Genomic DNA, 55,569 nt, shown 5'->3' with positions numbered 1-55,569 from the left:
AGCTGTGATACATTCAAGGTCATCATCGCTGAATTGCAAGTTAAGTTCCATTCTGTGCCTCCCTGGAAAATAGAACTGTAATGTCAATACTTCCATTGCCCATCTTAAAAAACAAAGGCTATCTTAACACTGAAAGCAACACTGAATGCAAATACCAGACCATGTATGCAACACAAAGAAGTCAACATGATGCTCTGCTAATATTGCTGGTGTGATTGCTAGCTAAACCTGAGATGCAAACAATCTCTAATCTGTCTAGGTCTTGTAAACCATACAACATGCATACAAAGCTAAAATACTTGGAAATGGGCTTATAAATATATTGTCTGTTTCAGTAAGAAGCATACAGAGTTGCATTGTGTTCCGGTTTATTCAGCATTTTTCTCATCACTGGGACCTCACCTCCTTACCTGCTATGTTTGAACACTGGTCCACAACCTTAGTTCTATAATGGGTTGCATGAAGGGTGAGTCTGAGTACATGGACTAGCAATTGCCAGTGCTTTAGGTCAATACACCAAAGGGATTAAATCTACTGAAGTGTGATTTGTTTGACAAATTTATCAGAATTTGTGGTACAGATGTAGCCATGGGGCACAAGGGTCATGCCCACTTCAGCCATGAGATCTGCAATAGATACCAGGCAATATTGTTGGAATTCGGTCCAAGTTCACAGGAATGTGGAGAAACCATCTCTTGCACATTAACAAATATTCTAGATGAGGGGCTCATGGTGGATGCTCTTCCAATTAATTTGGTATTTTGCTCTAGTCAGGGCTTGTCTCCTACTATATTATACACTTTATAAGATATATATCCTACTATATCTCCTACTATATAATACAATAATTGCAAAAGGCTTTAGCCTTGGCATAGATTCTAACCTACATACAGCAGATTTCTGGTAGAAGTATTTCTTTTATTAACACTGAAGATTTCAGTACTGTGGCTGACAAGAAAACATGTCATGATGGAGAGTTAGTCATCCTGAATTTAATGGGGTTGAACATCTGCTTGCAGGAAACAAAAACTGACACTGTCTTGGAAAAACAAGGCCACAATTTTTGCAGGCCCAATCTTTTCAGCATAAAAAGGACCAACATGATGACAATTAGTAGACTGCATTTTTTTTAGGTTGAAGTACCTCTTATCGGAATCATGATTTGCTCTTTGTTACAGAAGAACATGCCCCTTTTCATTAGCCCTACCCCTGAAAAGCAGCAAAAGCCATCTGGTGACACCCATAGCACTATTGTGAGTATAAAGCAGCCTGTGAGTGACTTGCAGTGCATGTGTAAGCCTACACCTAATATTTCAGCAAGGACACATTCCAATGTCACCTGTCTATATTTTGGAAATACCAATACAAGTATGAACAGAAAGTTCATTGTCTGTATGGTAGACATTTGTACATGTGCATCAATGCTGGGCAAGCAATTTCAACAGGGAAACACTGCACAAACACTAAATAAAAAGTGAATTCCAAGTGTTTATACTTGCTTTCAAGATGAACTTCTTAATTTGTGAAACAAGCTCAGGCATTAGACCTTTTTAATCGAAAGGGGCATAGTGGAATTGATTAACTTTTCCTTCTAAACAGACTAGCGACCTACCTGAAGTTCAAAGACATTAGGGAGTCCTGACCGGGAACCCAGAGTTTAGCCGCTAATATCGGTATGTTTACAAAAGTCAAACGCTTGGCGATCTTTTAACGCGTGCCTCATACGAACTGGCATCCACTCAGTTAATGATACTTTAACGTTTGAGAAAACAATGCGTAGGAAAACCATGCCCGTTCGTACTACCTTCACTGCCGAATCCCCGTCCATGCGATACTGCAGCGTGAGGCCCTACACCGTGGGGTGCCGTGCTGAATGTGTGCGGGGTCTACGTGGATAACCTCGGCAAACTACCGACTCTCATCCTGTTCGATTGAAGCCGTTCAAGGTTCACAAACAAGACAGCAAGCAAAGCTAGTATTGTATGACGTCAGGTATGTGTAAAATAACCTTCAATTGGTACAGGTTCAGCATCTTTGGCTTATGTTTTGTCATATTGAACAGCCTCCACTTGTTGCCTTTAAATTGACGCTGTAACGACAAAAAACTTGTTCAGTAAGCCTGTGCAACCCCGTGCACGCTGTGAGCGACTCCGGGACGTTGGGCCGCTTGTGGAGTGGTTGGCGTTCGATAGGTGAATGAACATCTCAGAAAGTGGGCATGCAACCCAATGTTTAAGTCGATCCTTTTCATGCGTCGTCACTGGTTTGATATTCCGCATTCTTGGAAAGTGGGTAATCATCGTATAGCATCCATGGACCCCGCTCCTACGTCTATGGACGAGCTTGTCACGATGGATGGGCAGAGGACCAAAACTCATGCAGAGGGTTGTCTGTCGGGAGCACTTCGCACATGAGCCGCTGTGTGTTCCAAAATATGACGATTGCTACGCACGACGGTTTTGTGCTCCGGTTGATGCAAACAACGAACATTCAAGACTTGGGTCATGAGAGATTCAAGATTCATGACAACGATACAGTTTCACGCGTTAGCCAATAGCCACCAATTCTTGCCTTTTCGTGATGCATCCACTGCCCCAACTGCGGCCCCTTTTATTGCTATCCGCGTGCATTGGTGTCGCTGCTGTCTACGAAGCTTCGTTGCCATACCCAACCAGACTTTGACTGCCGCGCAAGATCAAGGCGCTCTGCCGACTCCGTGTAATGTGATTTTTTGACTGCTGCAATCTGTCGTTGCTTCCATTTGGTCCCCATGATAGTCAAATGCCCTAGAGATTGCTAAAAAATGTACGGATCTTTGTCGCACGGCATCGGGCAAGCATTTAGTCACCACGTCAGGGAGCATCCTGTTTGGTTTCACTTTGGGACATGGGAGGAAGCAAGTGAAATAAAAGGAGAATATTCCTTCCTTCCCAGCACTGAGAATATGTCGCCAACTTCGGCAGGAAGACATTTATGGAGCATTGAGACATCACGCCTTTTTCCAGACGGTTTCTCCGAGATATCAAACTCCCACGCCTTCCGGTCGTTCTGCTGACCGCCACTGCACCGCCCGTCCCCGCGTGGCGATCCAGGGTCGACGTCACCATGACGTCACTGGACACACCCACCGTCTGAGGTGGCATCGACCCGCGCGGCACGGCGCCCACGCGCAGCCCTGACGCAGCCGGCAGACGGTGGGCACCGCGCGGCGCGGCCGGCTGCGGACTGACGCGGCGCTCCCGACGCGAGCTCGGCTATTTCGGCCTCGGGCGATCGCGTCACGCGACCGACTGCGCGGCACGGTGAGACTCGCGGCGGCCAGTGTTCGCCGGCCGACCGGGAGTGCACCACTTCCGACCGTCCGCTGCGCCGTCGGCGGTGACGCGACGCGCGTGCCCGACGAGACGCGAGTCAGTGGCACTTCACCATGCTGCAGCGCTCGCACGCCGTCCTCCGCGTGCTGCGACAGCACCGTGCGCTGTCGCCGGCCGGCGCCGGGCCACGCCGGCTGCCCGCCAGCGCGCCCGGCACGCCGAGCCGAGCGGCCGGCGGTGCGGCCCACCCTCCGCCGCCACCGCCGCCGCTGCCTCCACTCCGCCACGCCAGGAGGTGCCACAGTCTCTCAGACGTCAATGTAAGTCGCCGTAGAGGACGCTCCTCTGCCTCTTCCCTCATGTGTCGCCAGCATTCATTCGGTTTGTTCTCATGTGGTTTTTTCGCATCCGTTATTTCTCCTAGATGGCGTGTGCGGTCACATAAAATCGGGCATAGAAGTGTTAGCCGCGTTACATAGATAATAGTGTACTGGAATGGTAACATTACTGATGAAGGCCTCTCTTCCGTTCCATACTTGACGTGCAGCTTGTCTTTTTCAGCCATGTTTCGCACTCATCGATCTAACGCTTGACAGAAAGTGCTTCTGATTTGATACCGTTCGTTGGTGGCGTTCACCATCATTTGCAGTGTTTAATCTCCAAATGGTGAGATTCGACCGTAAGTCGCTGAGCGTTCTTCTGATCTACATATCATCACAGGCATATTCAACTACACTTAATTGCTGGGTGTCACTGGTACCTGCAAAAGCCCACGCGTTTGCTCAAAGATCCCGTTCTCATCGTCCCGCGCTCATTATTATTGGGTGCGATAGTGACATGCATAGTTAAATGCTGAGTGCGTAAGTCAGGTGAATCCGGGAGATTCTCTGAAAGGACGGGATTAATCGGAAGATTTTACTTGTCGATATTGACTACATATAAGGGCGTCTCTTTGAAAGCTTCCTAAGAAAAGCTTCTGACCGTTAACTTTTAGGGAAATTTCTGCCAGAAATTCCTGAAAGATGCGCGCAGAAATCTGACCAATCTTATCAGTGGCAATCCAACTTGCTGGGGAGCTTCCAGAATGTTTTGAAGTGCAAAGCGATGAACATTTACGATGCAGCTTTTTAGCGCGTGCGTAAAAATGCAATGGTAGAAACCCTGTGAGCTGCTAATTCGGGGATTGTGTTATAAACTAGCTGTGAACGGCCAGTTTGTTGACCAAACGAATGAAGGGAGGCTGACAGATGTGCTGGGAATTGAATTTTTCGGCATGAAAGATGCATATTGTTACATTTTCCGGGATCGGATGAGGCAAGCATTTGTTAAACAATGTTGTAACTGCTTGTTGGCATCGACTCTTGAAAAACGCGTTTCTATCAGGGGGGCAGCCAAGCAGGTGGGGAAGCCTGCCTTTTTCCTTTTTTAGCATAGATGGCTTCTGATGAAAAGTAAAAAGTTGCCGCAATGCATTCTAACTCGATTTTGTCTCCTTCCATCCCTTCCCCAAGAAAACATTTGCTACGCCCGTGGATATTACATTGCAATGTCGATTACATAAATTACGAAATAAATTCCAATAGCCTTGATTGTCACCTGTCCCATTCGAAAACCCCCGCTTGGCTTAGAACGTGCTGACGCTACGTCGCAAGTTGTGCGGTGGGCGATTCGGTTTAATGTCCGTTGTGACGGGAGGGGGGGGGGGGGGGAGTGGCGAAGAACTTACCTAGCCTTATGGGAGGATCATTTGGCAAAATTTCGACAAATGGAGGCAAACCGCCCTTACATGGTGCGTTTAGTGTTGCGTGTTTGGGTACCGTCGTCTTATTCTAGTTATACGAGAACAAACAAATGTGTGTCAGACTCCAGATCACCCCAGGGCGTGGCAGATATTCGAGGGATTTCGTCTGCACCCGCGCCTCGCTATCGGTGCTGGTGTCGGTGCGGCCGCCGCCCTCCCGGGCCGGAGGCGTCACCCATCCCGTCTGGCGGGGCGGCCGGCGCCGCGCTGCGCGGTCAGGCCGGTGCCGGGCGTGGCGGCCGGCCGGTCCGGCCGTGTCTGCGCCACAGCTGCGCGGCTCCCCGGCCGTCCGGGCTCACTTGGCGCCGGCCACCGGTGGCGCGCACCGGCTGACAGGGAGATAACTGCCGCAGTGACAGGCGGAGATCGGTCACCAGACCTGAACTGGGGGCACTGGGGACTGCCGAACAGGGCGTCGCATCGCTTGTGGATCGTTTTTTTATAACTGACATACTTTTATCACAGAAAAAGGCGTGAGCACGGAAGAAGTGCATGGTTTGTCGTTGCTCGTTTGCCGCAAGTAATTGCTCTTGTTTCCTTATCGGTGTTCTTCGGTCTTAATCGACCCGTACTCGCAATTAAGTCATGCGTCAAACGTATGGTTTTAACATCATGCGATCGGTGAGTCCCTATATAGATATCTCCTGTCACCGCCCGGCCGAGCCGCAGAACGTTCTGCGTGGGATTGCGCAATATCAGAAGCAAGGAGGTCGCCGGCAAGCGAATCGTATCGTCGTGATAGCGATAAAGAAGCATTGCATGCACTGGACTAGGTAAACTTGTAATTCGATTACAAAAGTTCCCAGCATTGCGTCATTAACTGCCACGGCGGTCTCCGCGGGAGGGTGAATTACCGCAGATGGGAACACTGTCTAGCCATTGAAACCACCGGTCGTGCTGATGGGTTTGTGTCTGGGTGGTAATGTACTTTTTAGGCTGCACCCATCGCGCCTCACGCTCCATCGGATAGGGCAAACGTGATAGGCAATGATCACACTTGACCACTGATGCGGCAACATAGAATCCGGGGCTATTGAACATAGGCTGAAACTCTGGTAAACAAGCGTGCATGCGACCGGGAAATTCGTTCCGCGGTGATGCACCACACAGTTCTATGAAGCTCTCTGTGCAGTTAAATCCTGGAAATATGCCACATGATGTAAATGTAAGTAATAGGACGCGAAACGTGATGCTGTGGAATGCACTTGGCAAACATGTAAGAAGTGCCCTGTGTCAGACTCATTTCTCATTTGTACTCGCAGTAATTCCTGGTACATTGTGATGATGACTGATGAAATAGCATCGTAACCGTATCACCCGAAGTCTTTTGGCGCCTGGTCATTAATGTCATGGCACTGGGTCGAGTCAGCAGTAAAACCACATGTTCGTAGCCGTCAGGTGTTTAGGCTATATGACGTCGCCTGCCTCTCACTCTAGCAGGAACGGCGGGGCAGACGGGGTAGGAGGCGGGGCGGGGCGGGGCGAGGTTGGGCGGGGTGGGGCGGGGTTGGGCGGCGCAGCGCGGCGCGGAGAGGCGAGGCGAGGCGAGGCGGAAACAAAATGTTCGTATTTGACCTTACGTATGTTTAACCACAAGGCACCTGCACATGCAGCCAAAGTTGATCATAATTCATATAGTGGCCGAATCGGGCGTGGAAGAACGCTGTTTGATAACCAAGCCATAGTAAAGGGCTCAGAATGCCTCCACCTTTGCCGGCCCTCATTGTCGTACCACCTTCCACAGCACAAGACTGACCTCTTTGCTGATTCCAGACCTAATGTATTACACAAAAACTCAAAGTTCTCTGTTCGCGATCTACGGTTGTTGCTTAGGTCGCCTCGCGGTGTCGTGCGGTCGACTTCTCCGGTCGGGTGAAGCGATGTGGTTAGAACTACGTTTTTGTTAAGTACGTGACTTTACATGCCCGTGGGTTAAGTTGATATCAGTCAAAAGATACCGCCATCTGCCTCCAGGGAAAAGTGTAACGTCGTCTGTGGTCCTTCCGGGGTTTCCATGGCGTTGACGTCAGTGGATACACTTGCGACCTGCGTGGGAGGACCAGCGTCCTCCTCTTACAATGCGGTGTGGGGGCGGGACTCAGCAACATCCTCCCGTTCCTCGTGACCGACCAACCGCCTGTATTGATTTGACGTTGGTTTCGTTTCAGGATAAGCCCCAGGGCTCGTGGAAGAACCAAGTATTCGCCCCCGCCGACGAGATTGACGATGAAATCATCAACAAAAGGTAGCTAAATAAACGTTAGGTGCAAAGTACCAAACGTTTGTATTCGTGTTGGTGATTGGTGTTAGCTGCTGGGTTAACACCGCACGAAAACGGACTTAAACAGATGTAAGCAGTTTTGTATGTGAGCTCGCTTTTCCGGTGTGGTTTCGTAACTGATGTTAGTAATGCATAAACTGCTGGCTGCCTTGCTATGTGTCCTTCTCGATGCCAGTACCCAAAGCTGTCCGCACCAGAGGTGTCACTTTCTAAAATAGGTCGCGGAGGGAAGCTGAGCCAGTACAGTTTAAGTCTCTCCCTAGTCATTGTTTCTCCCCGGATTTCAGTCACCTTGATGAGCACTCCTGATGTCAAAATTAATTTTGGTCACTTCCGAAATCGTTTTAATGCTGAGGACTGACTTCCTTTCTGAAGCTTCTATGATAGTGATGATGATGGTATATGATGATGATATTGAAAGTGACACATTTAGGTATCTAGCGTGCCAGCAGTCCAGACACTCGCATTTAAAGGCCCCCAGTATACCCTGTTTCGCTCATATGCGTTGGGAGGGGGCTCAGAAGGGCATTGAGTGGACTCAAATAAACATTTCGGCCTCAGCCGCCACCCCATCCAACCCGTAAGCATGCAGTGACACCCACAGTCCACACCGTCGTGTTTTTTCATGCGTAACACACGATGTGGCACGCGTCGCTCGGGCTGCGCGTTTGCTTACAACCGGCCGCATATGACGGCAGGTGCATACGGGGGCGCGCAACTGCCCATTATTTGGTATTCATATTACATAACTAATTGCATGTCGTGCTGGGTTCCTTTCGATGCACTGACAGATATCGCGGTATGCCTTTACTGCCCCATATCGCTGTCCTGATCGCCGTGGTAATGGCTGCTGCTGGCCATCAACGAGTAGGCGGGCGAGTGATGCACGGACGGGGCGGTCACCTCGTTGGTTGTGGTGACGCTTGTGTCGACCTGTTCCAGTCCCGCAGAACAGCGCGAGGCCTACGATATGCTGGAGGACAACATATTCTACATGTTCTCTAAGGACGGCAAGACGATTCAGATCGGCAAATTTCTGGCCGTGAGTGTCGTGCTAGAGTAGCAGCATTGTTTTCCATTCTTGCGTGTCTAAATTGACCCTGAAACTATTGAACTGCGCCCAACTGCCCGCTCGCTGACTCATTATCCTAGGGAATGCTCATTAATGAACACACTCCGTGTTTCAAAGCTATAGTCTCTCCGCGCTGGGCACCGGCTGTGTGTTGCTGGAGCGCCGCTGCAGAGAGAGCGCCATCCACATCACAATGCGACCGGCGCGTCGCGCTGCGCCGGCGCCCCCGGCCCGCCGCCCCCCCCCCCCCCCCCCCCCCCCCGGCGGAGGTGTGACTGGCGGCGTGCTGCAGGCCCTGCGGGAGACCGGGCTGCGCAAGAACGACCGCCGCCTGCAGGAGATGAACGACAGCCTGCACAAGGTGTTCCTGGAGCGGGAGAACCTGCCCGACGTGCACAGCCCGGAGAGCCAGGTGCTCGATCTGCCCACGTTCAGACGGTGAGCGGCGCTCTGCGCAGTCCTCTGCGTCTCACCCGGCCGCCTGGTGCGTCCGTGTTGACGGCTGACCCGCCCTGGCCCGTCGTGGTCACGCTCTTGCCGGCTCCGCAGCCCTCGCGGCCGCCGCCCAGCCTGATCGGCGTCCGTTCTGTCGTAGGCTGGTGACGGGCAACATTCACGTGATCTCGCGCGCCATGCGGCAGCGCTTCGTCATCCCCGACTTCACCAACTTCTGCCGCGACGTGGAGGCCATTTACTGGCACTGCAAGACGTCGCCCGGCGGCAAGGTGAGCTGTCGGCCGCGGCCGCCGCCCCGTCGGCCCGACAGTCCCGCTCACCAGCCGCCGCTCCGACAGGCGTCTGGACGTCACGTGTCTCGTGCCACCACACCGCGCCCCACCATGCCATCTGCCTGCGCTCCGATGGTTCCGTGCTTTTGCCTGACCAGTACGCTGTTCTCACCATATGTGGCGCGTCCTTCTCCCATGTCGCTACCACCGCTATTTGAGGGATGTCTTTGGTCAGGGTGTTATATTAGCACTCAACAGCTGTGCACTCTGTAATCTTCCTTATCCGCGGGCAAATGCTCCGCCGTAACGGAAGTCCGTGGTGGCTCTGCACGGCCGCGCACAGGGAGAACGATGGCGCGGTGGCGTGTCGTTTGGCCCCTGTGCTGCGGGGGTATTTTGGACGTGGCGGGGTCGGCCGCGCCCATTGTCCCCTCTTGGACCGACACACATGTGGGTGGGTGTGGGGTTGTTCGGAGAAGGGGCCACGCGGCGCGCGTTCAGTGCGGCGTGGCTGACGTCCCTCTGTGTGCCCCGGCTGCCGGCTGTAGGACGGCGAGGTGAGTGAGTGAGAGCTTCGACGTCCGGTCCGGACGCGTGGCAGATGGATCAGTGGGACTGAGTGTCGGCCCTCTGAGGCGACGCTCGGCACGTGGACCGCGAACGGGGAGCGGTGTCTGGTACCTGCTAGATAACCAGTGGCGGCCAACCGGTGGTTCGTCGGCGCCTTGGTTGCACGCGCGCCAACCGATGCACGTTCTCGCGCGACATCCTGTTTACAGTCTTTAACGTTTTGTTACGTCGTCGACGATATCACCCCATGAAAAACACATCGTCAGCAGAGCTCATTAGCAGTACGATGTGTTTCTGTCATGGCGTTTGTGTTTTGTTTCTATTGTTATAGAGTGCAAGTCTTTTAGTTTGGAATAGGTGTGGCACGAACAGTGAATTGCATGGTCGCAATGCTGGTATTGCTCAGCATTGATGTTTAATTCGGATTAATTACTTACACTTCATTCCATGTCCGGTTATGTCGTATCGTCGTGATGTTGGTGGCTATTGGCCGAATTACCCTTGTACCTATCACAGCCATCAGATAGTTTCCAGTGTTTTCACATGTTTGTTTGTTTGCATGCTTGTCTGAGACCTTGCGACTCACCTTGCCAAGGTATGTGTATGAGCCTGAGCTGACAGAGCAACGACCCATTACGTGTGGCACGAGTGTCGAAGCGCGCTGGCTCCCCAGTCAGTCTGATTCTGGTGGGTCTGTTTTAACGATTGTTGGTGGTGCTGTGCGGGATGACGTTCGGACCGCGTCGCTCTAGAGTCAACCCAATCCAAGTTCGTCTCACACTTGTCCTCAGAGTGTTGAGTCGATCTGCGTCTGCTTAGGCGTCTACGCTGCCTTTGTGAATCACATTGAAACACAGATATGTCCGGGCCAGCTAAGCCCCAGTCCGAGCGAACGTTTCTGATACCGAAAATCTACCGGCTTATTGGGGATTTTCCGTTGGCTCCAGAGGTTCCGCGCCACTACGGAGACGCTTTTAAATGCAGCGCGCATCTGAATCCTCCCTGGCGGGGACTACGGCTACGTCCCTTGAATTACGAAACTCTGGCTGAGAGACGGAGGGATTAACGGTGGTGGGTGCCCTTTGTAGGCCGGGTTGAGCAAGACACTATTTTCGCAAAGTCTCTGACGCGAGCGCAGGCCGAGAATAGTTTCGATGCTACTTCGTTTTGAGGACCCGAGAGACCGGCTGAACGACAGCTCGAGTAGCCGTGTACCCGAGGGGCTGACGCTCCAACGGACGCTGTGCGCTGGGCACCAGAGTACAGTACACTGGTGTGCGATGAGCTGCCGTGACTTAATGAGATGTGGAGCTGCCCCTGTGTGATGTGGTCTGGCGTGATATGGTGCAGTGCTGTCGTGGCCTGACGTGACGTGATGTATTCTGTCTTGACACGACGCGACGTGTCGTCACGTGGCGTGACGTGACGTGACGTGACGTGACGTGACGTGACGTGACGTGACGTGACGTGACGTGGCGTGGTGTGGCGTGGCTTGGCGTGATGCTGCCTCTTAGTCGCAACGTTGGGTTGTGCAAGAAAAGGTAGATTTTTATTATATAAGCATTGGAAGGCTAGATTTCGCGTCATTTTTGATCAGTTCATGTTTTGTTAATCATTGCAGGGCAGACGTCGTCATGAAGACCGTGTTTTCCAAATCAGACACAGAGTTTATCTTAAAAGCAAGCATAAAATCGGTCTGGTAGCCGTGAGTTTACGAGCAGGTATTTAAGCTTTTTCGAAAATAATCCTTCCTTACCCTTCAAAAGTTCTCATCTTTCCGGCAGCTCAGCTGGAGTGTCCGCTTTTGGATTTACCCATACGTGGTGCTGGAGCCGCTTTGGGCACTCTTCATTGACCCCTGACTAGGATGGGCTATAGTGAGTGTCAGCGGCCTAGCTTAAGGTCAGGTGATGTCAGAGGGCAGGATGAACTGTGTCGAGCATTATGGTTCGTCGACCTTCGCCGCAACATTCTGACGCCGACCCGGGATTTCCCAACTGGGTGGCTGGACCAGGGCTCACACAAAAAGCACTGCTTATCGGGGACGCTGATCACAGAAATTCACCTTATTAAAGTATTCGGGTTTGAGGCTTTAAGAGCAATGTGTAATCTACCGCTGACAGGCCGGGGCACACACTTGTTCTCACACAACAGTGAACTGATGCGCGGTATCGCCGTCAGTTATGCCTGTTAGTTTGGCTCCACGCCTGTCGGATAGTCTGGTGATGGGTGAAGCAACGACTGGTAGTCCTGGTCTGATGAGTCGTTCTACCTGCAGCTGCTCGCCGCGCATACCGGCTGTCCGGACCCTGATTTCCGGGCCGTAGGTTGCCCTTCCACCATACGTGATGCACAGGGCAGGCTCTGACGTTGATACAAAGGGCTGGGTAGGCGACCCACCATATTTGCTTAGTCGTCGACGCACTGTGTGGATTATTGAATTACATGAGAACGTTAACTGATGAGACATTAGTATTAGCCTTATTCCTCGGAGAAAAACCAGCAGAATTGAGACATAGTTGGGTTGATATTTCGGCAATATGCCTGTATCGAAACGGTGTTTCGACAAAGGCATGTTATTTCGAGGCTTCAAAGGCTTTAAAGGCTTTATCGAAACAGTGTCTCGATAAAGGCGTGTTGCCGAAATATCAACCCAACTATGTCTCCATTCTCCTGGTTTTTCTCCGAGGAATAAGGTCAATACTACTGCCTTATCTATGTGAATAATGTCCCTCGCCAATGCACTGAATAACTTACGTAACTGTGAATGTGAATTATATCCTTCTTAGCATACGTGATTAGAGAATTATATCCCCCAGCAAACTCTTTTCCCGATCTCATGCGTCGACGCCCCTTGACTCCGCTATGTGTACTGGCGTGTCCCGCCGTGTTATGCTATGCCGTGCCGTGCCGTGCCGTGCCGTGCCGTGCCGTGCCGTGCCGTGCCGTGCCGTGCCATGCCGTGCCATGCCGTGCCGTGCCGTGCCGTGTCGTGTCGTGTCGTGTCGTGCCGTGCCGTGTCGTGCTGTTCCATGCCGTACCGTGCCGTGCCGTGCCGGCCCCTGACCGCGTGCCGCCCGCCACCAGGTGGCCTCCTACATCCCGCAGCTGGCCCGCGTCGAGCCCAACTACTGGGGCGTGTCCGTGTGCACGGTGGACGGCCAGCGCTACTGCATCGGGGACGTGGCCGTGCCCTTCACCGTCCAGTCCATCAGGTGGGGCGCCGCCCTCTCTGGCCGCCGCTGTCGCACGTAGTGCCTGCCACTGGCCGCTGCCTGCGGCAAATTGATGGCGTCCCCGCTGCCGACCCGAGCCCGTGTGGCGCTGTGTGGCCCAGTCGGTTGGGTGGGTTACTGTCAGTTTCAGGTGTCAGTTTTGTCAGTTCTGGGTGGGTTATTGTCAGTTTCAGGAACAGTCGCCTACAGCTATACGGGCTGCTGTCACCTGCGCGGGGGCTCGCTGTCCAGTTCATTCTATGCCTGGGGCTCTGCCAAAGCCGCGAACAAGCTGTTGTCATTTGTGCAGTGTGCGGTTACTCACACAGACCATCGTGCTCCAGTGCAGTTGGTGATTTATTGCCGTTGTACTCACTGCCCTCTGCACCTTGTTTGTGGTTGACTGACATGGCCATGGATCTTCACGCATTAGTAAGTGCGCAATAAATATTTCAGCATTGCCCATTTTGGGGCTTTGTCAGTGCTGGCCGCTAAGCCGTCCAGCTACGTGGCTTCTGTTCCTCGTCGGGCTTGACAGCTGCCGAACATAACCCCAGCAACACGGTGTTCCGGCGGCGCCGCTGCGCGAGCCGTGGCGCTCGTTGATGCTGGTCAGCGCGCCGCCCGCCACCCCAGCGCCACTGACCCCGCTGCCGCGTCGTCTGTGCCGTCAGCAAGCCGCTGACGTACGGTCTGGTGCTGGACGAGCTGGGCCAGGAGCTGGTGCACCAGTACGTCGGCCAGGAGCCCAGCGGTCGCATGTTCAACGAGCTGGTGCTCGACCACAACAAGAAGCCGCACAACCCCATGATCAACGCCGGCGCCATCATCGTCTGCTCGCTGTTACAGACGCTGGCCCACAAGGACATGAACCTGGCCGAACGGTTCGACCACGTCAAACAGTACTTCTCGGTGAGTGGGGTGGTCGCCGCGCTGGGACGAGGTGGGGCGGCCGATTTCGGCGCTTGGCGGTGGTGTCGTTCTGTTTTAGTTGTTTGTTTTTGCTGTGCGGAGGCGGCTGCGTATGTGCTATGTGTGTATGCTCACGCGCAGCTTTGTTTGAAAATAATCCGTTTCAGTGTTCAGCTCGAGGATGAACGGTGCTCATGAAAACTGTTCGAATTAACGCGAGGCGGTTTCGTGCTCTGGGAACCTTATTCTCACCGTTGTGGTATTTGCGTCGAAAATAACCGTCTTCGGTGTACCGAGAGGCACTGGTTCAAGTCACCAAGTAGTCATTGGGACATGCTACAAAAGTACGCCACATGTTCGGCAGTGCTCATCGTCGTGGATACCAAGGTGCATGACTACATCCACTCGCGTGGATGTTGCTGAAAAGTCAATCGATTTCGTGATGTACTCCAATGATTGGTGGAAAATATTTCCTCATCCAGTTTACCGCCCGGTATATTTAAAGTCGTGAACCCTCAGAGCGAGTACCGATAAAGACTCGCGTGCCGATGTCAAGTATCACTTCGTGCCCTCCAACATTCCGGTAGCCAAACTGTCAAACGGACCATACTCGACCGCACCTATTAAATGCGCCGTCCATTAGGGCGGACGCCCGAGGATAGGTGTCTCGTAACCGGACAGTCGGCACGGCACGATGCGCCATAAGTCCCAGACGGGCGGCCGTTCGATGCAGGCCGTGGTTGGTTTAGTGGCCACGTGTCCCCCAGATGTCGATCAGTCGGGCGCCTGGCTGGCTGGGTGTCCCGGGTTATTCATGGCATGATTACTCGGTTTATCTAGGCGGTACTCATTGCTCCACGGATCGCATCGATTATTGGCTATCGTGCAATAGGTGCAGTGTTCCCGGCATCCCCATGGCAACATAGCGAACCAAATTGATACTGGTAACGCAGTTACATTTGATGCCACTCCGACGGTGACGAGTACGGTTGCTTGTGGAGATCTTTCACTTCCGGTGGATGTCCGAAGGATCATATGAACCTCACTCTCATGTGATCCCTACATCAAACGTCCATTTTCCACAGAGCATGGCTCCCTGCTGCACCCACCCCACATCCCACAGTACGGGCCATAATCCCTCCCGCGCCCCAGGGTGTGTTTCACCACGTGAGCGGTGGGACGTCCATGTCTTCTGTGTACAGTGTCCACCCCTGAGCGGCGCCGCGTCGCCGGGGTAGTCCGACGCCGGGGTCGTGCTGTCGTGGCAGACCAGCCGCGCTGACCGCTGGTGAGCACCGGCCGGCGGCGGCCGCCGGTGCCGATCGATCGAGGCGCCGCTCACCGGGCGGGGGCCGCCGCGTCGCGCGGGGGGGGCCGGGGCACGGGAGCTGCAGCTGGAGCTGGGAGGCGGGGCACGGGAGCTGGAGCTGGAGCTGGGAGGCGGGGCACGGGAGCTGGAGCTGGGGGGGGGGGGGTGGGTGGGCGCGGGGAACTGGGAGGGCGGGGCACGAGGAGCTGGAGCTGGGGGAGGAGCACGGGAGCTGGAGCTGGGGCTGGGGCTGGGGCTGGGGCTGGGGCTGGGGCTAAAGGCCGGGCACGAGAGCTGGGGAAAGGAGCACGGGAGCTAGAGCTGGAGCTAGAGGCTGGAGCACGAGAAGCTGCAGCTGGAGCTGGAGCTGCAGCTGGAGGGAGGGCCACGGGAGCTGCAGCTGGAGCTGGAGGGCGGGGCACGGGGAGCTGCAGCTGGACGAGGAGGAGGCTGATGTCAACCGGGGCACGGGGAGCTGCGGTGGACTGGTGTTCGTGGCCTGGAGGTAGTGGTGAAAGCCATGGAGTAAACTGATGTTCGTGGAGCTGAACGCTGATAAAAGGACGTGCGCACGGTGCGAGAGATAAGTGAACGGAAATCGGGTTGGATGTCTTAGACAAACGCGATAATGTCATCACCACATTCGGAGCGAGCGATTGGATGTATGTGTTAGCAAGCATACGAGTGGTGTCCAAACTGGTCGTGGAGGTCTGGACGCAAAGCCCGGGTAGGGCAGAAATTATCGGATGTACGGGATATTAACATAAACTAGGCATGTGTATTGTTCTATTGCCATTCATTTCTAGGCTTTCTGGAAAATTCTTACTTCTGGCGCACCCGAATGATGCTTTGAACGTTAGCACTCAATGCAACGCGGAATTCGGTATCTTATATACGGCGAGCATCACAATAAGAAATTAAAAAAGAACGGAACGCTTTTCCTTTAAAAAACGTCACTAACACCAGACTAAACATTTGGCCATCGGGCAACAGCCGACGTGGTTCTGCTGAGCCAGGGAATTATTGAATTAGGGTAAATTATCAGTCAATTTTGTTTTGTATTCGATGCAGGTCAGCATCGCAATGCACGTGTCAAGCGGCTGTGTGAGTTACGGCGGCCCAAACACGGCCCCAGTGCCGCCCACGCCCAGCCATTACCGGCAGCCAGCGCCGCTCCACTGCGATCCTGCACCTCCTGCACTCGTATCTGTCACTCCCTGCTGGCCGATGCTGGGGAGCACAGCCGTGCGGGCCGGGCGCCGTGGCGTGCCGTCCTGTATGCGGTCGAAGCCTTTTGCCTCCCCGTTCTCGGCCGTTGGCGGTCGTGACTGGCGTAAGAGCGAGGCGTGCCGCCCGTTACGCCGCCCCCTGCCCTTGCCCAGCGGCCGGCCGTGCGCTCCGGGGCGACGTGGCTGGGTCAGCGCGGCGCGCCCGTTGGTGGCGGAGTCAGACGAGGGGCGTGGGGCTGTGCTTTCCCGTCACAGGGATCGCGGTGCTTTGTCACGGGATATGGGTAGTGACATGCTAAAGTATTTGGATTATCGGGACACCTGGATCTCGGAAGTTCGTCACTGACCTCGGGATTGAAGAAATGCAAGCATGTATTGTGGTAATCAGAAAGTCGGGAGCACACCTGGTGAAGTTTTGACTGGGAATGGTTTGGTCAAACGTTTATGATCAAAGTACGGTTGTTGGCTGTATTGTGCGCTGGGGGTCAATTACCCCCCCCCCCCCCCGAGTTTTTCCGGAATGGTTTCCGAACGACGCGGCGTAGCCACGCCAAATTTTGCATGGCTGTAGAAAATTGAATAGCAGATCGTGTGCTGTCAAAAATATAGGTGTTCTCGTGAGGTGACTGACCTACGGCAGGTCAAAGTCAGGCCATGGATTCAACGAAGTCAATTTCCAGGAAATCGTTCAATCTGATGCAAGTGTTACGAATGTGTTCAATGCAAGTGTTACGAAGCCATAGATCACTGAGGTGCTTTCTTAGACAACACAACTAGGAGGAACAAATTCTATTGACCTGGAGTCAGGCATGAGGGTCAGACCAAGGCCAAAACCAACCTGCTTCATTATTCTGGGGTCTGTTGTATGGGGCAGTTTCTGGTGCTCATTTCGAATTTATTGATAACGGGAGCCGCATGTACATCTTCCATGGACGTCCTAGAGGTCAAAATAGGTCACTGACCTAAAATGACCCGGGTCGACATTTTGGTTTAGGGAGATGCGGCCTAACGGAATGTTTGTCGCTCATTCAGATGCAAAACTCAAAGCAGTCTTGTATGATTTTGGTCACCGTAACCTTCGAAAGTTTAAACAAGGTCGCTTTTGACTGTGTCTGGCCCTATTTGACCCAAAAGTCATCACCTAGGAACCACAAACTTTGATCCAAGTGAGTTCTCATACAAACCAACACGCCCTGTGAGTTTGGTGTCTCTAGCTGTCTTAGTTTGGGAGATCTCAGGGGGGAGGGGGGCGGGGATCAAACTGACCGCCCACCCGAGTGAAGGGTGTTAGACTGGTCGCCCGGGCGCGTGTTAATTGTAGTCGTATCCACCTGCTATAGATGCAGCGATGCATGGATCAGACTTGGTCGCAACTTCACACCGTCTTGAAAACGCACACGGAATAATTATGCGAACAAACGCCCTCGCGTTGCCGGCGTTGCTGTTTTTTCACAACGGTTTCTGATCTGGCCGCCGTCAGGTGTAAACTGATCCTGAGAAGGACCTGGAGATATGTGACACGTTGCCATGCGTTTGTCACAGCCTGGAAGTTCCCGACAGCTGCGGGTCGCATCAAACCTTCGGCCAGCTGACCGACGCTGTGTACTGTCGATGGTGCACTGCGCTTCACGATCTCGGCACACATCCTTCAGTCTGTACTATCGAGATGGACGCCCAGTGGCGCGCTAGAAGTTCTCTCTATTTGTCTCTAGGACTTCTGTGAAACATTCGTAGCGCGGGCTAATGCCCGCACTTGGCTGTCTGAAGAGGTTTGGAGCTAGTCCCATTAGGGCCACTCCCTTCATCCTTCGCACTTCCCAGCGCGGCTCTCTGTCGACGTTGATTAGCTTGTCCCATGTCAGCTAATGTTCGCTGTCCGACCACACATGTCCTGCAGTGTTGGAGTTTTTTATTTGTAACCGGGAGTCTGCTTTCCTGTGGTGCCGTTGTCTGACTGAGAATGGCCGACCTGTGTTGCCTTCGTGTGGACTTCCACAACATCGGTATTGGGGATGTCGCTTGTGATTGCGGCTCTCTTTTAAGGAGATTTCTATTTTGAGTTTGCTGTCGTATTGTATCGTTTTTGGAGACTTCTAATGCAGCGTTCACGGATGTTCTAAATCTATTTTGTGTCATTGTTCTGCTATGTGGAAGTTATGTAGTCGGAGATTGACTGTGATTATGACAACTTCTTGCTAACTAATCTCGTAAAATCATTTACGGAGGCAATAATCTGAATAATTATTCCACCTGTGCTAAATGATGTCCCAAGCACTCCTCGAAGTCATTTTCAGATTGATCAGCCAGCACTCATTGGCGTATTGCTAAGCGACCCACACACCGTGTTGCCTGACTTAACGTAGGTGGGGCAATATTTCTTTATTTTATTCCGCGGTCTCTGCCAAGTGAAACAAGCTATCATCACCTTTGATCACCAGTCTCCGGTGTGCTTGCTTTAAGATCATACCCACGTCGCCTCCGACACGTGTCCGTTTCTGATTGGCAGCGTCTGGCCGGCGACGAATACGTCGGCTTCAACAATGCCGTGTTCCTGTCGGAGCGCGAGGCAGCCGACCGCAACTACGCCCTCGGCTTCTACATGCGCGAGAACAAGTGCTTTCCAGCCAAGTCCAATCTTCGCGAAGTTATGGACTTCTACTTCCAAGTAGGTGCCTGAGCCCACTGGCCTCCAGTGAAGCGAAATTAATTAAACCGTCGGCCATATCCGAATCAGTGACTTCATTCGGTGAGGCAAGCTATGCCAATGGTGCAACAAAACGCTTCCTCGCCGCGGCGCGCCAGCCGGAGTCGTCACCGCGCCCCCGGTAGCACGAAAGAGTGGACACATCACCCGAACTGACGGCGGCCGGCGGCGCCCCCCGGGGCCGACCTTCACACCCGCCGCGGCCGTCTATTTCCGTCTGCGCGCTGCGGATGGCGGCCTGCACGCCGCGGACGGCACGACCGTGCACGCCCCCCCCCCCCCCCATGGCCGCGTCGCTCGCGTCGTCAGCGGCGCCGGCCGGCTGCCAGCGCGGCGGCGCTGGCGCCGGCACCGGACGGAACGAGCGCCAGGCATGCCGGAGGAGCGCGCGCCACGCGCCGGCGCGCCGGCCGGCCGCGCGGCCTTGCCGCGCGACAGGGAATGGCGCGCCCCATTGAACAGCGCACGGGGGAGGGGAAATGGCGCGTCTCGTGCTGTGAGCACCGGCTTGAGGGCTCCGTGGGTCGTGCCGGTATTGATTTGGTCTGTGAATGCGACTGGACTAGCATGTATGGCAACAGTTACTGCATACGCGGTTTCGGCAGTAACTCATTGTGTTAACGATACCGAACGGGTTGATGGCTTCACCTTGGAGCGTACGTGCAAGGAAATGGATGCAAGAATATGTGACTATTTCGTATACGTTACTGATATCGCGTCCGCGCAGACTGCTTCAGCCCTCCATGCATGCCCTCCACGCATGTCCTGCAGTTTGCATCGATCCTGTGATACGTCCCCATTCTGCCGCTTTTAGTGCCCCACAACAACGTCGAGCGTGCACCTTACCGTGCCGCTACGGTATTTGATGTTCACTGGTTCACCGTGCTGCTCCAGTGCTGCTCGATGGAGACGACGTGCGACGCCATGTCGGTGGTGGCGGCGACGCTGGCCAACGGCGGCATCTGCCCGACCTCTGAGGAGAAGGTCATGTCCACCGACTCGGTGCGCGACGTGCTCAGTCTCATGCACAGCTGCGGCATGTACGACTACAGCGGGCAGTTCGCCTTCAACGTGAGTGCCGTCACCGGCCGGCGGAGGAGCCGTCACTGCTCGGGTCCGGGCCGGCTCCTGGCCAGGGCACGCGCGTGGGCGCGTGCTGATGGGTGAAAGGACAGCGGTGTCTGAGTCCCCGCCCCCCCCCCCCTCCTCAATTTTAATTCGATTAATATTGATCCCATGGCTTTGGCTGCTATGGTGATATACCTTTGGCTGGAAATAAATGATCAAACTGGTTCTCACCTCTCCCTCCCTTCCCAACTTGGGAGGCCTTCCATTGCCTCTGAATCGATGTTTGATCAATACTCCTGCAATACAAAAATGACTACCGTTCCCCTGGATGTGCGCCTCAGCCGTCATTACCGCCCCGGTGGAAGGTACCGTCCGGTTCGGACGGGTCCACGAGCGAAGGTACCGCGGTGGTCCGGACGGGCTCCGGCGGGAGGTACCGCGGTGGTCCGGGCAGGCTCCGGCGGAAGGTACCACTGTGGTCCGGACAGGCTCCGGTGGGAAGCATCGCTGTGGGCGGACGGGCTGAGGGGAGGACAGCGTACCCCGGGGCGTGTCCGGTGGGTTTCGACGGTCTGTTCACAAGTCAGAATGTCACCATGGTGTCTTCCCGTTTTAAACGCGAGTAAGGGTAGCTCGGTGTGCTAAGCTGTAGATGTAAGCGATGGGATGATCCTACGCTTTTTATAAATATGTGGCCGTGTTTTTAAGTGGGTGCCACTACGCTCATGTCTATGTATGTGGTAATTGGCATACTAACACACAGATGAAATATATATTCCCGCCCCCCCCCCCCCCCTCTCCGCACTGCTACATTTTTTCGTCCATGACCTGCCGCTTCCCCGCATGCCTCGAAACGTCGATTAAGTCTCGCTTGTAGCCAACAATACTGTGACTGCGCAAACGCATTGGATATTGTAGCGCAGCCGTCCCCATCTGACATGGCTCTGCATGCCATCGTCCGCCGGGCCTGTGCTGACGTAGTGTCGCCGTCGGCCGCCAGGTGGGTCTGCCGGCCAAGTCGGGCGTCTCCGGTGGTATGATGCTGGTGGTGCCGAACGTCATGGGCATATGCTTGTGGTCGCCGCCGCTCGACATGTACGGCAACTCCGTGCGCGGCATCCAGTTCTGCAGCGTGAGTAGCGCCCGGCGTCGTCCGGTGGGAGCGCGAGAGGCCAGATCGCGACGGGAAGGACGCCGCGTAGCGTCTGGTGTGCCCTGGCTCGCTCTGACTGAAGCCAAGAGATGCGGGCGCTTTACAGGCAGTCAACGACGCCAGTCAGGTGCCATAACGTTTATGTATATATCCACATGACGCGCACTCGCAATGCTAAGGCTTTGATTAATGCACTGTGGTCAGAGCCATAGCATATTTTCAGAAGCCGATGGTATTCGATACCTTAACATGAGAATGCTGAGTATAGCAAAATGCGTGGCTGTTAGGTATTCACATTGTAGCCAGAAAGCTTTTGAATGATCCTACTTCGAAGTAGGATAGATCATCCACAAACCCCGTGGCTCGTAGTCATGTTCACTTAAACCCGGGTCAAAAAAATTCGTCGGCCTAAGAATGACAGATCGTAGTGCGCGGAGAATTTCGAAACATTCGACAGCCATGTTTGAATGTACCCTCTTGCCGATAGGAGCTGGTCAACATGTTCAACTTCCACCGATATGATAACTTAAAGTACAGCACGGACAAGAAGGACCCAAGGCGGCACAAGCACGAAACAAAGGGCATCAACATTGTGAACCTGCTCTTCTCCGCAGCTTCAGGGGACGTTAGCGCCATGAGAAGGTATGGTGGTAGTAGAACTGCAATGTTTTTTTACCAACGTGGCGTGTAGCGAACGGATCTTATTCATTATTAGGAACAGGGCCCTGCCACTAGAATGCATGCTCGCCGTCTGTTTTCCTTCTGTAGCTCTGCGCGTGCACCTAAACGTGCTCGTAAGTGTACACCTAGACTTGCTTCTACCGGATTGGTGTGATAGACAAGCATGGATGGCCATGCCTCGCAACAGACAGAAGAATAGAGTGACGGTGGAGTCACTGTCTTGAGTCAACGCCTGTGTATCGTCGATGTCTGGAATACCTGGCCTCTCATTGTATCGGCCAGTGCGGTCACTACCGTGGACCACCACGCTCAATCTGTTCGGAATGGAAACGCCTCCCTCCGGCGCGTTCGTCGATTAGTAGGTACCTTGCGCCGGCCGGCAGACAAAACTGGTCGTTGGTAGCCGTGTCACCGCTCCTCGTAACCCCACGCGCGCTGACCACGCCCTCGGGCCGACAGGCACAAGCTGTCGGGGATGAACATGTCGGAGCGGGACTACGACGGCCGGACGGCGCTGCACGTGGCGGCGGCCGAGGGCCACCTCGAGTGCGTCGAGTTCCTGCTGCACCACTGCGCTGTGTCGCCGGCCATCCGCGACCGCTGGGGCAACACGCCGCGCGAGGACGCCGTGCGGTTCCAGCACGAGCGCGTGGCCGAGCTGATCGGCCGCTGGGCCAGCCAGCACGCCACCGACGGCGAGGAGCGCGAGCAGCCGGCCGGGCCGGGCGAGCCGACGGCGCCGGCCGGACCGGGCGATCACGACGGGCCGACGGACAGGCCGGCCACTCCCGGCAGAGCCGCCGGCGAGTAGACCGGCGGCGAGCGGGCTGTGACCTTCTCAGGACATGCCGAACACGAGACGGCGGTGGTGAATTGCTCAGCGCATGCCAAACGCCACGGACGGGACACCCCAACAGTGAAGTGTGCAGGGTGCGCCGAACGCACCGAAGTGAGAACTGACCTGACGGAAGATCCCCAGTGGTGAGATGTGTAGAACACACCGGGCGCACGACCCCGGTGGTTTGTCGCTCTGGGCTGGTGCCACCAGGCACAGAGGCGACCAGTGATGAAGCCTCAAACCACAACAGACGTGTCAGACCCACGGCGCCGCGATACCCACGTTCAGTACGTGCATGTCTCGGTGCATCTCAACGCGAAGGATCACTGGCGAAACCCATGACGGATTGCTGATCGGTGACATGCGTGCTCTCCAGTACGTACCAAGCACACGGGGGCACCACCGACGGAGGCCTCGATCGCGTACGGGTAATCCCCCAGAGCACATCAGAAGCAGAGAACGAACATTCGTTAGGCCGCGTCCCTTTGAACAGCGCGACCAAGTCCGGACCGGTATCCAGGGTCAGGGAGACGTGTCCGTTGTCGATGAGCCGCAGTCATCCGACGGGAGATGATCGGCACGGAGAATGCAGACGTCGACTTGCCGGGGGTCACTCGCAACCCTGGCGCCGGGTGACTTGCAGTGGCAAGTTGCGGTGTCTTGTCGCGGATTTCATGTTTTGCATGTAGGGAGCGTACTGTCGGAATACCGTTCTGTGATAGATCAGTGTTAGTTCAGCACGCCGTCTCAGCCGCTCCCTTCAGCTAGTCAGATCTCGGTCTCGCGGTGTCAGTCGTGTGCCGTTCTCCACAGGCGCTCTCCAGGCATGGCTGAGGGGCCCTGTGTCGGCGCGCCCCGTAGGGCTCAGTCTCGGACCGGGACGTCGGGTTGTGCCAATGGTGGCGGTCGATGCGGAGCCGGTCCGTGCCGCTCGCCAGTCCGCACCTCTGTGATTGCTGGCGCGGCTGCGCGGTGCCAGTTCGCCGCCTCATCTCGTCGAATGGTGTGGACCGGCGGCGCCGAGCTGGCGACGCGCCGGGTGGGAGCGCGCGCGGGAGTGTCTGCGTGCGCCAAACGCAGACCTGTGATCGGGCGCGCCGACGTATGAGGTGCAGTTCCCGTTAGCGTGATGCTCGCTTCTGAACATGTCGGCGAGAGCGGGCGACCGTTACGCTCGACTGACGCGTTTTTGTCGCCCGGAAGGTTAGCTGCACTGGCGGGACCGGGCGTCGCGGTACTTGTTCGCGGCGAGTCATGACTCGAGGCGCGTCGGTGACTTCGTAACTGTCTGTTTCTCTTCGTTCTGTGACTGGGATAGCCGAGGCCCGCCGTGGCAAGATCGGCCAGCTGTGAACAACATGCTTCCAGACTGATATGCTTGCGTTCAGTGCGGAGGATGGCGGCGTGCAGTGCTGTGCTCGTCCCGTGAGCTGTGGAGTGAATTCTGGTCGGTGCTGCGGTCTGAAGCACCGCCGCTCGCTGTCCGGCCCGGTGCAGTTGTTTCCTGAAGCACCCTTCCGGTGGCCGTTTGTCGGTGTTTGTGTGTCTGTGTGTGTGCGTGTGTGTGTGTGTGTTTGCGTGCTCGCGCATGATGCCTGGTTCGACGAGATTGTCCCTTACTTCGCTCTGTAGACAATGTTCAGCGCCCTTTTGTCTCCTTTACTAACTGGTGGTGATGCCACTCACCTCCGTTGTACAGAAAAAAACGTGTGGATGGCCAACTACTTTTCATCTGTTCCTCATATTCATGTTGAGACTACGCTTGCCGCATAGTCGTCGTATATGCCGTGATAGTTCAGTGTTGATACTTCCAGTCAACCGATAGGCTCGTATTTCTCTTAGGAACCAATTCTGTCCGGGCTGGGTTTCCACGGCATACCGCGTGTCGTCTCGAGCCTCGTTCTGCCGTAGTCGCTGGCGGTTAGCCAGGGCCCGTGGAGCCGTGTTGTCTGTCCCGCCCTCCCCCGAGGGTGGTGTTGGCCCGTCGCCCGCGCCACGCGGCTCCGATCTGTGAATCATTGTTCTGACGTGCGGTTATAGACTGGAGCAATACACGTAATGTCTTGAACGCTGCATTGTGTTGCCAGTGAGCGGACCAGCCCATGTCCTCGCTCCGCCGCGGCGTGGAGAGGTTACGGGACCGAGCCGTGCAGGACGGGAGGGACGACATGGGCCGGCCGACGCTGCCGGACCAACGCCAGCCGCCAGGGCCGACTTCCGCGGTGGCCACGTGCCTGAAAACATGCCAAAGCCCCGCACACATTGTTGCGTTGAGAGTTCTGAACATACGAGGTCTTAGGCACCAAACCGGTTTTAAACTTTTTGTTAAGACGCTTTTGCATGTAGTTAGAGAAGTTCTGTTACGGAATGTCTCGCAACGCCAGAGCAATGCCAGTGTAAAGGCTTATAGACCCTAGCAGACCCGAGCTTTTTCGAATGGCCCATATTTCCGTGGTGGCTGAGGGAACACTCGTGGCTGAGCGGCGTCGCAGGGCATGTGACCCGCGAGCTCCGTGGGTTCGTGTTGATCCGGCATGAGCTGGATGTAGCTGAATCAAAACCATTCTGCTGAAGGCTGCTGGCATGCCACACCCAATGAAGGTGCGGTGCAGGCTTATTGTGCAGCAGAACGTTACGGAAGCAAGGGTGAAGGTGGCCTACCACTCAAAAGAGGCTGACCGGGACAGAGGAGATCGGCATAAGTCGTTGGAGAAGCATCCGAGATAAATGCAATTATTCAGGAAGTTTGGCTCTCATGTGCCATTGAGGCGTTGAAGCGTGTAAGAGAACGTAGCGTGCATTCGCCTGGCCTCGTCCAAAAACCGACTGGCGCCTGCGAGCGTCGGGTCCTTGCCACCGCCTCAGCGGCCGACCATTGACCCTCGGCGAATCGGGAAAACCCGCGGTCACGTGACGCCCCCGGCACCCAGTCAGATGTAGAGCTCGGAAGACAGCGAGGCTGCCTCCGCGACAGGCCGCCGCCGCCGCCGGGTGCGCGTCTTCGGCCCTAAAAGCACATCGTGGGAGTCGCAGCCGCCGTCCCATGGCTCCGTCGCCGGCTCAGCGGCTCCCACGAGCTCACAGGCGCCCCCTCCCAAAACACGACTAGCTGGTAGCCGGGGCGCACACCCCGCACAATCACACGACGGAGCGTCTACAGGCGGAAGTCGTTGCAGGGTCACGGGAACCCGGGGGAATGCAGATGATCCGAGCTCGATAACATTTTAAGATGTTATCGTTGACCCAATGAGCGTTAACTGAAAAAAAACATCAAAATGGCAATCCGCCACCTTGGGAGATCCTTTCAGTGCCTCCCAGTCGCTCTTTTATCAAAACTCTTGTTAGAAAATGCCCGTCATTCGTCTGCCGGCTGCACTGGTCACGGCCGGTAGGCCATGAACCGGGCGCGGATCTCCAACGACCCGACCTGAGCTGACCTGACTTGGCCTGGCCGACGTGACCTGGCCTGAATCGATACCATCCGATCCGACCCGACCAGACCCTACCAGATGCCATCCGACCCAACCCAATGTAATCCAACCCGACCAGAACCGACCAGATGCCATCCGATCCGACCCAATCTAATCCAACCCGACCAGACCCAACCAGATGCCATCCGTTCCGACCCGATCGCCACCTTGAATGCTTCCAAAGTCATGAAGTTAACACAAAGTTTTCGCTCGATGTTGGGAAGTAGCCGCCTTGCGTTTGGGAGCCTGCACGCACGGGTGCAGACATGATTGGCAATCACAACGAGCGGGGGCGGGGGGGGGGGGCGATACCAGGCCTTGGATCGGCGGGGCTAGGATTTTATTTTCGCTGAGCCCCAGACTTATTCACCGCACCAGCAGGCACTGCGAACAGATTGCAAACGCTACAAACGCTAACAGGCAGGTACAATACCAACATGTCAACGGACTATCAATGATGGTTCGTCCTGGCATTGAAAACGGTTATCTCAGCAACGTGCCGAACACATCAAATTGGGAATCCGTTGACCTTGTCCTTGACTTTCTGCTGTTGGGTGTGACAATCGCTGTCTGTGGTAGTCGAGTAGATGCTAACCCCGTGACAATTTTGTTTATCACCGGATTGTGTGCAGTGTAAACAGCTGCGCTCAATATTAAGGGGCTTTTCCGTATCATGAGCCCCCCCCCCCTTGGTGGCATATTTGTGTCTGTTGCGTCAAAAACCCGTAAGCACCTAGCATAACTAGAAAGTGTTAGGGCCGTCATTGATTTAACCGCCGCCGTGGTAGTAATATTAAGTTGCGTTTCGTTCGTTTACCGCTAGGGGATCGACTGCGGCTTAGAAACCCAACGATCCCTGATCCGTTGACAACGGGCACGCTGCCCACTCAGAATGACGTAATGGGCGCAACAACGATATTTAGGTGTACAGGCTCAAAAGCCAAGTCATAAAACAAGTCAAAAATTTAATTTATGAACGGATTTGAGCTGCTGTATTCAAGGTGCTTAAAGACGGCTAAAACGTTTGGTACCAATATACATATATATATATATATATATATATATATATATATATATATATATATATATATATATATATATATATATATATACGGCTATATGCGGGGAGCAGGGCAGCCTGTGACACCGGTGAGCTGGGTGTGATGGTGAAGTTTCCGAGTCACCGGGGACCCAGTGAACAGAAAAGTGGGTAGATCACTTCTCGAAATGCCAATTTCTTAAACAGTGCAATGATCCATCAGTGAGCGGTGCACGGTGCAATGATCCGTCAGTGAGCGGTGCACGGTGCAATAATCCATCAGTGAGCGGTGCATGGTGCAATGATCCATCAGTGAGCGGTGCACGGTGCAATGATCCACCGGTGCAGTGAGCCATCGGCCAGAAATGAACTAATCATTTAAGACCACAGCCCGTAGCTGCGGGTATGTGATGACTGTTGACACAGATGACTGTCTGAACAGCAGCAAAACAAGAAACCAACGCAATTAATTGTTGGAATCATTACATAGCATGCACGTAACAGTATACGTCTGGCTGCTTGGGGAGCAAACTATGGTTTCACGACCGATGAGGGGCACGACCCCTTTGCTCCCTGGATGCATCCTTGTATATATATATATATATATATATATATATATATATATATATATATATATATATATATATATTTCTTGTGCTCAAGACCACAAAAATAGAAGAGGATATTTAAGCGCGCTATGAGATCTCAGTGGGCCCACCCATCGGATCCACGGGTTTACAGGCTTGTACTGGCTGCTATTTGTCGTTTACCTTCGTAGATTTGAGGCTACGTCCAGGTGTCTGCATAGTCTCTGGCGTTGTGAAAAGGCAGGAAACGGTGGGAGGACACATTTCAATGCCCGCCGCCCTGTCAAGGATGGAGCCGAGCCAGCGGGCGCGGCCATCGAACGCCTCTCGAAAAACGCGCTCTCTACCCGATTGTATCGTGTCTTCGCATGTACATGTCGTGATAATTGAACGCAACATCTAACGGCAGTGAAATTACAATCCAAGGTAAAAAAATCCACAGTTTAACATACCCAATCAACCACTCGCAAGTAACTGCCTAACCATCTAGCGATCATACCGGCCCTTTACACCAGTCCAATGCATCGCACAATACGGCCATTCTAGCTGCAAACTTACTGAATTGCTGCCGCTTAAGTCTAGAATAGTTTGCGTACTTTGGCAAAACTTTTGATAAGTGTCGTTAAAAAAGGCTCCTGCGAGCTTGTAATTTTGTATTTGTCTCTAAGTGAAAGTGTTTGTTTTCATCATTTGTAAAATGTTCTCCTGACTCTGTAGTTATGAAATACTGAATGACTCCCTTTAAAGAATTACCACTTTTGTTGACAGAGTAATCCTAAATTTTTGCATTTAAGTTCATAATTGCCACATCAACATAGCAATGTAACTCCACTGACACGTTGCAATATTTGTGTGCTTACACATCTCTGTTCGTATGCTACTGCTCTCCACCTATATTTTGCAACAGACAGCACAACTTTTGTTTTTTCAGCAAAGTAGCGTGCAAAACTTTCACATCATATTTTTATGCAGGCTTCGCACAACAGCGAAACTCTCAAGACAGATTGTTCAGACAAAGCGCATTCTAAATAAATTACGATGCAGTGCACGACCCATATGAACACTCACCGAATAAATCATCATAAGTGATTAGTAATTCTGAGCATGCCATGCCGTTCTGGCAGTGGGCAGCTGGCTCGCTTTGTTTATCGCTGAGCACTTCCGCAGACCTGTGGCTTACAGACTGCCGTTGTGAACTGTAAGGAGCCCGCTCGGTGTAGACGGTCTGTCGCCAGCGGCGTCGCCCCCCCCCCCCCCCCCTGTCGGGGCATACACCCGCGTCACGCGGAGCGCGTGATCGGAGGCGCGTCGTGGACCGGCGCTCACATAGCTCCCTTACTTCGAAGGTTTCTAGCGGAGTGACGTTCGGTGTTACAAAATGTTTTCAGATGTATCTTAATTGGATTTATTGTGAGAAAAGGAGTCGTTGAAGCTGACGTTAAACCTGACACGTATGGTTCTTCACCCCAGGTACCTTCAGCACTGCCGATAAGTGCCGCTCTGCTCCCGTCTTGCTACCGAAATGGCCGATGTGCCGGGTCTTCTTGTCATGTTGTGGTATGCAGATTAGTACGAAAGTTTTCAACACCATATGCCTCCCATTTTCTCTGATGCAAACATCTGGAATAACTGGTATGTCGCTTACCGACTTAAGTATGCGGGGAATATTACGCATGCCGCTTGCGTCGCTTGCTCCTTATTCGAAAGCGTCATCATGCCCAGAAGTGAAGCGCGAAACTGCTCAGTTTATACACATGTTTTCTTAGATGGGTATAGACACATGATCTATCAATAACTAGCCATTCTCATGATCCGTGGATGGCTCACACTTATGAACCATCTATATTTAGGTATGCGCGATTTATACAGGAGCGTGTCGGAATATGATTCAATCTGGCACCGGCCAGGGCGCCTCACCAACGCTCACAACCCGAGCAAACGCTTACCCTCGCCCTCCACTGATCACTGAGTGTATGCTCGTCCGACGGGTAAAATTTAAAAGGTGTTGGAAAGTTCTGGTTATTTTCACCCACAAAATGTCGCGTTGATACCTATCACGCGACTCGTGATGTTAGGTGTCATAAAGGTATGTCAGAGTTGTTTGTCAGCTTTGGGTTTCTGTATCGTTCACATACAACAGTCGTAACGCTAAAAGACTGGCACCAAAGAAGAGCGTCTTTGACCAAATGGAAGGATTTAACCACCGAAACGCTTGCTAGTTAAGGTGTAAAGTCGGTATGTGTTCTCGCTATTGGTACGTCAATCTTTTCGCTGTAAGGTTCTCCTACCGCGGTTATTTTTTCTTTTAACAAGTTTTGTCTTGCATGGTTCGTAACATCCGTATGGGAGGTGAGACAACAGCAGAGTGTTTTCGTTTGGGCAGTGGCTTAGTTCATAACATTTTGGCTGAAGACAAAACGTAATGTGGGAATGTTCAGTTCTTCACGTATGTTAGGTTTGCAAAGCTGCTTTTTAAGAATCAGCAATGTCTTTTTGTTCAAGGAAATATATTTTTGGTGAGCAATTATTTGTGTGCCATGTCCTTTAAACTACGACGAACTGCTTTGTAACCACGACAGTTTTCTAACAAACTGTTGGTTTGCAAAGGTGTTGTGCTACTTATGAATTTTTATTCGGCGAGTCTTAAACCCAGACAGGAGTCATTTCTTGTCGTAAAGTCGTGCTTCCTGATTTATAGGTGTAAGGCTATGAAAGCGACACATTGTCCCACAGTCATTTGACCTGTGGACAGAACCACACGCAAAACTTATCCCGTTCCAAGAACAAGAGGCCAAGAGCTAGTCATGGATGGTTACTAGTATCTAAGATTATCAGCTAGTCACAGAGCGCGCTCTTTGTGGGCTTAGGTGGAAACAGCCCATTGAGACAAATAAAGAACAGCAGCGCCTAATCCGGCAAACACGTCTGACTCCGAGCTTGAATCAACAACTGGAGAAGTCACGAACAGTCACGAACAGACTGCCTCGAAAGGCACGATACTAGCGCGACCTGCATCTCCCATCCCATAAACTTGCCAGGTCATGTGAGCACAGCATGCGGAAGAGAAAAGGATCGAAGTGGTGAAATCAAAAACTATGGTGCTTTGCGGGGGTCCCGAAGGCCACACTCTTCTTACACATCTCATCTCCAGAGACAAGAGCCAGCCAGGCTACAGAGGAGTGGCAGCGCAGCTGTCAAGCCATCCAACAAATGCAAGACCCTGGTACTTTGGGAAAGGAAGAATTCGTTCCTTAAACAAATAGCATTGTCAGGTCACATCAGAAAGTAAAGGAAAAGTGTCTGGAATCTCAGATGTCCCACCCCTGAGTTGAAAAAACTATCAAGACTCCAATGAAGACAAACTGGGAGATACGGTTGCAGACGACATGAAATCCGAATTTCAATGCTACGTAAAACAGATCGTAACATTCCAAACTTTTCTGAGCTCACTCACAACGAGCAACTAAGTATCTGCCTCACTGGTAACGGTTTACAGGATCGCAATGGGCAGCACATAGCAAAAACTTTCCAAACATTTCTTTTCAGACCAAACGATTCGCCTAAAAACTTCCAGCGGACGCGGGCAGCAGACGGGCTACCGGGTGGCGTTGCCGGGCCGGGCGTCCGCCGCCGGCCCGAGACGGCTATATGTGTAGACTGGAGTGGCGGCGGGCGCCTGGCCCGTGTCGGCTTATGGATCTGGCGAGTGGGCGGTGGGTCGTGGGTTCCCTGGCGGCGATGACCATATCTTGTTATTGTTAGGAGAGGCGCTCAGACTTAAGCGTTCCGCTTTTGCGCCAATCCACTCACCATATTATGTACTGCTTAATGTCCATAATCGAAAACAAACACCAAACATCAAATGACCACCTTCGACGGCAGTTGCTACAGCACTCCTGTCTAGCGGAGTTTTACGGTTTGCCTAAGGCCCATAAGCCGATCTCTGAGACCGATCGTGTCCGGCCGTGGCAGCCCATTCGACATCTGTCTCGGCTGTTGTGAAGGGTTCTGACGCGACTGTTATCACTGGTTCAAGCCCATTTCGCTGATACTGAATCCTATCTGCCACGCATCGAGAATAGCTTCTACGCAGGCTTCCCCAGGAAGCATTGCCTTCTGCCCTAGATGTTTGCAACCTTTATGGCAGCCGACCCATCCAAGCGGCGCCATGGATAGCAGAGTAGTGCTGCTTGTGGACATATCACCCATGTACACACTAGACGTGGGGCTCATGATCGAGCTCGAATTTGCCCCAGCCTGCTACGTTGGCTAAATTGACGACACTTTGGGCTTGGACCCATAATCTGGAAAAGTTACCCTCCATCTTAGAAGAATGAATGCCAATCACTTGTCCCTTCCCTCGGCCACCTGACGCACACCTTGGCCCCCTGGTCATATCAAAAGGGTAGATACTGTTTCTGGACACATTAATCTCGGTACAACTGCCCAGGGAGTGCTCTTAAGACCCACTTGTTAATGTCTATGCCAGCACTCATGTAATAATGATTTACATCTAGTTCATACCATGAGCATTAAAAGGCTGGTGCTGCTCTCGTAGATACAACGTGCTATTCGGTCGTTATCAGGCAGAGCAGCAGCTCACAGAAGCCTCAGACAAATTGCTCCAGTAATTGCTTGCGTCGGGTGCCGGGATAACTTAATCATCGCGCCGCTAAAAGTTACAAACTTTTCAAAAACAAAACCATCCTTAAAGCTACCAAAGATGTCAACATTGGGTAATAGGGTGTCTCAAAAATGTCAACTTTTTGAATAATCATGGCTACCAAGCAGTTTATTACCGTATGAAGGCTAGAAAACGGCGTAAAGTAGTACCTTAAATTAATGTTTGGGGCAAACACAACCGCCCCAAGGATCCCCCCCCCCCCCATATGCTTTTATAAAGACTGCAACGCAAGAACACGACGGTTTTGCGTTTCATTCAAGTCACAGACACCGTTCTGGACGGAATAAGAGCTAAAATCCTTACACCTGAGAAAGGGGTTTATATTAGAAAGTCGCGCATTTAGCGGAAATTCGGGCCAAATTTCCAGGAGTTTGCAAAGATGCTATATCGCTCTGGCCTGAGGAAATTCCAGCTACGTCCCTGGCCGAGCCGCGTGCTGTCTCGAAATACAGGCCAGAATGATGCTGGGATGTAACGGTCTGTCCTTGCAACTGATTAGCTGATGTTTTGATGTAGTGAGACCAAATTTCATACGCGTGTGTATTTATATATTTTCAACCGTCGAAGCGCGCATCCGTCCCAGCAATGTAGGAATTCGCCGACTATTCGGAATCGTGTAACTTCTAGCCAATGATCTTATTATGTGTCACCGGAAAACTCGACGAGGAAATAGTTAGCACGCAGCTTTTTTCTTTTTGACAGGCAACCATCTCACATCCCGCACGCAGTAAGCTCAAGGCACAAGTCATTGGACGGAGGGCGCCATGTTCGTTGTAGTCAGCGCCATCCCGAGGACACGGGCACCCATAAAAGGGGCCGCGTGACCTGTGTGATGTCATATGACCTCTGAAAGACTTTTGATTATGTTCACCGAGGCGCCCTCCTGGCATGCCTTCAGTGGTGCGGGCTTCCGGGACAATTTCGCTAGCCGCATGCTGTCCGTGGAGAGCAGTGTAGGCGGCGGGGTTGTGGAGCAGCTTCACCAACAGGATACAATCAGTGATGAGCGGTGTAGAAGATAGCCAAGATTCCAGATGTCAGGGAAGGACCTTGAACTATGAACATGCTCGAATTATTTGCAAACCAGTTGCCATGTCATCTCTCGGAAAAGCGCATAATTGCTGCCTATGCGGATGATTCGGTGTTCCTGTATAGCATGCTCCCGATTGACGGTGGTCTACCTTAGTCGACGGGAAATGCGGAAAGAGGTCTGGCTGCGCTCTCCGCATGGTTCAAATGAAGTCGGTCAAAGCTTATCCCTTCCCAAACGTACATGATCCTGACTAGCGCACCTGCGGCATTAAAAGTATCTCACATTTTGACATTAGTTTGGATAGGTTCGCTCCTAAATCAACAAACCACATCCAACTCCTGGAAATAATACGAGATCAAAATCTTAACATGGAGCGGCAAACCGCAAAACAAACCGCAAACCGCAAACCTGCTACCGGAATCATCCACGTTAAAAAAGATTAGCAAAACTCTGACTACTTCCACCTCGCAGTCGCTAGACCAAGCTTTAGTACCCCCTCATACAGCGCACCGTTTGCGCACTATATTGTGCGACCTGTGATCCACCAACGAAAGGGCTACGTCTCCGTGGTTAAGTGTACTAGGAAAACTCTGCTGCAGCTCCACACACCAATGCATGTCAACAAAATCTCGACAAAAGAATTACATGCCGCCTCTTTGACTGAAGCGCGAAACACGATCGTGCTGCTGCGTTGCAGTCTCCGTTAAGGCGGGAAACTTAACAGCATTTTTGCTAGCATTAAGTGTGTTTTTTCACGTGCTGTCTTCTCAGCCTCCAAGCGACGGGAATCCATTTGCTGAACATCCTTTTTCAAAAGCTGCTATTTTTGAGACGTACTCTTGTCACATCCATGCGTCTGTCATTCATCAATGGAGCGAGAACGAACAAGGAAACTGAATGAAATCTTTAGGGAATCAAAGACTCTTATCCGGACATCTCGCACCAGCTCAAGACGGCACCTGGCACGTTCAGCTCTGACGCGTCACCATGCCATCGGGTAGGCAACATGTCACGCATGCACCTGCGAACTGCTAGGCAAATTGATGTTTGGAAATGTGTGCCAAATTTCATGTAACTTATGCGAAACAGGCGGACGAGTCAAAAGTTACGTTGGCGAGTGCAAGCGTCGCCTCAAATATGACTTCAATGAGAGTTTCAGGGACACCCACTAACGACAAGTTGATACACGTCTTTGGTGGAGCATGTGTTGCAGCGGCGTGTGAGTCTCGATAGTTTAGAATTAACACAGCCTTCCAGATCGGGTTCAGCGGACATATTCGAGATTTAGATTGGAACAAGCCTGATAAGCTAGACACATTAGAAATTTAAACCTGCTCTGATAACTTTGTGACTAGTTTCTGGCATTTGAAGCTAACGGCAGGATGAGCTTTGCATGTGGTTCTGTGTGCAGTTAGGTTTGTCCTGGGAAATGTGTCGCTTTGATATATTTGCACCCAGGAATCAGGTTTGGTGATGTGCTGGACATCCCTTAACATATCGCGCGTGCTGACCAGCTTCGACGCATCTCCTGAATCAAAGGCTGCAAGAGTGAGAACCATGAATGAGAATGTGAACGATGATTCAAAAATTGCATCTGAAATTTGTGACTAGATAATGGCCAGAGGCCGAAGCTTCTCCGTAGTCGTTTTTTTTTATCTTAAGTCAAACATACTATAACTGGCATGCTAAATATATGTATACGCTTCCTTCACAATAACGTTGACAATTCCATGGACCCTGCGACATTTATAAGGCTTTATTAATATATCAAAAGATCGTTTTGACTTTGCCGATTGTACAACGTTTTCATCCGGGGTGAGCGTGCTAGGCTTCACAATTGACAACGTAATGTCCTAGGAGTGGTGCATCTCAGAAGTGGTCTAAAAGGAGAAACCCTTTTTTCCTTAATCAAATTCGGAAACAGCTGACAAGCCAGGAGTTTATATCCGGTGGCCCGTCTGTCCCGCATCCTGTCTTGCTTTCCCGTTCGGGTTGGAGTCGCGGCGTGCCGCCTGGAGCGGCTGCAGAGACTGATCATGGGACCACCCACCCTGATGACGGCAGTGACTGGGTCCGCGGCTGTCCCGGGGACTCGCTGTCGTGACCACATGGGCGGCGCCGCCTGGCCGTCATGTTTTCTCGCCGCGCGGTCAGATGCTGGAGCCGCCTGTCTCTGTCTAGGACTGCCATACCGCACCGCCTCTCCTCCGCACCCGCCACTGTCCGTCTCTACCGTATCTCGGTCAAATGCTGGAGCCGCCTGTCTCTGTCTAGGACCGTCGTGCCTCAGCGCCTCTCCTCCGCACCCGCCACTGTCCGTCTCTACCGTCTCTCGGTCAGATGCTGGAGCCGCCTGTCTCTGTTTAGGACCGCCGTACCGCACCGCCTCTCCTCCGCACCCGTCACTGTCCTTTTGTGCTGTATCCCGCATTCGGCGCTAGTCTGTCTCTGTCTGATCATATCTGATCTGAAAAGCTTAGGTACATCTCTCTGATGATCGCTTATTGCCTACGCACGTCTGCAGGCTTCGTTTTAAATAATAGTACGCTACTTGAGCTCGGCTGGAATTGGCGATAAGCCAGTCAACAAGGATTTTGCGCTGAGCTGAAAGGAACGGAAATAAACTGAACTAGACTGACCTGATCTACAGATTCTAACTTTGCGTCTTTGACGGTGTAACGTCATTCTAAACAATAACGCGTTATAAAAAGGCGGCTGCAAGTTTTCGGCCCGTTGAGAAGCCACTGTACGCAGGTATCATGTCACACGCCATGGCTCCGACTGGTGTCGTGTTGCACACCCGCCTGGTCGGCCGCCTGGAACGTACCGATCGACGCCGGAACGGCGTTCGACCACGCGACCGACACGCGCGGCCCCATTCCTTGGGGCGTTGGTTGGCATTGCTGGGGTGCGAGTAAGGCACGATAGGCTCTTCCCGCCGGGTCGTGGTATGTCTTCGAACATGTGCGTCGCCATCAGGGCACAGCTGGTTCACTGCTCTCTACATGAATGCAGCTCCGCCCAACGCTGTCGTCTTTACCGAAAATGCAAGAAGAATATCGAAATATCTTGTAACAATGGGCCAAATTGATTACGTGGCAAGCATCAATATTATCTTCTGCCTATCTAGAACTATTTAGGAGTTTCCACGGATATCAGTCGCGAGTGCTAATTAATTCTAAGGCGATGCGGGTTGAATGTACATGCCTTTTTCACATCTATAACCTGGATCTAAACAACGCAAAGGGGAATTACCTTCCTCGAAATGTGGATGCCCGAAACGCACGCGGGAAAATATTCGTCTACTTTTGTACTTATTCAACAGTGGGGCATACATAAATGTTGTAATATACCATACACAGCCCGGTATTTGAAAGCTGCTGACTGAGTTTGTCATTTTCAGCTCAGCTTGCCCTGGTACATGACCTCACCATGACGTACACGTCTAAACCTACTACGTAGATGTAAAGCGCTTTCTGTTTGTAAAAACTGCCGAAGTCTGCCCCATTGTCGCTAACAGTGTCGATGGTCAGGAATTCAATTCGTCCCACTTAACAGGGCGTTTTTGGCCCTTCACGCCGCCGATGGGGATCTGACGGATTCGCACCTGTCGGTGCGACTGTGGCGCGGCGGAGACAAAAACGGCGCCCCGCCGCCGCGTCCTCCCGCCGATATTAATCACAATCAGGTCAAAGGAGCCGAGAGTGGCGGGTCGCCGGCGCTGACCTCGGCCGTTTGTTGCGAAATTCGATACTTTATTCGAGCATTAGGCGGCCGACGGCGGCGGCCGGGCGGGCCGGGTAAAAAGCGGCGCCGGTGGCGCGCAGTCATCGCCGCCCAGACCGATCGGCCCGCCGGGATGGTCCCGGCCGACGGCCGGGACCCGTCCTCTGGCGACTGGTGACGGCTTCCGCGTTACGCCGAGCCCGAGAACCCCGCAGAGGGACGGCGCACATAGTGCTGTCGTCATGTCGCGCTGGCTTTTGCTCCGAGGGTGCCGACCATGCCCTACGTGTTGGCCAATAGCGGTGGATTCAGGAAACAACCGTTGAGGGAAGTCGATGGCATTTATCGAAGATACATTTACGAAAGCACATTTATCGAAGATAAACACATACAGCACGGATCATTCCACAATGTAACGGAAATGCAACGCTCGACATCAATGTCATTCATAAAGGCAGCAACCTCGCGGAAACAAGACAGCTATGTTATGGCTCCAGCGACCCACGCCTGTTTATCGCCTCTCAGCATATGCTAATGCGTCAATTGGCCTCGAAGTAAACTTGGCAACACTAGCCTGGACCAAATAGACGGTTTCCGAGTCGTGCGATTGAGGATGACGAAACTCTGAACCGTGTGAAGACCACAGACGCCTCCCTCAATAGTTCTTCTTCCGCCGATCCATCGTTCAAACGCAGTTGAATCTAATCATAACACTATGATCAATGGTCGGGCGATTTTCGCGGCACAGTGCGGTGCTCTCGCACGCCACGAGCGCCTCATGAACGGCCGGGCATCCACCGACGGCTGAATCCGTCTCCTCTCGCAGCGCGCGCCGGTTTCGCGCGGTGGTGTCGCATGTGCACCAGGACGAAGTAGCGGCTCTGGAATGTCCGCTCACACACGCGGCACGTGGCGCAGCTCGACGCGTCCGCCTCCGATGTCGGCTGGTGGTCGGCCGCCCCCGCCCGCCAGGTGGGTGTGCTGTCGCTGCCGTCACCATCCAGGCGACGTGGCTCCGAGTGCTGCCCGTCGGGTGTAGCCCGCGCTTCAGCCCCGGCTCGCGAGGGCTCTGGCCTGGGTATCGAAGGACGCAGCTGGTGGCTCACCCCAGAGCGAGTGTGCGTTGGCGCATCAGGGACTGTCTCGGGTTTCCCCCCGGGCTGACCACTTGCTGAGGTCCGCCGGAGCTCCTCGGGTACCATGATAGACATGGCCTGGCGTCGTGCGTGTGACTGCACACTCGACGACTTACCATCCTGCAAGTGACAGCTTTTCAACATAAATGCATGCGGTTTGCAGTGTCAGACGTTATATAAGTCTGACAGTCCCCTCAGCTCTGACGACCCTTTCGTCATAATCCGCTGGAAATATGTGATGCGTTTCATAACCCGCGGCCTGTGCGATGTAAAACCCACCATTTTTAAAAACACAACAAGCAGCCGCGGATGCTACAAGAATCGTCGTCCGCCTTTGTCGTCGGTCATTTCAGCTTCTTAAATGGCTGCTTCTATTAACGCTTACTGAACACCAGCCTAGAGCAAAACTTGACGCGACGCATAAGCGGCAGCGATGGCTGCACAGTCACTACCTCAAATAATTTGTACTCACAAGTCAGTCGCCAGGCAACGAAATCCGCTTGAGCATGGCACGCAAGAAGCCTCCCGACACCTGTCAACACATTAAAGGACCGTCGGGATCGCCCGGCGCGCCCTCGCTCGACGTCACATTAGGTGAGGACCACGCGGTCGCGGCGGACTACACACAGTGGGGCACGCGCCTACTCCGCGGCGCTGTGCGAGTGGCGGCGGCGAGAGCACAGCCTCCGCGCCTGCCCCGGATTCGGCCCGAATCCCACGACCCGATGACCCGGCGTGGAATTCAGATGCGAGTGAGCGCGGCCGCCGGGCGCCGACCGCGGCCGGCGGCGCCGGGCGACGAGGGGCCGGCGCCGCGCGCTGGGAGGACGCCAGCTCGCGGCGGGCGACGCGCGACGCACCACCGTGCGGGCACGGAGAGCGCCTGCAGTCACGGGCCGATTAGAGAAGAGCGCCTGTCACGCTCGTGCTGTCGTAGTGACGTGCTACCACTTTGGTCCAGCCTGGGACGACAGTGGCAGTCCCACAGTTGAGATCAGCTATGGTTCAGCCTGGGACGACAGTGACAGTCCCACACTTGAGATCAATTATGGTCCAGCCTGGGACGGCAGTGGCAATCCCACAGCTGAGATCAGCAGCGCTTCCGGTCGCTGCCTGCGCCGGGCCGATCCAGGCGACAGGCGGTCTGGACGGGCCGGGCACAGTGCGCAGACCCGGCCAACGGCTGACACCCACGCCACGCCGCGCGGTGGCGCACACAACATGCCGCCACCGCCACTCACCCGCCGTAATTACAGGCACACGGACGCGCATCAGTCTCTCCCGGGCAGACGACACTCGACTGGTAACCCGATACTGCCCTGTCGCAGTTGCACCTATGCAAATCTGATCAAGGCGCGCGCGATACAACATGTCCCGATGTTTACATGGAGCATGCCTCTCATCGAGCGACTGGTGGCATGCTTGATGCCCGCCTCACCCACCTGCCCGTGCACAAGCCACGTGCACACAAACCGACCCGGGTGCGGCCAGGCTCCGGCGCGCTCATCCGGCTCGATAATCCGCGCGCTGATTAATTGCGGCGCCGATGGTTTATTGAATTCAATTGGCCGGCCGCGGTGGAAGCGGGTGGCGTGACGCATGGCGCTGTCAGCCGGCTGGCCGGGCATGTTTATGCAGCAGGGCAGGGCGCCGGGGTCCTGTTACCGCCGCGGCCCGACCCCGCCCGCATCGGTCAATATTCGGCAACGGCGCGCCGCCCGCCGAGCCGGACGCCGCGCGAGGGGTCGCCTGGCCCCGAGACACGTGACCGCAGCGGGCTGGCCCGAGCGAGGCGCCGCTGGCGGTTGCAAAGGTGCTGGAGCCGGTCTAGCTGCTAGCGCAGGAGAAAGTGATTGGTGGCGACTGATTCGTATCGTTCTTGTCAGATGGCAGACCATGTCGGATGGACTGGCCGCCGCGCCATGGCGATGACAGCCCGGGTCATCTCACTTTCACAAACGTGTTTGATGTCAGCCAACCAAAAGCGGTGCTGGTATATGCCGGTGTCGCAGCTGTCCGTAGTGAGATCCGCCCCGTCCTCAGAACGATGGAGTTCCAGTCGCCGCCATCAGATGAAATTGGAACTTCGTGGCGCATTAACTCTCAGTCACAGAGCGTTATCACGGTCATCACCTCCGCACGATCTTAGATGGATGTCTGCTAGTCCCAAGCGTTCAGCACTAACGAGATCGGAACAACGGATGACAACCGCTGCCATATGATCGAAACAACGGATGTCAACCGGTATACCATATGATCAAAGAATGGATGCAAGCCTGTGTACCGCGCGACCGGAACTACGGATGACGGTTGCTGGCGTGCAATCGGAACATTGCATATCAACTGGTGTCATGCGATGAGCACAATTTACGCTAACCGTGGGTATCAAGACGTCTCATGCGCTGGGACAACAAATGTCGTATGGTTAATGACACTATGCTATCAGCACAAAAATAATCATTTGTGTGTCATTTAGCTACGTGCTCGATTGTCTTGAATGCTCAGCGTCTCAGCTGGTCACACCGCTCACTGCGGTGAATAGCGACATACTATGCCGATGACCGTTACCAAAATCACGAATCTCCGAGAGCGATAGAGGACGAACGCCATTCCAAAGGCCCTGCGAGAGCGAAAGAGGGCGAGCGTCATTCCAAAGGCCCTGCGAGAGCGATGGAGAGCGAGCGTCATGCCAAAAGCCCTGCGCCGTTCCCATCCGATCTGAGCAACGAGGTTAGAATGTTAATGTATCATATCATTATCTGGCACTGTGCGAACAAAATGACAGATGTCGACCGTTATGGTAACACGAACAGGACAGCGAGTGTCTCAATCAGAGTATCGATTCATCCGATGATAGTGTCTGGTGATAGAGTCTGATGATAGTGTCTGATGATATTGCCGAATTATAGTGCCTGATGATAGCGCCTGATGATATCCAGGGTCCGGTACCAGGAGCTTACGCAGGAATTCGTAATGGTGCACAATTCGCAAAAATCTAGAATCGGTTGTATAACATAGCACAAAATTACACTTTTTCTTTTTTATTTATACCTGTCTACTTCGAATTCGTAGTTGCCAACATGCATTCGCGCACATACCAGGTGATGTGACAAATTGGTAAGGGAGGTGCCACTTGGGATCCACTACGTGTGTATGCCTATGCTGGGTACCACACCATCAGAACTGTGCACTTCAGCTGGCGCTATGCCATCCGACCAAAGAACGTCATAAAAACCCCCATCAAGTGGTCTGTCAACGGTCGGAACAAATGCACTCATCCCCGTCTGACGCCGCCATTTGTTCCGACCCGTCAACGTCGACGACCCGTTCCGACTCGTCGGCTATCGACAAAACCAGTCGATAGCCGTGCCATGCCCACCCACTGTCGGTACACATGAGCCAATCGCGTCGGTGGCCGGGGACATCCGTCTGCCGGCGGACCTCTGTCGGCCGCGATCTGTCTCAGTAACGAGCGGCCGTCACGTGGCCGCCTGATCCACGAGAGCCGTCACCGGACCGACACGGCCCGACGCCTCGGCGGCGAAGGGGAGGACCGGCCAGTCGTCAGCCGCAGGCAGCGCCCATGCCGACCAACATCTTACTCTGACGAATGTGCTTGGAACGGGTGAATTATTGCTTGACCTTCGTCCAATAATTCAGAACATTCTATGGCGGAGTGCACGACTCAAGACTGGTGTGAGCGGCTTAGAGTGAAATGCGCACAATAACGGTCTCGTTCATGCAACTCCGTATGATTACATCAACGGCTCGGTGTTCCCGGCGACTGTCATTGGTAAAGCATCGCCGCCAGCTCACCGTGGTGACACAGACGAGCCAGTTTCCACGACCAGGTCGAAGTGTAAATCAGGCTCAAACTTGCGCAATGTCCGTATTTTATAATTGTATAAAACTCCAATTTCAAGACAGTAGTAAAAACTCATTCCTCGTAGAAAAACAAGGAGAATGGAAATAGAGACGCATTGATATTTTGGCAACACGCCTTTATCGAAGCGTACAGCAGAAATAAAGTCAAAGTCTCCTTCCGATGATCCCACTCAATTTTTTTTTTGTTGAACAACGAGCTAAGTTTTTACAGTCCGCCTGTAAAAAAATTGGCTAACAGATTTTTACAGGTCACCAGTGACGCGGCCAGCCGCCATCACTGATTACACGCTAGCCCACAGCCAAGCCCACACTACAGCCCCGTCACCTGTTTTACAGCAACCTGTAAAAACTATGGCTCGATGTTTAAAAAAACCCTGAAAAATTGGGTATGATCATCGGTAGGCACTTTTTAATGTACTTCTGCTGTTCGTTTCGATGAGGGCATGTTGTCGAAATGTCAACGCATCTTTTTCTCCATTCCCCGGCTTTGCTGAGAGGAATAAGGCTATTACTACTGTCTTATCTACGTGCATAATGTTCCTCGCAAATGCACTTAACAATTTACAAAACCCCAATTTTGTGATGCCCACTACTGTGATGTCCCACTCGGGGCCAGTCCTGGCCCCGTAAAACACCCCGGCCTCTGCGCCCTCAACCGCGCGCACGTGCCGGGACCGCGAGCCGTGCGCACGTGCCGGGACGGCGAGCCCGTCGGCCTATGCGGAGGCGTTAAGTGTTGTTATGCGGGCCCGGAGCCGTGTCTGCGCCGCACGAGTGACCGTCACTGGGAGAGTGTGGGCGGCGCGGCCAGCCGCCACCACCGATTACACGCCTGCCCACGCCCCAGCCCCGTCAGCGGAGACCACCGGCGCACCGGCACACAGCTGTCCGACGGCACACAGCGCACAGCTGACAGGGGAATACCCGCAGCTGACAGACGGCAAACAGCTGCACAGATGACGGGCGAGACTCGACGGCAAGCTGACAGGAGAATAGCCGCAGCTGACAGACGGCAAATAACTGCACAGCTGACGGATGTGACGCGGCTGCACAGCTGGCAGGAAAATGGCTGTGGCTGACAGACGGCAGACCGATGCACAGCTAACACACAGCACAACCGCACAGCTGACACAGTCAGCAGGCAGAGTATTCAGCTGACACAGCTGGGAGAATGTGCACTATTGCAGCCGAGCGATGGAACACAGGTGACACAACTGACGGGTGGCGTACGGCTGGACAGCAGGCAGATAACACAGCTGGCACAGCTGAGAGAATGTGCACAATTGGAGCCGAGCGATAGAACACAGGTGACACAACTGACGGGTGGCTTAAGACTGGAAGGCGGGCAGATAACACAGCTGGCACAGCTGAAGGATCGCCCAGCCACACGCCTGATGGACGCCACACAGCTGACAAAAGGTTCATGGCTGGACAGCTGACCGCTGGGGCACAGCTGCACAACTGTGTGACTGACGTGCGACACACGCACCAGCATCGCTGCATGACTGACGGACGGCACAAGCTAACAACTGACAGACGGTGCAGAGCTGAAAGCCTGACAAGTGTCGCATGGTGGTACAGCTGACAGACTGCCGCACAGCTCACAGATGGGTCACAGCGAGCACAGCCGTCAAACAGCACACAGATGCACAGCGGGCAGATGGCATGCAGCCTCATCAAGTGCATAGCCGACGGAATAGCATACAGTTGCAGCTGGGAGACGCGGCACGCAACGACACGGCTGGAAGATAGTTCACGATCTTTTCGAGGATCGGTGTTGATTATTGGCATGAAGGTTGTCCAGCTGATGTACAGTTTTACCGGTTTCTGCAAGGATTTGAGCATCACGAAAACGATGGAAACATTTGTTGTCGGAAATTCAATGACAAATATTCTTTGAAGTTACGTGTCTAAGCATTTTAAGATGTTACGTTTTAGAAGAAAATGTATAATTGTGAGCTGACTGCGCTCGGCCATCTAAAGATTTCTAACTTGCCGACGTAAGGCACATTGTCTCGTCTTTGAAGAATCAGTGCGCTCACAACGATTCCCTACCGAGCATTGACTTTTTGGCCTTTGTTCTTGCAATGATCTCATAGAATATCCACATGAGACACCCACATCGTCTAGCGCACCGGGAATGGGTGATGAGCTGCGCCGTTTATGAGCAAGCACGGGATTGTTGCGCCTGATTGAGGATCCTTCGCCTCGTCGCGCAATGGCGTGCGATCAACCTTAGCCAGAATTGACGGAGCATGTGACGTTAACTGTTACAATCTGGCGTTGACAGTCTGTAACACTATTCAGACTAGTTTAAGTTTCCAACAGTAAACAAGTAAGGTGACACGCTCTCGAGTGTTAGTGCAGTAGACTCGTCAACAAGCAAAACCGGTTCGTGTTACGTCCAAAATATGGCCAACCGACACCTGATGATGACAAGAGAAAAAGATCCTAAACACTTTTTGCAAATGCTCATCACTGACGAGGATTGTTCGAACATTGCTGATATGCGCTGCACAGTGATTCCCTTGACCGGAACATTCGTGCATTTTAAACAAATTACTTTTCACTTTTTTCTCTCGACGGGTGCCACGAGTCGCGTTGTGTCTGCATATATTTTTGATGCAACTGCTCTTCAGGGCATCATGACTAGACGCTAGCTCCTTCCAAGCCTACAGCTGGGTGCCAGGCCATACCCTACCGTCAAATGAATAGCAGTCCTTCCCCCAGTCCGCCTGTGGGAACCAGCGCCCCCCCCCCCCCCCACTCCTCCTCCGAAGTCCCTTACTGGTCACCACACCATCCCTAACCGCCAGTTGGTAACAGCCTCTACCCAGTCCGCTAGTAGGTACCAGCCTCATCTCCCAGCCCAGGGGCACCAGACCTTCCCAGGTCACCACTGAGCGTCAGCCCAGCACCAACTCCTCCCCGCTCCTCCGCGGCGCGGACGCGAGCGCGGGCACGGGCGCGGGCTGTGGGCGCAGGCCGCTGGCCGTGGGGCGCGGGTGGCCTCAGCCGAGCCGGCGCCCGCTGACGAATTGACGGCCGGTCGGTTTTTGCGGCCGGCCCGTGCACTCGGCCGTGTGATTGGACAAACGCACCAGTCAGCCAGCCAGCCATCAATTAGCGTGTATTGTGCGCCGCTCTCACCGCCACAGGGCCGACCCGCTGCAAAAACCGAGCTGGAAGACGCGCCCTCCCAGAGACGGCGGCCCGTCCGGCCGCGCCGGCACCTCCGCTTCCGGGGATGCCGCTGCAGCCGGCAATCAATGGGGCCGCGACGGTTCATAGATTTCCAAGCCGTCCTCCCAGTTATAGATCACGGTGGCGGGACAGTTGTGTGCGGCGCTTGGCGATAATCGAACATTGTGGGATGTACGCCACAGCAATTTCCTTACGAGGCTCAGACCCGCCGACAAACAAAACATGTTGTAATACCGGCGACGCCCCGTTCTCTCTATGGGAACGGAATTCGAGGCACGCGAGAGATGAATGCTATGCGGTTCTGTAAAATGCTACAGCATACAATATCCTTACTGCGTTAATAGCGCTAATCCTAGTTTGCAACGAGAGGTAAATTTTGCCCTGTCAGAGTAATTACAGGTGCCTACCATCGGTGGTGTCAGGGCCGAGGACCCATACGAGTGGGGATTGGAGAGCTTTACGGCACGGGCAGTTTAACCACTGTAGTTTTTACTGGGCAGGAAATGCTGCCCATGCTAGGCATGCGTAGTGCACCCATTACGCACAGCTAGATAGGGATGTACAATTAAACATGATGTCGTGCCCATGTTGACTCATGGTGCTACTGCTTGCTGCGGTTAGCTCATGCCTTGGGTATGCACGCTGCCATTTCGCTGTAGGTATGGCTGTGTTGATTGCCCGACTCCACCAGAGCTTAAACAGTGTGCTTTGTTTTGTAGTGCCCTGGGGCTGCTTCTCCTTTGTACGATTCTTTATACGACGCGGTCTTGCCGAACATAAATGATTATTTTTGTAATGTCAACCAAACAGGTTAAACAGTTATTGTGAGCTCTAATCATAGGCTCTCACATTTCCTTTCATTGTCAAAAACCCCCAGCCAACGCGATCCCTTCTGGGGCCTTCTGGTATTCGGGGTGTCGTCCCTGCCGCTGTTAAGCAAATGTTCGCCTGGCCGACTCGGGAGCCCTTTCCGACCGAAACGGGAGCGCCCGTTAGGCACCGTGGGCTTCTGGACGACACAGGGGCCCCCCATCATTTCAGGGACCCAACCAAGGCGAATCACGGGATCCTGCCTCGTTCCTGTTTGGGAAATGTGTCCTCAGAGCTCAGACCGAAACTGAGCCAACTGTTCGGTGTTATTGGCCTCTTGCCGAAATCGAGACCCCCATCGTCCCAGGGATCCTCATCCGGTGCAAGAGGCACCGACTGAGACACTAATTCTGTCACAGATCTCAATACAGTTCGGCCCATAGTCTTGAGCCCCGCAGGTTTTTCCATTGTCCGGCCCATAGGCTCACCATCATTCGACCGGAATCGAAAGCGCCATCTTTTCCGAAAAAATCTAGAGTACAGGACGCCGTGGCTTATACCGAAAAAGATCATGAACTGTGTAATACACATAAGCTTGAAGCACCGTTCATGGTGACCAACATCGATACAAACACTTGCATTTTTGCTCTAGTTTGGTCTCGATTACAGAACAAAAAACAATTGCGAATTCGTCACTGCCCTCCATTAACATCGCCGAGCCGACCGTTATCATACAACAGTCTGCCATTTTCCTAGAAAACTAGCAGTGGGTGGTACGCGAATGCTGCATCACTGAACAGCCCCTTGTTGAATTTTCATGAAATTACACTTTCCAAGTGAGTTGAAAGTTCTTCTGACAATAATCGACCTTTAGAACACCCAGATGTATTGGTTAAGCGACACTATGAAGCAAGCGTTGACTCAAATCAGGACGTTATGGACATTCTTGTTTACGTAGCGATATAATGCATGACATATCTGGCCTCACTATCTCAGCTTTTGGCATTATCCACCTAAAACTGAAAACCTTCGCACGTAAGTCATTGCCGCGCTCGTGCGCCTCGCCGCACACAACGTCTCCCTGGTTTTAGATTAATCCCCTATTATACATATGACGAGGCTGGGGGTCTTCAGCCCAAGAAATGTGTGGCCGTGGAGGAATGCGAGGACATGTGTTTGAAAAGGAGCGACTGCATCAGCGCGCAGCTGCATCGCACGCCTTTCACCGACCCGCCCCGGCCCGCTTCCCCGGCCTCCGCCGGCAGCACGTGCAACCGCAGCGGAGCGGGCTGACCGGGCGAGGAATGTGACGGCGCGCTGTCCTCACCCCTGCTGAGGGCGTCAACAGGCGGCCAACCGACCGCGCCGCGCCGCCGTCCGTGCGTCCGTCCGTCCGGCAAGCCGCCTCCCAATCCTGTTATCGGCCGAGGCGCTGACTGGGCCTGACGCCCCAGCGGCGCGCTCAGTCGCACGTGGGCGCCAGATGGAAATGTGCGGGGCCGCGTGTCAGCGAGGATCTTCTCGGAACGGGTTGTGCGTAGGTCGGAAATATGTCGGTTATCATCACATGCTTGGTGTGAAGCTCACCCGCATGCTGTCATTGGGGTTTTCAAGGACTGGCTTGGCCGAGGTGCGTCCTTTACGCTCCAATGTTTGTTTGCATGGCCCGCATTAATTAGAGCTTGACGTCTTCGTTTATTTTTGTTTGGCGTTTCATGACATTCTTAATCGTGCTATCCTTGATTTCGATGTAGCGCTGCAAAGACGAAACAAGCGACTCTCTACCACCACCACCCCACCCCACCCCACCCACCCAACCCCAGCCCCACCCCACCCACCCACCCCAAAAAAACGGACAGGGCACAGAGGATCTTGGCGTTAGCTTGCTGAAGTTACATAAGCTTACACAGTTTTGCATGTTACCGTTAAGCATGTTTAAGTCACGAAGCTATTACTCGTGGTGTCATTTGGCTTCTGGTCCGCCCCAACAAACTCGGTATAGATCAATATGCTAAAGGATCGCAACGATGAGCGTCAAACGGAGGCAGTTTAACAAACCTCAACTTGGAGCAGTCTGGCTCACGTAGTTATCTAAGTTTGTGTGAACTGACGCTGGCAAAGTGACAGGACCGTCCGAACACGCCGCTGAGCACGGCAAGAAATGCCGTGATGAGGAACACGGATAACAAGGGACATAAAACAGTCATTCTGCACTCAACGCACCGTGCATCATCGGACACCTGCAGGTATGTTATTACAACAATGTTAAAATGACCAACGCACACCAAACAACGCGCACTGACAGCAGCGCGGCCCGCACACCACCGCAGCGCAAGACCCCGGCCGCCGCCGCCGCCGCCGCCGCCGCCGGTGGCCGTCAGGGGGCGACAGGCGAGCGCCGACAGCCTGTCGGCCGGCTGGCCGCCGCCCGCAATCCTGCAGCGGCGCGCCGGGTCTCCCCCCCCCCCCCCCCGGACCAGCGGCGTATTTGTCACTGCGCCACTCAGGCAGAAGCGATGCAAACAGATGTCGCGGGCACGATCAGCGCGGCCGCACCAGGGCCGCTGCTAACAGTACATGGACGGCTAATTAAGCCGGGCCCGGCCCGCACCTGAAGACAGGCCGGCGCCCGGTCGGGCACACGTGCCCCGGCCGACTGGTGCCGTGTCTCTCGGCGGCCAGATGGCCGTGGGATCTGAGGCTATCCGTCGGGGCAGGCGTGTGAACTTTTTCAGGGCGTCTGGCGGTGGTGAAAGGTTTGCATGACTGACATAGCATTTGGATTACAAATGTTTCATGGGATAAGAAGGTGTCCGAATTCCAGAGTTCTGCATCAGCCACGCTGCTAACGTTTTCCGAAAATAAAGCTGGCCTGAACGAACTGCTGTAGTAGGTCAGTTTGACCTTGACATTACAGGAGGAGCTTAAAGAATGCGTCCACTGTTGAGCCGTGCGCCACGATAAACACTTTCTTATCAGAGAAGACAGTGTTTGGACTGACAGGAATGGTCTCTCTCTCTCTCTCTCTCTCTCTCTCTCTCTCTCTCTCTCTCTCTCTCTCTCTCTCTCTCTCTCTTATGTCCTCTATTTCTCCTCTTCTTTCATCTATCTTTACTGTGCGAAATACCCTCAGTTATTAGCTTTTCTCGGACGAACTATGAGGTGTCGGAGAGGTCGACTCTGTTAACGCCTCTGCAGGACATGTGGAATGATGTCAATGCTCCTCGCATGTCTTTTGTGGAATGCATGATCAAGTTCAAAGAAGGTCCGGAATGAACATCTCGCTTCATACCGTCTTGCATCATGCCTCACATTGTCCTATATATTGCTTCATATTGTCTATATGATTTGCCTGATGTGCTCCGGTGAGTATCAGAGCGGCACACGTGCCTGCCGCTGCTCGGCTTTCGACGTGCCTGCAGAGAGCGCGCCGCGCCGCCTGGCCCACCCTGCAGGCCGTGCGCCGGTGTTGGGCGGCCAGGTGACAGCTCGAGCTCTGCGGGTGGCCTCATCGCAGCCCGGCGGGCGGCCTCATCACACAGCAGTTATCATCTGAGTGTGATTTAGGGCCGGGGCGAGCCAGATGAGCCGCCGTTATGCGACACCCGACTGCCCCGGGAATGCTGGACGGATCTGGCCGGGTGCGATCCGCTGCGGCGCTGCTCAGCTGGCAGCGAGGCGCTCGGTCAGGCACGTGGCCACGGTTTGTTGGTAAGGGTTCTGCAGTCTGCGTTGGCCTCGCGGTTGGCTTCGAGTCGCTTTAGGCGCTCGCTCGCTAGCTGGCAGTGAGGCGCTCGGTCAGGCACGTGGCCGGGGTTTGTTGGTAAGGGTTCTGCAGTCTGCGTTGGCCTCGCGGTTGGCTTCGAGTCGCTTTAGGCGCTCGCTCGCTAGCTGGCAGTGAGGCGCTCGGTCAGGCACGTGGCCGGGGTTTGTTGGTAAGGGTTCTGCAGTCTGCGTTGGCCTCGCGGTTGGCTTCGAGTCGCTTTAGGCGCTCGCTCGCTAGCTGGCAGTGAGGCGCTCGGTCAGGCACGTGACCACGGTTTGTTGGTAGCGGTCCTGCAGTCCGCGGTAGCCTCGCGGTTGGCTTCGAGTCGCTCTAGGTGCTCGCTCACCAGTTGCCCTCGACTGAAATGGCCTGCGGCCGGTGCTAATGGCCGTGCTCAAGGTCATGTGACGTCAGAGGGCAGGATGGACAGTGCCGAGCACTGCGGCACGTTAAACTTTCGCCACCAAATTTTGCCGTCGAGGTGAAATTTTACGATCGGATGGCAGCGGTCAGAACTCAAGCGTCAAGCACTGCTAAGCATTGGCTCTGATTCCGGAAATTCATCCATTCAAAAGGCTCGGAAGCAAAAACGCTTGAACGCCCTGTACGCTTGAAGACATTCCGCTGATGGTTGAAGATTTTGCCAACCACCCAATGCTGCAATTTTTTTGTCCCCGAACTTCCAAGCAAATCTACATAATTTGCATTAGTCCAGCACATCATTGGTATGATTGGATATCGTACCCTTTATCAGCACGTACATATGACGTGGTAAGCAACACTTTGTCACCATGCACATGCTTCATGGCACTTGAATTACTCATTATGACAGTTTGGATGTACATCGTATTCAGGCTGAACGCTAGCATTCCTAGCCCTGCACATAAACCATGTAACGTTTACCACGCATTTTATGAAGCTTCTGGAAGTTATTGGCACTGACGCCCGGCAGGTCGCTTGGTAAGAACTCGGGCCTTATTTTCACCATGTCCTGGATATTCAGTGGCCTCATACCGCGTGGGAACGCGCTTAGCTGCCGTGCCTACAGCCATTGCTGTTACATGCCCAGGTGACACTAATGACGGCTGTGGTTACGCACAGACCAGTTATTAGCATAGGGAAGAGCTGGAGAACCCATTCGGCAATCAAACGCAGTAAAAGAGCGACCGCCTCAGCACTGAGCCTCTGTTAAAATGACAACATCTTTTTGCCCGTCGAATGTCAATGATCACTGTTGATCAGAAAGCAGAGCGTTTTGAGCTGGACGTGTCCGGCGGCGCCTCATTGGCGGAGCTCTGCTGAATAATATCGAGAGGCGACCCTGGCCGTCTCCATGGTAACCTGTCGCCGCTGTCGCGACTGATGGCCCTGCCGCATCTGTATGCGCCTGTTTGCTGCGACAGGGCGGCGGGAGCGGCGGGGGTCGGCGGGAGGGGGGCCCACCGGGGGTCCCGTCAGTGAGGGGACGCTGCCAGCCCAACCGGCCAGAGATCATGCCGGCTAGAGGTGCGGAGTTAACAAAATTTCGAGCTTTGGCGCCGGCTTTGGCTCTCGACTACACATTATTAGGCACCATTTAGGCATCGTGGGAATATAAGAGACAATGGCACGATGCCCTGAAGTATATTTTCTATTCATCATTTAAAATAGTCAGAACAAAAATTCCACTTTGCCTTTGTAAGAGCAGTCATCAGAGCTTGTGTGCAGAGCAATGCCACTCAACAGGCTACGTGAAGGTCATCAAATATATATGTTTTTTTAATCAGTGGTGTTTTAAACCCGTCAAAACAAAATGAGAAGTACCTGCAACCGTCTTGTAACACTACACGAGGTATAGGAAAGAGAGGAAAATGAGCTAAAGCTAAAGATGTAGGCATTGGGCTGTTGTCTGGAGTGATGGTACCTCAGGCCAGTAACGATGTTTTTCAACAATATTTAGCTGCTCTTGCTATAATTTCGTAAACTTTGATGTAATTTTTCTGTGCTCGCTGCGCCCATTACGCAAAAACTTTGCTGTTGGGAATGCCAGGTTTCCAAAAAAGTCTACATAGTGACACTCATGTCTAAAGCTTCTGAAACGAAAATGTGCAGCGTGCCCTAGATGAAATGTTTTCTTCTCTCACCATTCATGGAACAGACTGGGGCCTCTGATATCTGTCTTCATGTACCAGTGATTAAGACGTGCATCGCCCCGCAGCAGGCGTTACAAATCTCATCCACGCCTACACCCTTCAAGGTTAAAAAATACGCAGCCTGCTTACCGCGGCTGCGCATGGGATGGTCAGCGCCGGCGTGATGTCATTTTTTAACAGAAATCCCACACTACACCAACGAAAATGGCCCACTGTGGCTTGCTGTACAACATTTTAGCCAACCGTCTTCAAGGGGGGTCATTTGCGGGTTGCAATTCGTCTCATTAATGTGTCGTCATCAACAAACAATGGCTGGCTTAGTAAATATATATTTTGTGCAAAACATTTGCGAAGATTACTCGTGCGAATATTTTGTTTCTTGTGTCCAACGAAATATCAGCCGCAACCCTGACGACAGGAATGGGAAAAGGAGGATGCTGACTTAGCTGATGTCGTCTTCTCGAGCTTACAACACATTTTAAAATCTACGTTATGGTTGAAGTCGGCATTGTTCAAGTAGCGATCTATGTAGGCAGGATTAATTGGCTAGCTGATTAAGAATGACTCTCGCTATTGATTTATGCATCATGTAGCTTTCAGAATGAAGGGCTGCTGGTACCCACACATGCTGATGCAACCTTGTTCAGTCACACTAAATCCTGGACTAAGATAATAACTGAACTTGCTGTTGAAACAAAATTATAGCCAAGCCACAATATCAATGCATTTGATTGTCATCCATGAAGTCATCAAAGTGTCATCCATAAAGTAAGCCAGGTTTGTTCTGCTATTTACGCACAGTTAGGTTAGACAAATTTGATTTAGGTGATGATGCGATCTGACTGTCTTGAAGTACTTCCGATTGGCTCAGATTTTGATTAAAATGAGTTTGCCTATGGAGCCTTGTTGGTGCCGCAGTGACACTTTCAAGCGCTATAATTCGATGCGACTGGTCCTGAAATTTAAGTAAACTGCGGCTTTGAAGTGTGCTCCAAAAGTGGCAGGAAAAGCCAAGCGTCAGCTTTATTAACTAGCATAAAACCAAGGGTGCTGTAAATGCGCCAGCTAAGTTTGCATGGACGAAAGCGTGACATTTTTATCTTATCCAACATGACGTAATGTACTGCATGTTACATTGCGTAATTCATATCCTAGATCTAAGCTAAGTGATGATCAAATGATACCAAAGGTTTCCCAAGAAACGGCATGTGTTAGGTGCCTGTAGCTTTTGAATGTATCTGCTGCATACATTTTTGAATGCCGTACCTGGTGGCCCGACATATTGCACCTTTGATATCAATGGCCTCCAAAAGGTGAAAAGCATCTATGCGAGTTAATGGTATGCGGTCGACAACTGCTACCTTTAGTTCATATGTAGCAACTGGTTGCATTTGCATGGAGGAGGCTGCGTCTGGTCTGGCATTGAGCCAGAATCTGTTTGTTCTGTTTTTTATGTCTAGGACGGCTCTAGTGATAGCCCTAAACTGCTTATCTCTAGAATGTAGAAAAAGTATGGTCTCATGAAGCATAAGTCAGCCCAGATAAACTCTGAAAAATAGAAACGCTGTCACTAATGGTCACTTGGTTCCTTCGGCTCACGATAGGCGAGGCCAACGGCCTAATAGCATCAAAACGCTAATGACCTGTTCATAAAGGTTACATTCATGAATGGTTTTACGTACGTCGAATGCTGGTCAAGAGCTGGCGGTTGCATGGAAAAACGTTTAACGTAGTGCACACCTGTGGTTGCTCAAATTTTGGTCCAAGATGGCTTTCCTGTTGCAATGTAAACCATACCTAACGCCCGAATGTCCCCCATTCCGTTTAATTAGTCAGTGCTGCCGGGTCTGCTGTGAGTAGCTCCGACAGTTCTGTCCTGAATCAGCACAGCCAAGCCTGCCAGGGGTCAGCATGGGCCAGTGTCCAGCCGGGTCTGCCCGGGAGGGTACGGCAGGGTCCGTTCTTGGCTAGCATGGAATCTGTTAGTAGGGCAGGGTCTGTTCTGAGTTAGTGTGCAGTCTGTCAGTACAACAGGGTCTGTCCTGAATTAGTGTGGAGTCTGTCAGTACCGCACAGCCTGTCCTGAGATAGTGAGCAGTCTGTCAGCACAACATGGTCTGTTCTGAGTTAGTGTGGAGTCTGTCAATACAGCAGGGTTTGTCCTGAGTTAGCTATGGAGTCTGGCAGCACAACAGGGTCTGTCCTTAGCTAGTGCTATGAGGGTCTGCTGTGAGTCCGGCGCAGGGTCTGCCTTGAACCAACACAACAGGTTCAGGGTAGCTAACCCTTGGGGGTAAGTGAAGGACCTTCCGTCAGCCAACACGGGGCCGCTCGGAGTCAGTGCAGTCGGGTCTGCCGTAAGTCAGCACATCCGGCTGTGCCCAAAGCCAGTCAATGCAGCCGGGTGTGCTCTGGGTCAGCACCCCCGGCCCGGGCCGGCCCGTTTCCCACGAGAGCGCCGGTCGGGGGCGGGACGCTCCGACCGTAATGACCGGCGCACGGCCGCCCCCTCCGCGCCGCGCGCCGCAGCTTCAACCCCATCAGCGTTGTAAATGCCCGACGTGCCTGCCCGCGCGCCGCCGCTCGATAATTAGCACCTGCGCGAGAAGGCCGCCGGCTCGGCCGATTCGTTGTCTCCTAGTTGGAATTAGGTGCTCAAAGTGGTCCGTAATTATGCGATTCGATTACACATGAGAACGATAGACGTTTGGAACAAAGGGACGGTGCGCTGTGTGTAGATGCTCGTTGTTTGTTGGTTTGTGAGTTGCATGGGCTCTGTGGCTTTCGGAACGGATCGGGGTTGGTGCCTGGGTGTGACAGTTGTGTGTCTGGCGTCTGCCCATTGCTCACATCAAAGTAGAAGGTGTCGTGACTAGTTGTTGCATGGTGCAGCTGTTACAATGCTTGAAGTCTGGACCATATAAGTAGCAAAGTATATAATTTTTTCAGCAAGAAACTTGCTCCCTGGTAGTTTGCTGTGTTTGTTGCGTGCCGGTGCACAGAAATGTAGCGGCAGGAAAGCGTGTATTATATTTTTCGTGTGTGTTATAGCGTGTGTATATATATAAAGCGTGTGTTACGTTTTGTTATATTTTTGAGCGTTCTCGGGAATTGCGGCCCAGCTTACTACTCCGCCGCTACTGTGTGCTACTTCCAATAGTATCCTTGTTCATTAAGCCACTTGACAACTTCATCAGATGTGTTGAAGAATATTTTGTTCGT

The 55,569-nt window shown here is 53.3% G+C and overlaps 1 protein-coding gene and 1 long non-coding RNA gene across 4 annotated transcripts; one reads left to right on the top strand and one right to left on the bottom strand.

Annotated features, from left to right (window-relative positions):
• Nucleotides 1–3,577: 3,577 nt before the first annotated feature.
• Nucleotides 3,578–24,944, top strand: LOC119099899 (glutaminase kidney isoform, mitochondrial). Of its 3 annotated transcripts, XM_037222995.1 has the most exons (13): nucleotides 3,578–3,634; nucleotides 7,284–7,360; nucleotides 8,339–8,438; nucleotides 8,761–8,906; nucleotides 9,064–9,193; nucleotides 9,745–9,753; nucleotides 12,854–12,981; nucleotides 13,656–13,893; nucleotides 18,938–19,096; nucleotides 20,030–20,206; nucleotides 21,204–21,335; nucleotides 21,844–21,998; nucleotides 22,497–24,944. In XM_037222995.1, exons 3-13 carry the CDS (start codon nucleotides 8,367–8,369, stop codon nucleotides 22,846–22,848), a joined length of 1,698 nt encoding a protein of 565 aa, XP_037078890.1. In that variant the 5' UTR covers nucleotides 3,578–3,634; nucleotides 7,284–7,360; nucleotides 8,339–8,366; the 3' UTR covers nucleotides 22,849–24,944. The 3 variants fall into 3 exon arrangements, with proteins under 3 accessions (XP_037078890.1, XP_037078888.1, XP_037078889.1); XM_037222993.1 differs by lacking the exon at nucleotides 3,578–3,634 and having other exon boundaries at nucleotides 6,645–7,360; XM_037222994.1 differs by lacking the exons at nucleotides 3,578–3,634; nucleotides 9,745–9,753 and having other exon boundaries at nucleotides 6,645–7,360.
• Nucleotides 24,945–37,741: 12,797 nt separating this feature from the next.
• Nucleotides 37,742–39,199, bottom strand: LOC119101489 (uncharacterized). Its single transcript, XR_005094571.1, has 2 exons — nucleotides 39,023–39,199; nucleotides 37,742–38,670 (listed from the first exon to the last, which is right to left on the bottom strand). It is a non-coding gene; the product is annotated as an uncharacterized LOC119101489 (long non-coding RNA).
• Nucleotides 39,200–55,569: the final 16,370 nt, after the last annotated feature.

This window comes from Pollicipes pollicipes, unplaced genomic scaffold (assembly GCF_011947565.3).
Source record: "Pollicipes pollicipes isolate AB1234 unplaced genomic scaffold, Ppol_2.1 Scaffold_4881;HRSCAF=5763_pilon_pilon_pilon, whole genome shotgun sequence".
Classification (NCBI taxonomy): domain Eukaryota; kingdom Metazoa; phylum Arthropoda; class Thecostraca; order Pollicipedomorpha; family Pollicipedidae; genus Pollicipes; species Pollicipes pollicipes.
The sequence above is the reverse complement of the archived record's forward strand: the minus strand, read 5'-3'. Positions and strand labels throughout refer to the sequence as shown.

What these genes read in the sequence shown, in the direction of transcription:
- LOC119099899 (XM_037222993.1), top strand. Translation starts at nt 7,194, where the DNA reads ATGCGGTGTGGGGGCGGGACTCAGCAACATCCTCCCGTTCCTCGTGAC. An exon ending in GATCTGCCCACGTTCAGACG is followed by an intron (nt 8,907 to 9,063) that starts GTGAGCGGCGCT and finishes GTTCTGTCGTAG; the next exon opens with GCTGGTGACGGGCAACATTC. An exon ending in GCGGGCAGTTCGCCTTCAAC is followed by an intron (nt 20,207 to 21,203) that starts GTGAGTGCCGTC and finishes GTCGGCCGCCAG; the next exon opens with GTGGGTCTGCCGGCCAAGTC.